The sequence below is a fragment of the Limanda limanda genome, chromosome 9, assembly GCF_963576545.1.
Source record: "Limanda limanda chromosome 9, fLimLim1.1, whole genome shotgun sequence".
NCBI classification, from domain to species: domain Eukaryota; kingdom Metazoa; phylum Chordata; class Actinopteri; order Pleuronectiformes; family Pleuronectidae; genus Limanda; species Limanda limanda.
This window is the reverse complement of record NC_083644.1, coordinates 23,524,695-23,585,642: the sequence shown is the minus strand read 5'-3', so window position 1 is coordinate 23,585,642 and position 60,948 is coordinate 23,524,695. Positions and strand designations below refer to the sequence as shown.

Genomic DNA, 60,948 nt, shown 5'->3' with positions numbered 1-60,948 from the left:
CCACCACCACCTCCCACCTCCCACCTCCTCCTCATCAAGCCATAAATTTAGGGCCAATTCAGCTCTGAGACAGTCAGTGTCTCTTATCTTAGATAAATATTTGCTTCCTTGGGCTTCAGTTCAACACAGGAACAGACAACAGCCCTGGTGCCTCACAGGGAGTTTCCGGACCTTCACCACACTTTGCATTATTGGTGAAGTCTTTAGTCACATTCCACTTGTGTTTCCCCCTCTTCTCTCCATCATGAAATCTGCTGTGCAGAGGAGGTGTGTGTCATGACCGTGGTGTGCGTGCACGGCTTCCAGGGCCCGTGATAAAACTTGCCTATTAGCCCCGAGGGTTGCGTGACTTTCACAGGGCGCACTCGCCCAAAGTAATAATTTCCAGGGCGCATCGCAGAAAACAGAGGGCAATAATAAAACGTGTGAGGGGGAACCCCAGCTCTCAGGTCCCACCTGACAGTCTGTCGAGCTCAGGTTTATTCCTTGTGAGATTTAAAGTCAAGTTCAATTCAGAAATGATCAGACTTTGAACAATTATACACAACAGGCACCGTGGAGAATTCAAGTGATGTGTGTGTAGTGTGTGCCAAGTTTTCCTTTTCCTTCTCTGGTGTAAATGCTTAAGGTTTGAGGGGGGGCAGTCAAACCTGGGGACTAACTCTGTCTGGTCCCTGCTTCCCTCTTTTCTTTTTTTCCTAACTGCTGCTGAGGGAGTGGGCTGGTTCTGTGTCTTGGAGTCTTCAACAAGAGGGAAGACGAAGTTTCGCACCAGTTCTGCCTCCAATCCAGCGGAGGTTTCAATAGCAGCGGCGCGGCAGGGGAGGGACGCACTGCCAGCACTCAGGATCCCCACTCAGCACACACACACACACACAGACACACACAATCAACACACACACTCACACTCCAGCCCACCACGGACCAGTTCAATCCGCAAGGAAACTGCAAACACGCACCAGAGCAGTCGCCTAATCCGCTTGATAGGCACCAACAATAGAAGTGGAAACTGGGGGAAACTACTGGACGCTGCAGAGGACAACTTGTGTTTTCGTTTTTCTTTCAGTTTGATTCATTTTGAAGGCACCTATTTAAAAAAAAAAAAAAAACCTGGTGATATCAGAGTGGTTTAAGAACAAGACCCTTCACATAACCTCGCCGTTTCATCTCCCGCAAGGTAAGAACACTTTTGTATTTCGCACGATCTTCTCTCTGCTTCTGATCCAGTTTCTAGAAATTATGGGTTTAGAGAAAAACCTCCCCCCTCGTGTTCTTTAACCTTTCTTCTACTAATTTCTTTTTGAATGTTCAGATAATCCCCACACACCAACAAAAAAAATCCAGAGACTCCTCCAGTAACGTCTTTGAAACGTCTGCCAGAGACAGACACACACAGAGAGAGAGAGAGAGAGAGAGAGAGAGAGAGAGAGAGAGAGAGAGAGAGAGAGAGAGAGAGAGAGAGAGAGAGAGAGAGAGAAAAAGACCGAGCGAGCGAGGGGAAGAGATTTTGCGGTTTACAACTCCGGGAAGTTAAAAGTTTCAAACACATCTGAATCCAGCCCGGGCTCACATGCTCTTTTAATTTTCGGTGATTTCGATGTGGGCTGTCGTGGAGCCCAGCGCATGGCGCGGCGCTGGTGAGGATCCGTGAAACTGGTGAACTTTGGAAAACCCTCTCGCTTTTGTGCCTCCCGCGGGTTCCCATGCTCCCGGAGCACCCAGGAAAGGCGATTTATCAATAGTATCTCCGTGTGCTGCATCCTGTCCGTGGCTGCACAGTTCTTCACAAGCGGTGAACTTTAGTTACATTTGGCTCATTGCGTGACCCACGGGCGCTTTTACGCACCTGTACGAGCCCATTACGCACAGAAATTGAGTTTTTAATGAGAATAATTATTGTTTAATTTAGTTGAAATGTTCATCTTTGGTTTCAGGCAACACATCCAATGCCATTTTAGACCGTGTTGTCATTTGTTTCCATGTGAGCGCCGTGTTTTTCCTCCTCTCAGTCGGTGTTTAATGAGAGACATACCCGGAGCGCAGGGACATGAATAACTGTGTTTAGTAGCGGGGGTGAAGCCGCACTGCCTCCCTTCTACTTTCTCAGGAGAATGAATCATGAACAAAAAAAAAAAGTCTTAAAATGGGGAAGGTCTGCGTCGCATACCGTAACTAAACCGTCATTTGCATATGAAAACTCTCCGGCTGAAAGAATTCCGCCAGTGTTGCTATAGCCGTGCGCGTCCAGAGAAGTGACAGGCTTCAGTGTAAGTGCATATACAGTCTCCTCCACGCTGCCTTCTCCTTGTCACACATCCAGAGTCACTGGAGGAAGATTATAGACGCACTTTTTTTTATTTCCTTGTTAAATTATGCAGCCCATCCACACCCCATGCACTCCCACTCCCAGGGCTCATTCATTTTTTTCCAAAGCCCCTCATTAAGCTCCCTCTGACGGACACAAGCAGAGGCAGAGCCCCGGTCACACTGGCTGCTGGACAGCCTTTCTGTGCCTCTGTTTTCCCTATTTCTCTTTCCCCCCCAAGCACAACATAAGAGATCATGATTGACTCATTTCCTATACATGTGCATGTGTGCCCCGGATGATGGGCGCAGGGTGGATGACTTTCCCATGGGGCATTTGCTGTTGTGATCTATAATCGCCCCTTTGCAGCCACAATGCCAGCACATCAGTCAGAGCCACCACCACCACCACCACCCCCAACACCCACCCACCCTCAATTCTATTTGAAAACGCAGAAAGCGGCCCGGCGACCTGACCCTTCCTCACATAGAGACATTCCAGGATGCAGTGCTAAATACAAGCCCCAGAGATGGACTATAAAGAAGCAGAAGGGGAGGAGGGGAGGGTGAGAGGAAGGAGAGGAAACTGGGCTCTCCTCTCCATCATGCTATTGTGCCAGCGTTTGTGGTTTTGATGATGTGGAGAGTTCAGAAACTCAAACTGTGAGCGATGTTGTGGATGGCAAGTAGACAGGTCCTGAGTGATGATTAAGACTCATACACAGAGCCGAGTGCAGGAATGTCATGGTTTGGACACACACACACACACACACATAGACATACACACACCAGATAAAAATCTCCAGTCTTGGATCCGAGCCTTTACCACAGTCTCTACCAATTCATTAATGAGCTATTTAGCTGTCCAAGAGCACCAGACCTGCTCTGGTTTGGCCTGTCGAATAGAACAGGTCCAGGTCCTGTGCGGTTCCATCCTTGGGCTCCCAGCCCTCCACACTCTCCATGCACTCACTCCACACTGACCCTGAAGTGACAGCAGTGATGGAGTTCGCTACCAAGGACCCAACATAAATCTCCCTTCAAACTTCCTTAAAGAAAACACACAGAGGCTTCAGGTCCCGCGAGCCCCTGCCAGGCGTCTTGTTGGGTGGAATCCGAAATGTCTCTTTATTTGTGTTGAAATTAAACTGTCTTTTATTCCCTCCCGTTCTGTTAATGAGCTCCATGTGGCAGCAGGCAAGAGTCTTATCCATCTTGACAAGGAGCTGGAGGGAAGGAGAGGGAGACGGGCTAAACAAAGTGAGGGGAGAGAGAGGGGGAGAGACGGGAGAGACGGGAGGTCAGAGGCAGTTTGGTGCACAAACATTTAAGTATATATGTGCGGGATACATGCACAATCAGGTGGACAAAAAACGCAATCTTATAGTTGGAAGTAATTCATATTTTTGCTTAAATTATCAGTGGATGGTGAATGACTTTCATTTTGCAGTTGAATGTCATAGAACATTTTTTATCCATCTGGGAGATGTAAAGACAATAATGTGAACTTTTTGTTTTCCATTTACCCACTATTTCCTTATAATAACCGCTGGTTAAAGCTGCTAGTCGTATAAATTCAAATGAAGGGGGGGCCATAGCTCAGATTGTGTCTAAAACGGCCATCAGGATGTACTTCCATTTCCCCCCCTCGTCCCATTTCACAGCTCTCCAGATTCCACAGCTTGACAACATGCATATACAGGATGTTTTCTAACCAAAATGCTTTGTTAATTGCACTAAAAATGAAACAAAAAGCTATAACTGTGTAAGTAAACAGATAAAAAGCAACAGCAAAACAAAGTTGACAAGACTGCGGGTGACCTTGCCTTAAAATTACCCGTTCCTCAAATTGCGATCATGCATTCTTCCCCATTCTAATTAAACATTAGCCTTTATTTGTTCCAGATGCAGCTGTTTTTGATGTGATATTTTGGTAAGGGAACTCTGTGGCATGAGAACGGTGCATGGCCGCATGTAAAAGCAGATCCAGCGCAGGCTGTGTGACCATGTTGACTCTGCACTGGTCCATGCAACCACAGTGACCCGACACAACTGCTGTAATATTCAGATGCCCAGTGAGTACTGTAAAAACATACTGAGTGCTTTGGTGCATGTGGGGGAAGTCGAGGGCTCAGACATGGGGTTTAAATCAGCAGCGTCTCATGTGAGGAGCACATTGAAAGCACACATCTAATGTGCTAATGACAGTGGTGATAAAACCCCTTCCTGTATGAGTGATAGCAGACGTTAAGTGTAATGGCCTCAGTGTGGTGGACGGAGCTGGCCAGGGGGACGGGGGTCCTCGCTGTGTCCGCGTGCTGTTTGGGGATGCTGGAATGAAAGACAGCTCTGAACAGCCCAGTACATACCACCTCCAGCGCTGTCGTGAGTATTAATAGACACGTCTTTGTTCCGACTGACACGCTTCTGAAGTGGAATGAGACAAGCCGAGGCGATAAGGATCTCCACTCTCTGTGTGAGTCAAACCTCAAAGTGCCACTTAGGCGGCTTTCCTTTTGCTCTCTGAAGTCTGGCAGTACAACGGGAGGCTGGGCTCAGACGCAAGCACAGACGGAGCTGTCAAGGCCTTTTCCCCCTGCTTGTGTTTTGAAAGGACCACAATGTAGAAATGAAGCCATGTTTGTAAAGGGGAAGTTGGTCCAAGCATGAGCGTCCTCTGGTTTTGCTTATCTGTTTATTAAGGCGAAAAAGGGGAGGAGGGGGGAGCAAAATGTAATGACAGAGCGCAAGGGAGGGCCATGTGTGTATGTGTGAAAGAGAAAGGGATTATTTGTTGATGAAAAAAAAAACCATGATCAAGGGAAAGAGACAGATAAGGGAGGGTGAGCAGAGAAAGGGAGAGGGGTCATTAAAAGGACACCATCTCGCTTGCAGTAAATGGCAGTAAAGTATCTGGCTAATCTGCTATCATTACGCTGATTAAATCACCAGGGATTTGGCGTTCCCATCAGCTGCAATCAATGGGGCACAAATCAATAGACAGGGGATACATGAGAGGCTCAAAGCCACAGTCAGCTGCACCTTGTCCTGAGCCACGGCTCTATCCCAGCCACCAGACACTTTTATGTTTGCGTCAATAAAAGTTAAACGACATGGATTTGGGGATTTTTGTGTTAAGAGTTTTATGAAATAGTGCGGTTCCATGTCGCTCCAAGGAAACGTCTTCTCCTTCACACAAGTGTTTAAACCTAATCCCTCCTTCCACCCTATGGCCGGGGGTACTCATTCACTCCCTTCACTCTTTGTCTCTCAGTCATTGATTGGCTCACAGATGGTGTGTGGGTTGTCGTCCAGGTTAAATGTCAAATGTTAATTGAGGTAAAAACTTCAAAACGTAAAACAAGAAGTGCAAAGAAAATGTGAAGCAGAATTTTTCATTTAGGTTCCAAAATGAGGTGAGGCCAAAAACATGTCATTAAGAATAATTTACATCAAAAGTTATTGAGACCTCCAAAGGCAAACATAGACATTTGCAATACATAACTCAATCGTTAAAAGTTTTGAGAAATACACATGTGTGTTTAACAGTAAATAGTTGCATGAGATGACAGTAATAATAACAATAATTCTCATGTCTGTATGCTAAATATGAAGCTACAACCAGGAGCCAATTAGCTGAGCTGAGCATTGCATAAAGACTGGAAAAAGGGAGAAACCGCTACAATAGTTCTCTCCAAAAGGAACTTAATTCAAAATTTTGCACATTTATGTTTTTTTATCAAAGCTTTCTTTCTTTTTTTTCAAAGGAAATGGTTTGACATTTTAGGAAGTATGCTAACTTGAGTCCTTGCTGAGAGTCGGTACACCCCACATGTCAAGGTTAACCGTTGTCTTGTCTTTATGCGAAGCTAAACTAACTAACCTGTGAATGTAGCTCCATATTTAGAGTGGTATCATTATCCTCATCTAAGTATTAGAAAGAAAACAAATAAGTAATTTTCCTTAAATGTAAAACTTACTTAATGAAGAAATTAATACCTCAGTAACGGAATCAGATATAAATATGTAAAACATCATTAATAATAAACTGACAGCCAGTGCAGGGCGTATCTTACTATGTAAATTAAGTCATTATCTTTTTCTTTCAGAATGGGACAGTGTAAAGGTTGGAGTGCGGTCCTGCTGGTGCTGCTGGGGCTGGGGGTTGTGGCCCAGAAGCTACCCACGAGAGATGAAGGCCTCTTCCAGATGCAGATCAGAGACAAGACGCTGTTCCACGACTCCTCTGTCATCCCGGACGGAGCTGAGATCAGTGGCTACCTCTTCAGGGACACACCTAAAAGGTGAGTGCTCTACAAAGCAACACAGACTCCTTAATCGCAGTCATTAGAAACTGTTTCCATTTTGTTATGAGGACAAAAAGGACCTAAATCCACCTTCCATCGCTGACTGATCCATAACAATCACAGAGGGAAACATTAAACTTGCTGATGGCCACTTACTGTAAGCAGATAGGGAACATCAGATGTTCCTCTGTAAAATGATCTATTATGTTGATGCAAAAACTAAATAATAGATGAGAAAGTCATTCTTGCGTAATTGAGTGTCTATCTGCTCAGAGGGACAGAGACCAAGGTCGGTGGAACAGTAATATCACTGAGTGCGACAGTCTCCAGCAGGCTGCTCACCCATTAAGCCCACACATTATTTAGGTTAACGTCAAGCTATGATGAAACATGAATGCTGGTGCTCATATCAGGCCTATCATTTTACAGGTACTACTTTGTGGTGGAGGAAGACAACACACCCCTGTCTGTGACCGTGACACCTTGTGATGCTCCTCTGGAGTGGAAACTCACTCTGCAGGAGCTGCCAGAAGAGGCCAGCGGAGAGGGATCAGGTATAATTGACATCAGACAGCAGTGGAAGAGGTTAATGACATGTTATGCGGAAATATCACTATCCACCAACCACAATTAACTGACACAGTGATGTTAGGCTTTGTGTTTTGGTGGGTTTTAATTAAGTCAGTCGTAGTGTCTAGTCTGACCACTTATGATGTCTGACTCGGCCCAAGCTGACGTCTATAATTTTAGAGCAGGGCCCTACTCTAGTCATCCTAGTGAATCAAAGCCATTACATCCCTTTTATTTAAGCTGTCTTGGTCTTCTTAAGGTAAATGTGGCTGCTCTCTGTCTGTCTGTCTGTCTTCCTTCCTTCCTCTTTTACTTTCCTTTTTTTCCTTTCTTCTGCCTCACATTCAACTTTCTCCATCTGGACGTTGTTCTTTCAGCATCAGATCATGCCAAATTACTAAAGTGGTGGTTTTGAGTGTAGCATATATTTGAATGTCAATACACCAGCACCTGCATATGTGTCTGTGCTCCTGTCAAATCAAATATCACAAAATGATTTATTGGGTAGTTGCAAGGTTGAAGACATGTACTTTGCCTCAAGAGAAAATAATTCATCCTGAAGTAGGAGAATAATGATAAGTTTGGACCCGACACAGGCAAATCTATTGGCACTTTACAAGACTTTACAAGAAGAAGTGAACTTCTTCCTGTCCATGCAGCTCTTTTTGCTAAATATCTCTGGTGGTCTTTGAGCATTAATTTTTAGTATTTTTCTGAGCACACTCTCTGGTTGACAAACATAATATTATGGTTTCTTGCTCAGTGAGAGCTCAGACTGTCTCTCACATGTGGACGCTACAATGCGCCTCTTTCTAACGCAGCTCCCCTGAAAGGCTCAGTGAGTGCTGGCTTTGGGGATGTTTGGAGTGAAAACATGGCTGCCATGTGAAGGGCTAATCGTCCGTGAGGTTTGCAGAGCTCCATTGGAACCTCACAGGATCAACTACTAAAGAGATGTTTTTAGTATGGGAGGATGTGGCTTTTAATCAAAGACAAAATAAAATGAGAAAGAGGAAAAATATTGGTCATTACAAAACACATCTGTCAACATTGTAAAAATTTGTAACATTAACGTGTTGGCCATTTGTTTTCCAGGAGAGCCTGAACCCCTTGACCAGCAGAAACAGCAGGTGACCGTAGACGAAGGGACGGAGCTCTTCACCTACAAGGGTAACGATGTGGAGGCGTATGTGGCCACCAGTACGCCCTCTGGCCTCTACCAGCTGGATCTGCTGTCCACAGAGAAAGACAGCAACTTCAAGGTGTACGCCACCACAACTCCAGAGTCTGACCAGCCGTACCCGGAGCTGCCCTACGACCCTCGGGTTGATGTGACTGCTCTGGGCCGTACCACTGTCACCCTGGCCTGGAAGCCTACGCCTACAAGCTCTCTGATGGGCCAGCCTGTCCAGTATTGTGTAGTAATCAACAAGGAGCACAATTTCAAGAGCATGTGCGCTGCTGAAGCTAAGATCAGCTCTGACGATGCCTTCATGCTGGCTCCAAAGCCTGGGAGAGACTTTAGCCCATTTGACTTTATGCACTTTGGCTTTGTTCCCTCTGACAATGGTTTTGGCAAAGATCGAGGCCTCACAAGTAACAAGATCTCCCGGGCGTACACAGTGAAGCCCAAAACATCAGACATTCAAAAGTTGTGCATTGGCAATAAAAACATTTTCACTGTGTCCGATCTGAAACCAGACACACAGTACTACTTTGATGTGTTTGCCGTGAATTCTGCCACCAACACCAGCACAGCATACGTGGGTACTTTTGCCCGCACTAAAGAGGAAGCTCGTCAGAAGACAGTGGAGCTGAAAGACGGCAAAGTATCGGATGTTTTCATCAAGAGAAAAGGCAGTAAGTTTCTGCGCTTTGCTCCAGTGTCCTCCCATCAGAGGTTCACCTTGTTTGTCCACACATGTCTGGACGCTGTGCAGGTGCAGGTGAGGCGTGATGGAAAGCTGCTTCTCTCCCAGAACGTTGAGGGGGTACGGCAGTTTCAATTGCGGGGAAAACCAAAAGCCAAGTACCTGATCCGTTTGAGAGGCAGCAGGAAAGGAGCCTCCACTTTGAAGGTACTGGCCAGTACAAGACCCAGCAGCAAGCAGCCATTCCCTTCACTTCCAGAGGATACACGCATCAAGGCCTTTGACAAGCTGCGCACCTGCTCCTCCGTCACCGTGGCCTGGCTGGGCACGCAGGACCGCAATAAATTCTGCATTTACCGCAAAGAGGTGGCTGATAATTATGGCGAGGAGCAGAGACGCCGGGAACAAAACCAGTGTGCCGGGCCAGAGACCCGCAGGAAGTCAGAGAAGGTCCTGTGCAAGTACTTCCACAGCCCAAACCTGCAGAAAGCTGTGACTACAGAGACCATCACAGGTATGGAGCCAGGCAAGACCTACCTGCTGGACGTTTACGTGGTGGGACACAGTGGCCACTCAGTGAAATACCAGAGCAAACTGGTGAAAACAAGGAAATACTGCTAAATGACTCTGTAAAGAATAAATCTATTATAAATATATATATTAAATAAGTTTATTTAACTCTAAGTGATATTCTACTAAGGAGTGTATACAGACTGACTACTCACACAGCTGATGGGCCTGTGGCAGTGACTGAACTGTTTGTAGAGAGAGATATCCACCTGTATATTTATGTTTACATTTCATTGAGGCACGTCTGGGCGGCCCATAGCGTGAGCTGCTTTGTTACCAGGCTTGTCGACCTGACATCATGTTGCCACCGGGGAGGCAGAACTACAAAGAAGATCATCTTTCACGTTGTATGTTTCTCTGTTGCTGCATGATACTTGCTTTTGTTTGTCATATTTGTCTGTTCCTTCAGTTTCAAATCACCTTGACCAGAGGAGATACAGTCGCTGCCTGTATTGTATAAATCTCTTGCTGCATATCCACTACATGTTTTAGAAAGATTTTAAATTATTTTATACTTTTTTGTCTCTCTTTTTGATTGTCTGTTTTTATTGATGACAATAATAACTGTTACGAGGAAATTCCAGTTTTATGAGGAAGCTGTCGTAGTTCAGACATTCCCTTATGTATCTCAGCCAGTGTTTGCTCTAGAGCCCATCTTGTAAATGTGTTCTGTGCTGGAGATCTGTGTTATTATCACTGTATCCCTGTGTGTGTGTGTCACATGTACAGAGTTGTCCTGCCAATATTCATGTACATAAACACTAAATATAGAACAAGTAATCCCTGTGTCACCCTGGGTGTCATGTTCATTTGCCAAGCCGTTAACATCACAATCACGGCTCCGAGATGAAAGAGGTCACTTTGTATGCGTACAGTGTTTATAGACTCAGACATCTATATTAAGGCTACATATAAGAAGGGCTGAAGTAATAACTCTATCCTATAAATGATTTCTGCTAAGAAAAGGTCAACAGAAGATGAATTATTCACAGGAAATACCTTTTCCAGACTTCTGTTACCGGATCAAGTGGTGCCTATAGATTAACTGTAATAAGTATTTTTGAGTGCATATCTAGAAGAATTAGTATTATGTCGAGAGGACTTATATTTTCCATCACCTTTGAAGAACTGCTCTTGCACATGGAACACAATATGTTTTAGCTGTTCTGAGAGTATAGCGCATCTGTTTCTCATGGTCCGTTAATAATCTCTTTTTTCATTAATCCAGTCGCTAGTAGTTATATAATGTTGCTGCTATGTACACTGATCTCCTTGGTGAAATACAAATGTTTGCGTCACAGGATGTAATTGATTTGGAAATTTGCCCTTCATACATGAAATGATGTATGATCTCAGTATTTTAAAGGGTGGAGACGATTCAGGGCCTACCGTAGTGAAATAATTCTTTCCGTGGTTCAGTGTTATAAATTGTGTCAAATATAAAAAATGGTATTCACCTTCTTCATCTGATGAAGTCATACATCTAAAAGAAAGAAATACATAAACGGCCATCTACAAATCAAAAACATGAATGTTTAAGAAAAAAACACACCCTTGTTAATGTCGGTGCACTTTTGCAGCTACAGACTGACTTGGTCTGGATATGATCAGTAGAGTAAGGTAGCTAATATTAGCAAACTTTACGTTTACGTGCATGTGTGAACGCAAATGTCCGAGTGAGAGCCTCCAGATTATCTGCTGACTTTCTCCACCTGGACCCCTAGTGAAAAGTCTACAAAAAGTCAGGAGAATCCGATGTGAAAACACTGCAGGAGTTCACCTTCTGGATTCACAGCGATCGAGTGAGGGGGTTCACAGACATAAAAACTATTAAAAACACAACAGCAAATATTTCCTGGTGAAAAGGCAAAGAGTCATACACATAGAAGATACAGACAAAGATTTCAGTCAGAGATCATGACCATCACCCACTGCCGGCAAGAAAGCACGTCAATCAAAACAACACATTTATTGCACAAGTTTTGGAGAACCTTTGAAATGACACCATTTCAAAATAAAAAACAGGTGATACTGAACAGGCCTCTAAAATCTAATGTTTCTGTTCACTTACCTGTATGTTGTTTTAAGTGCCTTGACTTAAAAAAAAGCAGGCACCAAATTCGGGAGAATTGGGTGACTTGCAATACTATTTAACCATTAGACACAGTTAACCACATATAAGCCAAGAGAAAAGCCAGATACACATCTGTGCACATATCCACACGTTCCAATTAAGAGTAGTCTCAGGTGAATGGAAATGGTCTCTTTGTTGTGGCCAAGGAAAGCAGCTGTTGCTCGTGAATTGCCATGTTTCCAGTCCGACCTTGATTCTGGGTAGCTGCACTCCGATTCATCGCCACAACTCACTGTCAATCAAGTGCTCCTGGTCAGAGGAAAGCAGTGAGGGTCCACCTGGCTCCCCTTAACCTGCCATTGCCCTGGAATAATGTGGAGGAGCTTCCACAGAGTTTTGGGAGTGTCATGGATATCCACGTAAACTGTTGCTAATAAAGCTGGCCAGCTCTGCCTAAAATGACATCCTGCGCATGTGTTTGTGTGAAAAAGACCTGCCATGAAGCCCTTACCTCTTTAAAGAGGCTCCTGCTCAACTCAAGAGGTCTAGGATGGAAAGAAACGCACAGACACGTCTATTTTGCCAGCGTGCTTCGGGAGATCCCCTCACAAACACTTAGGCAAACATCCACATACAGAGAAACCTCTATCCTGAAAGCTCACCATCTGCAGGGCTGTCCGTGTTTATCTTTCCCGTGGCAATGAGTGCAAGGCTTTGAAGTATGAGATTTGTATATATGTGTGTACATGAAGGAGTGTGAGGGGTGGAGACAGACATAATGTGCACGGGTAAGTGGTGGAGTAATCAAGACCTAGTACTCAGTCATGGTTTGGTCAGTTACACTCTCCAATGGATTTGATTCAGGCTGATGGCAGCCATGATTCGAGACTTAGCAAATGAAACAAAGTATACTGCTGATAATGGTTAAATTAAACCAAGTTTGTAGTTAGAGCACCATGAATCTAAACTCATTCACTGTTTTGATTACTGATTGCAGAAATACAAATTTTACTGGTTTTAGAATACCAGAGATCAAATTAAGTGCTTTAAAGTAATAGCTTGACTGAGTTTTTTAAGAAACATGTTTCACACCTTCCAATCTTAATGCTAAGCTAACCATCACCTTGATGTTGCTATAGGCTTATATTTTATGAAATATATGACAGTGACATCAGTCTTTTCCTATTACTCTTGCAAGAAAGTGAACAGGGTATTAACCAAAACATCAGCTAATCCCTTGAATTTAATGACTTTCGCACAGCCAGTTTCACTAAAATAGATGTGGAGCACTGAAGAAAAGCTTTCGGAGAGACTGAATGGTTGTAATTTCTTGCAGACTTCCACCTCCCTCTCTACAAATGGGCTTTAGGACTTGACATTTGTGAGCATGCTTTGTTCATGTGTGCGTGAATGCACTTGTTGCTCAACTTAGCGCTGAGTGACACTATTGGACAGAAATGGTGAAAAGGGAGCAGAATCCAAACAGAGATAGACAGCAGACAGACGGACATGCTGGGAGGGCTTTGAGTGGAACTCTTTTAGCAAAGGAAAGCAGTGAAACACTGGTGTGTGAAAAAGCTCAGTGCAGTGACTGAAGGACGGGTTTGGTACCGTGCTTGTTTGTGGTTAAATGATTCAGTCTTACACTGGTGGCACTGTCTCAGAAATCTCCAAAGTAAACAGTGTGGAATTAAATTATGAGGCTTTGAAATCTCAAACACGCACAAGGAGCGGGAGCCATGCCTGGGAAGTGAAAATGTAGACCATGATGAAAATGATTCCACTTCAGCAGTTGCAGGGATAGATCATTGTTGAGGCTCAGCTCCAAACCAGTTCTACATAACTCTGATTTAGCAGAGGGCCAGGCAGAAATCGGAGGCTTCCTTCAAAACCCATCCTGACCAAAAACCCATTCCCAGGAAGGGTGGAGAGGGACCAGCAGCCCTCGGGCATCGGCCGTCTCAGCCGATCTCCATTAGGATAACTCAAGCAGTGAAAAAAACAATGACTGGCTCCTGAATACGGCCTCTATTTAATTTAAAATGCCAAGGTCACTTTTATGATCATAGATATAAACAATCCAGTACACATGATCAGGATCCCTGGATGAAGCTCCTCTTATCGTGCTGATGCCTCCGCACTTAAATGGGATTTTCTGTCTTCGTGTGTATGGCTATTAATGTGTGTATGTATTATCTGTGTGCACACCAGGCTTTTGTGTTTGTGTACTTGTTTACTAACTGCATTCGCTCCCTTTCACCCGAGCTGCATAGGGGTGGTCCCCCTGCTCTCTAGTGCTCATGAAATCACTTCTAAGTGCCTGTAATTTCTCACGCTTCATCAGTACTGTAATTTCAAAAGGCTCCCTCTGAAGACCCTCCTTTAGTGGCGACCCGGGGTTGTCAAATGAAAACATCATTTATCCAGTGACCTCGGAGCGTCAGGAAATGGTTTGCTGGCTATTCAGCGACAGCCTTGAAATAGGGAGCTGTGGTGAGGGACAGCAGGGGTTTGTGAAACATGAAACAAAAGGTGGTCTGGCCCCTCAATCTACAGTATCGGGTTTGGGAGATTTCAGAAAAATGCTCACATCCATTTGGAAAATCTTGTATGAAACCAGTTGTATGTTTGCCAAACTGAGGTTTTCCTCCAGTGAAAATATTTACTTAGAAAAAAAAAAAGAAACTCAGAAAGTATTTATTTCAATGCAATCCATTCCTTCACCATGTCCTAAATGTGGTTTCTGTAGTTTTGGGACCGCTGAGACTCAACTGGCAGTCCAGCCACTGAGTGGCTCAGTTCCATGGGTACTTTCAGGGTTCAAAGACATTGTCCCATGGGGATGATGATCCAAATGTCTTTGTTTAGTAGAAACAAAAAATCTTTATCGTGGTAGACTCTTAAGTCCTCAATGCATCATTGTCTGGTATTGCTGGTTTGTGCATGTGGATGCTTTGTCATCACTTTACAAGGCCAGTCATGGAAAGCTTCTGTCATCATATGTGAGTGAATTAGTCAAAAATATTGAAAGACATTTGGTTAGAAGCAGAGCCAGACTTCACTGTTATAGAGCCTGTATTGTGTCTAGAAAAAACATTTTTAACCATACTATCTGTATGGATGACATGAACTCCATTCATTAGCAATATACTTTGGTACACACATTCATGTAGCCCTCATGATGAATTAGTGTCAATGTGGATTTTTTTATTTTATTTTCCGTTGTCAGGTGAAAATGTCAAATTATCCAATATTTCTTTAGTCAAACTATTCAAACTTAATATTCTTTTTTATTTAATTGAAAAACTGCGAAACTACATTCCCCTCAGTCACAGTTTTGTTTTTAATAAAGGGTGACAGACTTTAACAATCTCCATATTGAACAATACAGAAACAAACTTATTATTAGGACATGGGAAGTTGTGTAGATGTATGCTTGATGTTCAAGTGGTTAACTCCTGAGAACACTGCTGCTTAGCAACAGCAACACAGACACTTATATAAACATTACTGTATGGGGAGGTGAAGCTGTTGGGAACATCAACATATCAGCGCTCATTTGGTATCTTCTTGTTCAAAAAATTAAATATGACCCCATTTGAGGTCAGCATATCTATTTTATTCTGTGAATAACTCTGAGTTTTACCTCAATCATACACCGACTCCATGATCTAACACTGGCCAAATCTGGATTATCATCTTGCCTTGTATTGGGTTCCCTGGTTTAGAAGATGAGTCCTCTGTGTGTTTGGTGTGTGTCTTTTGCGCAGGTGTTGGAGATCAGAGCTGGTCTGGATAACCCAGGGATCTCGGTGAAAGCTGAGTGAAAGTTAATGCAGGGTCGTCAGATGGCACGGAGGGAAAAAAGGGGTCATGACATTTAATCGTCCTGCCCCGACAGGCCAAGGCACTGACAGAGAGGTCAGGGGAGACAGAAATGGACCAAGCAGGACATGGGTGGGGCGGACACACACAAAGGCCCTCTCAGTGCACTGATCAGGCTTGTCACCCAGTAAGACTCCCTGTAGCCCTCCCTCATGGCTTAACTCAAATACACCTGGAACATGACTCCAGGCCACAGATGAAACTAAACTACAACAGTGGGAATCCCTATTGAAGGACACGTCTGCTCCAGGTTGGAAGTGTAAACCCTTTAAAAACAGCAGTCGGGAATGTCTGCGGAAAAAACGCTCCAAAGCACCAGCTCATTGACTCTGGAGTAAACATGCACATCATGATTCAGTCTGTGCCGTAATTGTCAACCAGCGCCGGCCATCTGGACCAATCACGCATCAGTTCGGCGAAGAGCCACAGCACAACAGGAAGCCATTGGCATAAACACAAGCTATAAACATCGTAAACAAAGCCAAAATAAAACTGACACGCTGCTGATTAAAGAGCGAACGCGTTTGCTGAAGAGGTGTTCTAAGCTCATCTGGCTGGTGTGGGGGGTACGTCAACAACTCAAGGTGAGTGGAGAATAAAACAATATATTGTAGATAATGGGGTGTCTGCTTGTGGCCTGATAGTTTCAGAAAAATATACACAGGAGATGTTTTCTTTAGTGCAGTTGAAACCACATCCACTGCTTAAGCATGTCATGTAAACGGTTAGTCAGCAAAAAAAAGTCATCTGGTATCACTAGATACTTTTATTCTGAAATTTGATGTTTTCCTCTCAGAACGATCCAGGAGGTTTAGTTTTTACATTACACATTATATTACAACATAAGACAAGAGATAAGATCAAACTTTATTGATTCCTTTATATTTATTAGTATTAGTATTAGTATAGGTATTAATTTTGGTATTGCTATTGGTATAAGTATTAGTATAAGTGTTGGTTTTGGTATCGGTAGTAGTATTCATTTTAGCTTTTTGTTGGTTTAAATATTACTATGGGAGTGTTTACTCTGTCCACTTGTACCACACATTACACATAAAATAATCTCATCTTAACATCTCAACTGTAAAATAAACAGTATGTCTACAGATATAACACAGCTCTTTGTGAAATGTATTGAATTATGTAAATGGTAAATGGATTTGTATTTATATAGCGCTTTTCTAGTCTGATGAAGACCACTCAAAGCGCTCTACAGTACAGTTTCACATTCACCCATTCACACACACATTGATACAGTGCATCTACTTGCAGCACTTTGTTATTCTATGGGGGGCTAAGCATCTTGCCCAAGGACACTTCGGCATGCAGATGGTTCAGACTGGGGATCGAACCGCCGACCTTCAGGTTGGAGGACGACCACTCTACCCCTCAGCCACAGCCGCCCTATGTAACAAACATGGTACCTAGCATCATTCGTGGGAAGGGTTTGCGTTCATCTTTGACTACCTGCTTTGTTTTTACTTGCTCATAGTTCTGCCTTGGTGGTTTGGCTCAGATGGATGGTGAGCAGCCGTCTTCACATCAGAAGGACCATCTGTTCCAGCAGCCCCTTGATTGTGGTAAATTGTGGCTTCTGGCCTGCTGAGCTAACAGTTTCAAGCTAAAAGGGTCAGTCAGACCTCTGCTCTACTGCTTGTTGGTACAGTGTGGTTTCAGAAGATAAATTCCAGCCAAAATACACAGTATTCTGAGGTTTTTTGAGGTTAATGGTGAAGGAGGAAAATGATGGTGAGTGTTTTTTCCGATCAATGTGAACTGCGTGTGTTATCAGTGTAGAATAATGTTGCCTCTGCAAGATTTTACTGTGGAATAGGCAGGAAGTATTAATGGATCTGTTGGCACATCCATTTTCATTCATCAGTGGATTAGAACTGCCAGAAAGCCTTATACATGTATTCCTCATATGCCAAATGGATTAACTTTCCCCCAAAAAATAAATATACAAAACTGTAATCAATATCAATTTTAGATGATGTAATAGAAAAAGTCACATGTTTTTGGCAATAACCATGTCCCCACCTTTGATGTTCTGTTGAGGAATTCTATGTATAAGTTTATGTTATGATTAACTGACTCTTAGCTGAGAAAAACACTAACTCATCTCATTGGAACAAAAGTGTGCATGCATTTTTAATCCCTGCGGACTTGAAAAATGTGATGACTGTATTTCTATATTTTAGTTCTGTATTGTGCCATGTTTTTATTTTCTCTTTTTCATACTAATGAACCTATGAGTCTGAAATAGTCAAACTGTGTGGATAAACTAGTACAAGTGCGAGCATTCGTATTCCACCACAGAAAAGGAAACTTTTGGTTATACATTTCAGACCAATCAGGGCGCAGCGTTGCTTTTTCCTGCAGCATTGTTATTATTTTGCATATTATGTTTTAACTAGTTTGTTCACTCTCACAGGTCATCATATTTTTTCTGCATGTTTATTCGGCGAATTGAGCTTTCTGCCTCCTCAAGTATATGTTATTCATCTTGTCATTTTCTATGTTATCTCTTTTTTAAACTGTGGAAAAAATATCATCATCGTCTTCATCATATCATCATAAGATCCAGTGTGTGTGGGTGCAGTTTTTACTGTTATTATCACTAAGGTTGAGCTGTGATCACAGTGTATATTTCATCATGTGAGAGCAGTGAGTGAAACACAGTGGTGGAACATTGCTGGAGTTTGGACCAATCAGGACGCAGGACGCTGTCATACATATTATGTTATTACTAGTTTGTTGACTCTCATAGTCATATTATTTTCCAGCCTGTTTATTTTGGATTTTCTAATTTTGTGAACTTTAGCGCGGCTTGAAAGTGAGCTAATTGGCGTATTCCTCCACCTGCACTGCACATCATCATTATATTAGTCAATATGGGATCCAGTGTTTGTGTATAGAGTAACATCCACAGTGTTGCTGTGATAACAGTGTGTCTGCTGTGCTGTCTGCTGACAGAATAAATAATGGTAAAATTAATATAATCATCATTATTATAGCATCATGGTAGTTAATATAAAAACCCTAGTGTGTAAATAGTTTGTAGAGAAGTTTTACATTATTGTCATATCATTATGTACATATAAGATCCAATGTTGGTGGATACAGTTATGACTTCAGTGTAGCTGTGATAAGTGTGTATCTTTGCTGTTTCATTGTGCAGTGAGAGCACAAACATTGTTTTTATTATACATAAGTATTCATCATTATTTTCTTATGTCTTGTCCTTTGTGGTAATAAGTTAAATAAATGTATATACAACTGTGTAAACCTTGATGATGACTAAAGTGTGTCTTTACTGCTGTGTTGTACAGTGAGAGCAGACAGTTACATTGATTTTATTAATATGTCATCATCAGTTTGTTGAGACTTAGTAATATATTGTTCTTCATGGTAATAAGTTAAATAAATGTATAAAAACTGTGTAAACACTAATGATGACTAAAGTGCGTCTTTACTGCTGTGTTGTACAGTGAGAGTAGACAGTTAAATTGTTTTTATTATTATATCATCAGACGTTTGTTGACTCTCAGGGTTAATTATATCTTGTTCTTCGTGTTAATAAGTTAAATAAATGTATATATAACTTAGTAAACAGTAATGATGACTACTGTGTTGTACAGTGAGAACCGGCAGTTGCATTGTTTTCTTATTATGTCATCAGTAGTTTGTTGACTCTTGGTTATATATTGTTCTTCGTGGTAATAAGTTAAATAAATGTATATAAAACGGTGTAAACAGTAATGATGACTACAGTGTTGCACAGTGAGAGCAGCCTGAGAAAAGGTTACTGTGTAGCCTCTGGTTACAAACTTTGGACCAATCAGGACGCAGCGTTGTCTTCCTGCAGCAGCAGCCACAGAAGTTCAACCTGGACCTTCAGCTCCGAGAGGAAAAGAGAAATCTGCCGCAAATTCAAACTGACGATGCTTGTCCACTTCCGCTGACATATCTGACCTCATCCAGCCGACTGTCTGCGGAGGACACGTCCCCGAGTAATGACAATGTTGGGCATGTATGTGCCAGACAGGTTTTCTCTGAAGTCGTCCCAGGTCCAGGATGGAATCGGTCTGTACACGGCGCGGCGGGTGAAAAAGGTTTGTTGTTTTGCGGCTGAACAACTTTCTAAGCGACTGTGGGCGATGTGTGTGTGCGTCTTTAGGCTGTTAAACTGGCCGTAGTTGTGTTCTTTGTGTTGCTTTCCCTCCTGTGCAGACGCTGTCAGAGTGTGGGTCTCGCACAGAGGCTGCTCTGACGTGAAGTGCCACGTAGCTACACAACTCCACTGGTTTCTCACTGTGTGTTCGAGGGGAGGGTCGCTCGCCTATCTCGTGAACACATCCACTATACATGACGGTTTTGCTTAAAGCTTTAAACTTTACAACATTTTAAAAGTGAAGACATTTGTCCCTGTGTCTCTGTGGGAGACACGGAGGAGTCCTGTGAGCCAGGGGACGTGTAGCAGGAGATGAATGGGCTCACGTGTCAGTGACTGAGGAGGAGGGGGGTGTTCTCAGGAGGATGCTGTCATTTTAATCCACTGGACTACAACATGATGGACATGAATGTAACATTATGACCCCGCCCCCCCAGCTCTCCCCCCTTGCATGTTTGCCCCTCATTGGACAGTCAAAAGGCGAAATGTCCTTTGTATCAAAGAGCAGGCCTGTCCAGAAACCATCCAACATTTATGCTACTAGTACAGCGCCCGCTCTAAACCTGCCTGTTAGATGGCAGCAAGCCGGCGGACCGAACAAAGATGAAGAAGAAGAAATATATTGAATGGAGGTCACACACCTTCATGATGATTACCTGCCGCCAATAAACTGAACAAAGAAGAAGAACCTGCCTGTTCTCTTGTCCTGCGTTAAAGCTCCACAGTTACTTCAGAATTATTCCTTGTCATTAGTGAGTCCTCCTCAAAGAGTTCTTCAATATACTGTCCCTTTGTATTGTTTGTGTGCTGGACGTTGTGTGCAGAGCTTTTTATAAACAGTATGTGGTGCAGAGTGAAGTTAGAAAACTTTGTGTTCATCCTACCTGGTTTATCAGCTGTGAAGATTTTAAAGTCAATGTTTTTCATATAACGTAACTGAATTTGTTTTGTGGGGCTGTGTCTGAGGGGTTGGAGCGGTCGTCCTCTAACCAGAAGGTCGGCGGTTCGATCCCAGTCTTCCCCATCTGCATGCCGAGGTGTCCTTGGGCAAAATACTGAACCCCTGAACTGGCCCTCTAGAATAAGTGCTTCCCATAGATACACTGTATACTACAGAACTACACTTTATAAATATAGACCATTTACAGACAATTAACTGTTCATGTCTGTGGTTTATATGTAAGTTTGAATGATTTACAGAACTGGTGTTATTTTTTTTATTCATTGCATGTCGACTATTTCAGAGGTCGGTTAAACAATCAAAACCATGTTCAAACCCAAGTTCACAACTTTTCAAAGTAAAAGGTCTGTAATACAACTCAGTACAAATCATTGCAGCAACATCACCAACTGTGTGCTTTTACTCTGAAGAGAATTTGCCAAACAGGAAATTATAATGTTGTTGCCATGCCAGAGATCTGCACCCCATTGTTTTTTTATGTAAAAGGTACCAAGTGTCCAAATTGCACCAAACTTGGTTAGGCACTTCTCTGGGCATTAACAATACAAATTCCATGAGGTAAGTTAATTAGATGAATGGTTCGCGAGTCATGCGTTTCACATACAGACAGACAGACCAGGAGGCAGATGTTTGTGGAATTAGTAGATGTATAATTATCATGGTTTGGCCTGTCCACTATTAATGTCAGTTTGTGTTACTCTGTTTCCCTCTTTTCTTATTTAAGGGAGAAAAGTTTGGCCCCTTTGCTGGTGAGAAGAAGCTGCCCAGTGAGCTGGATGAAAGCTCGGACACCAGGCTGATGTGGGAGGTGAATGCACAAACATCTTACCTTCTTTCCACAGCACTGCACACATATGAAGGTTTCAGAACAAAATGTATATCCACTTTTCTTTGTCGGGCTATGACTTTATATTTCTTTTGATTAGAAACTGCATAAATCATTCTCATTAAAACACTAACCTCATACACATAAGAGCTGTATGAATTCTGTATGATTTTAAGTACCAGAGTCGGTGCCTCCTTGCATTGTGTGTTTATCAAAGCTCATCCTTTAGCAAAGGACAGCTGTGAAAAAGACTGCTTGCATGTGTGTTCAAACAGTCCAAACTCTCAATTTTTCTGTGATAAAGACAACAAATAAGTATGTTCAGATCATTCTGCCATACAGATTTAAACTGATTTGTCTCATGTGAGGCCCCTGATGGCAACCACTCAAACAAACGCTCAGATGTAGATATCTGTAGCTGCCACATTGTGAGGTGCCGACACGATAAGGTGTTTATATGTAAGGCCAAACACTCTTTGATTGTCAGAAGACAAAGCATGAAAGCAACAAGAGAAGAAGTATCAATTGTTTACTTCTAACAACTCACACGGTCATTGTTTTTTTTCTTCAGGTCCGTGGCAGTAAAGGAGATGTTCTGTATATCCTGGATGCCAGTAATCCACGCCATGCCAACTGGCTGCGGTTTGTCCATCAGGCACCTTCGCAAGAGCAGAAGAACTTGGCAGCTATACAGGTATGTTTCTCTGAGTGGACAACTAATCTCTCACTGACATATTTGACAGGAAATACACATTTGTGGACAACATAAACATTTTTACCCCCCAAATGTGGCTGTAAATAGACCCCCCAGGAGAAATATTTTGCTCTTATAAATACGAAATTAGTAGGTAAATGCAGGTTTTCTAAATGTGGCTAAACCCACAAATAATTTCTTACCTATTGCCAGTAGAGGAGTTTCATGTTCAACGTCACAAATGCGGCACCAACTGAGTAACTTTTTCTGCTTGTGCCAGTGTTGCATCTTGCACGATACAAAGAAAACATTGCTCTTGCATGTTGTTCCCATAGTGTAATAAACAATAAATACACAAATGCTCTTGACGTGGCATTTCAGACAAAGGCCAGATGTTAGTGGGCGTTATTGGGTCTTTTGACCAGTGGAGAAGGGACTTTAAACAGATCAAATATGCTGTTAGTTCAATGTCAAACTGAACAGGTTATGAAATCTTTGAAAATGTTTATTATATTCTTTTGTTGATAATTATATTTGGATAATTATTGATTTGTTCTGTAAGACCTCCCAGACAACCACCAGAGTTTAGTATTACAGTTTTCATAAATATGAAATAGACACAAATAACACAAATTTGTTAAAATACAACCTGAACTTAACCAGGTCACCTTCAAGTCTTTTGGAAGAAAGATAATGTATGTGAACTTTTATGTAAATTAGTGTATATTGCATGTAAAATTGGATAAAGAGAGAAGCGTATGTCTTTCTGGTTTGTGTTATCAGCATTTGTATTTAGCTTTTAGGAGGCAAACATTTATTGAGATTTTGCCGAATGTTTTTCTTAATGGTTAAAACAAATATCTACCTTTTGTTAATCCATAAGTGAATGCAGGCCTTAGATTTAGATTCTCATTTTTTTAATAAATTATTTCAACACTTGAACAAACAAGTAATTTTATTGGCAAATAGGGCCTCAACAACAGTAGGCCTAAGAAAATCTCAAAGAATTTTTACAACAAATCTTCTTAAAGCAACCTAACTCTAACCTCTCTGCACTGGATCTGGGTAATTTCACCTATTGAACTCCCGTGCAAAAGATAAAAAAAGATTGTTCTTTCTTCGCAGAAGAAAAATAGAGGTGGAATGAAGAGAAGATGAGAATTTCAGGTCTTAGGGCTAACCATTAATACTCGAATGCCCAAAGTGATTGGTAGTTTAAAGGTCATCCATGTGTGTTAAAGCTCTGTGTTCCATCAACACTGACATTTATTGTGTAGCTTTCCTCTCCCTAATCATTATTTATGTATATTTAGAATCCCATACTTAAAACAAAATGACGCTTTGATTTTATTAGCATGACCTGTAAGGACTGGGAAGTTAATGACAACATTTTTAAGGGTTTGAGGTTTTGACCTGTGGCCTCAATGAGGCCATCACAGAATCTTTTCTTGGTATAATGAGTTCAGCCTTCAGTCACTCTTAATAGTTTCCCATTTCGCATTTCCATAAATGGTTATAGCTGTATTTTAGCAAGAGTGCTTTTCTCATTATCTGCATTCTTCTAAAATTTGTAAGGTGCAGTCTTGCCAATGCTACATGCATCGTTAGTGATGTGTGATTGCTCAATGATTGCTATGATGTTATCTTTTAGGATGGAGAAAACATCTTCTACCTGGCTGTGGATGACATTGAAACAAACATAGAGCTCCTTATAGGCTACCTGGACAGTGATATGGAGGAAGAGGAGGAGGAAGAAGAGGAGGAGTTAATCAAAGATGATGATGAGAACAGTAAAGACTCCAAGCATCTTGTTGAAATGGGTACAGTGAACCTGTATTTTTTCTCATTTCCATGTTATCATAATAGTATAATTTATGATTAATACAAATATCCCACAGAAATATATAGATTAAACTTATGAATCTTTACCTGCTCATTGTGCGTGTACCACATTTCTTCAGAACTAGTCATAAAGAAGGAGGACCACCCCTGCTTGCTGTGTGAGAGCAGTTTTCCCAGTGAGGAGATTCTGGCCGCCCACCTCCAGAGTCTGCACCAGAGGCCCAGCACGGAGGAGAAGGAGTTCAAATGCAGAAACTGTGGCAAGAAGTTCCCCATCAAGCAGGCTCTGCAGCGCCAGTGGGTTTCACTGTTCCATTACTTAACAGCTGTTTTATCTTTAATATGTGCTCTTCAAGCACGGCATCTCAAGTCATTAAGAAACCTGCAAAAGAAGTAATTCAATTTAGTGCAAGGATTTAATGTAGGTCTTAGAGTTAAGTTGAAAAAGTACTTTTCATTTATTTGACTCTGACAAAACTAATGCATATATTTGTTCAGACTGAATAATTTGGGGAAATACAGTTATTCCCGTTCTTGTTGATAATTAGATGGAAAGATTGATACCCCACTTATATCGGTGTGTTGATTACGAGGTTGGAGGCAGTTGGCTTAGCTTATTATACTGATAAGGGGACAGCTAGAGTAGCTTGGTGGTTAGCATCTCCAACCCATAAACACATATTATCTTGTTTTTTTCCCCTTTTACTGGTGTGTTGTCATGACCACAACTAGTGGAGACTCAATGGATTAAAGGTGCTATATAGGCTATACGTTTTTGCTGTTGTTACATAGGCCTAGTCATTGTTAGCAATACCAGCTGTTTAGTATCCGGACTAGAAAATACCTTGTGAGTTCAAAATAAATCTTCATTTAATTCCCGTCAAGATCTGTCTCCAGCGATGGAGAACAACGCCTATTTGAACTCTTTTGCTTAATTCTCTATCCCTTCTTTAGTTCTACTAAAGTTAGCATGCTAACCAGTTAGCCTACTCCCTGAAAAAATACTTTTAGGACAGCAGAAAAAACGTGCATTTAGCACCTTTAAATAGATGACTCGTAAACTTGTTACAATTATAGGTGGTGGGGATGAGGAAAGCAACTGTTTCCCTGTGTTTCCAGTCTTTATGCTAAGCTAAGCTAACCAGCTGCTGGCTGTAGCTTTATTCTTACAGATCTGTACTGATCTTTTCAGCTCATGCAAATGAATTGATTTTAAGAACAGTGCCTGCTCTTAACTTGAATATTTTTTTTTACCCCAACTCAATCAGCCTGTGTTTCATTTCGTACATCTAATATGTTTTTATTTTAAATCTTTCCTCAGTGTTTTGCATTGTTCAGAGTCTCTGGATCCATCAGGCGACTCTAAAGCTCATCAGTGCTCCTTTTGTCACAACACGTTCAGCTCAGAATCAAGGTAAAGTATACTATCAAATGGGATTTTATACATAAGACGCACAGTTTAACATGTCCAATCTACATATTCTGTTACTCATGAAAGCTCTCTCTTCCTCTTTCTACTTCCTCTGTTTCATATGTGTACAGTTATGAACAGCATAAGGAAGCCTGTAGAGGAGATGCCAGGTTCATCTGTAAAGCCGAGAGCTGCGGTAAAAGATTCAAGAGCAAGGACGCCTTGAAGAAGCATAAAGGAAATGTTCACACAGGTTGGCATCTGATCCTTGCTCCGGTTGTGTCTCTGTTTGATTTTCCTTTCCTCTTCCTACCCACATATTCAAAGGTGTTGCCTTTTACTTTTTTTGCAACACATCGTCTAATGATGTTAATTGTCCATTAGCAGCCTCAGCACTCAAGGAGCGGCAGTAACAGCACTTGACCTTGATCATTTAAAATTTCCGCAATATTGAGACACATTTCTAATTACTCGTGCTCCATAATTGCTGACCTGTGTGATCTGGGGCTGCTCACTCTCTCAGATAATTGGACTTCCATAGCTATTTATGATGGGATGTAGGGCAGCGGGGGAATGAAGTATCAACCCGAGATTAAGCCCTTTATCTCAGAGGCTGACGGAGTCAAGATCTGGGCCTTTATGTTTTACTAGTGTGGTTAGAACAAGCAGTGTGTGAGTGTGTGTGTGTGGGTGGGGTGGAAGTGGCTCAGGCGCGACAGATGTGGGTCATGTGATTCAAACGGGCCTAATGGAAGGGTCCCAAATATTTTGGGATCAATGGGCCTAAATGAGACATTTTTGTCCAGTGAGACATTGTAATATTTTTCGGTTGCCCTGCGTTGATTGTCATGTTGTCATCATTTTTTCCATTTGATGTCAGTCCCGAAGTAAAATATTGGTAATTTTCAACTATTTCTATTTCTTTTACAGGCAGTGCACGGCGGAAACTCACATGCACCATATGCAACAGGAAATGCTCGTCCTCTCTGAATCTTCAAGAACATAGAAAGGTGAGAATCGGCAATGAGCACTTTGCTCATTGCTCATTGCAGCTCCAATTATCACTCCTGAATACTTTGCATTGGATCGGAGAAGCTTTACTCAGCTTAGGCAGTTCAGTATGATCTATTTTTACAGTGAAGCGTCTCTATTGCTTTGGAAGAGGAACCCATCACTCTCCACTGTTTCTATAACCTAGACTTACCTTTTAATCGCTCTGAGTTCACTTTGTACAGCTATACCCGCTCTGTGTGAGGGTATCTTAATGATCAAGTTGTTACAAATTCATTCTGGGTGACACAGAGCAGATGGTTGGGTTCTTTTTTCACAAGCTCATCCTCCAGGTCCTGTGAAATTTAAGAGGCTCTATTGGCAGATAATATGGTTTAAGCTTTGGCATCAGGATTCTCCCTCTCTCTGACGGATTACAGATTTGAAAGCAGCTGCTTAAAAAGTATTTTAAAACGTTTTCATAAAAATACTTCTTTGTTTGAGTATTGTGTATTAAGAGTAACGGCCTCTGTTCAGTTCAGGAAAGCTTTTACATTTGATGTCGTAGACAATTCTCAGGGGCTAGTTCCTGTTCCAGGTTACACTCCTTTGTTACACACAAAGTAGGCCAATGTGTATTGCATTGAAAGATTACATTTCATTTAAATTATGGTTTATTTTATTTTAAAAAAATGTTCTAACCTAGCTAGCGTGTGGAAGTTGGGATTCAGACTGAAAAAAGGTTGTGCTGGTGGGGGCGCATTGTTTTACGGTACCAGAGAGATAATGAAATACAATCAGGACGTCCTGTTGTAACAGATTGTGTTTAAATGCTTATCAGATGCCAAAACACTGCAGAACAGTTTGCAGCACTCACAGACTCCGTTTTACAACTCTGGAAAATGATCAGATCTCCCACTCACTTCTGTAAAAGCCCAGAAGGCTGACAAATTCAAACATGCGTTTCCTGTTTCGCTGCAGTCCACAGATGGCTTGAGTGGATTCTCAGGTCAGAGATGTTCAGCTTGGACTGAGTGGATTCGGCTTTTAGAAGGAGTACACGCACTATGCCTGTGTGTTTGATCTATTGATTTATCATATATTATCACCAACAGACTATTAATTGTCACTTCACTCTCATACTCTGCCTTCTGTGATCATGATTAATCTTTTCATGCCCAGTGCAGTGCCTTTCCTTTAATGGTGCGTTGAAGAAAAAGTAGAAAAATATTTTTCTATGAAGAGATTCTGCCTGTGAATATTCTGAATCTGTAGGCAAGGTACAAGATGTTGGGGCCGGAAGTCTTCTGGTTTCTGTTTCTAGTATGACCACTCACGCTTGAGCAGGCCTTGGTTGCCCGCAGGTAATGTGTCCATGTGGAGAACAAAAGAGGCAGAACACATTGATCGCCATGCAACAGCGTCCGTTTTTTTCATTTATCTGCATTCATATGCACATAGCCGTTAAAAGAGATGGACCAAAATGTCGTCTGGACCCGAAACACTTACAAAAAGTACAGCTGTTTTTGTTTTGTGTAGGGAAATGTTTGATTCGTGTGATAAACGAATGATTAAAAACAGTGCACAGCTGGTGGAAATTGGAGTCTCCGCTGTCTACACAGGAAACCCCAAAATATTGGGCTTCACCCCCAGAGGCTAATTTGACGTTAGATATGATGACGGACTCCGAACTTGGTAATAACTCTTTTACCCAACCACCCTGCATGAACACCCCCCCACTGCAAAGGACTGGCTCCATTCAAATGAATAAGAAAAGCTGTGCCTTGTCGTGCAGAGCCACTGGTGGTTTTATTGCAGCCTGAGACTGTTGTCGAAAAGGCCAAGACAAAAAGTCACATTTTGTTTCCACTAGTGCTCTGAAACTGTCCAATCTGTGCTGGTTGAAGCTTTTGAAATTATAAATAGTCAAAACAAAAGCGTTATTAGGTTCAATAAACAAGATTCTCTCTCATCTCTATTTTGTTTCTTAGTCTTATGAGATCACTTTGGTTTGTGCACTGATTATTTTCAGTGATAAACATTTACTTCTCTCAAGTTTACTTTCAGATGTTCTTCACTCTAGGTCAGCACAACACTTTAAATTGTGTTGGGCATTGGATTAATAAACAGGTTGTCTCCAACACCTTCTCTCATTGGTTGTCATTCATTAACTTAAATTCTTCATTTATTATCCCTGTTGGTAATTGTGACTTTTAATTTCCCCCTACCAACATCTATCACCCAGATTAATGAACAGGCATTAATCCCCATCCTCTTATTTATCATCTAAGTGTTCAGCACTTAAAGTCACCTGGAAGTTGACATAGTTCTGCATTTCCCGAGGGTGTTTTAAAAAAGGAATAGTGTGTAGAGTTCCTGTGTGGCCTCCTCATGTGTGCTTGTGCCAGTTTCTCTATTATGTGGCTAATGATAGCAGAAATCTCATTCTATTGTCTGAGCTCTTATCTTTTATAGAGAGAGATCAGCAAGTCAAAACACATTTCCATTAATGTAGGCCAGTGTTTCATTGACATGACATTTTGAGGAATTGAGTCCAACTCAAACAAAGTGTTATTATAAACTTGACACATTTTGGTCCTAAACAATCTGGTTTGTCTAAAAGCTTTATAGCTTAAATCAAAAACGCTGGGACATTAAGTATTATTCTTTCCAAAGATTCGTCGAACTTTCCATAATGACACATTAGTTCCAAAGCAGCTTAAAACTGCCATTATCATATTTTAGCTGAACAAGCTTTGCAGTAGCAGCCGTGACAAGAGGAGCTGCTTTGCATTAGCATATGCTATTGTAGCTGGGCGCCGGGGAGTGGTTGAATGTGAAATGATGGGAGTTACACTCCACAGCAGAAAAAAGGATTGAAACTTCTCAACACTTTTGTGTCTTTAGACGTCGGTCTTATGAAAAGAGACAAGATTCTGTGTCAGTTGACCAGCAGAGACTCTGATCCTCTTAACAAGCAAGTTTTTGAAATGATCAGCAAGACAGAAACTGCTAACTCCTGTTTGCTCTTTTGTCACAGGTACATGAAATATTTGACTGCCATGCGTGTGATAAAAAGTTCATTTCGACAAATCAGCTGAAGCGCCACATGATCACACACTCAGGTAGGAAAATGCTGCGTCGAAAACATCACACCCATGAACACAATGCATTATGTCTCTGTTCACCAGAACGCATCTCTTTTTCTTGTTTGGCTGGTTAGAGAAGCGACCGTATACCTGTGAGATCTGCAGTCGCTCGTTCAAGCGTCTGGATCAGGTGACAGCTCATAAGATCATCCACAGCGAGGACAAACCGTACAAATGTAAGCTGTGTGGGAAGGAGTTTGCTCACCGCAACGTCTACAAGAATCATAAGAAGGTGATCACATAATAATCCACTAGTGAGCTAATTGATACTGAAAATTGTTTTTTGCCAATGTGGTAAGTATTTTCTTCACACCATTACATCCACCTGATTGCTGTTTGCTGTGAAGAGACATGTATTGAAAGACCGAGACACTTCAAAGCCAGATTTATTAGTGAGGCTGTAATCAATCAGGGTCTCGTTGGTGGCGGTTATCTGTGGGGTCTTTGGCCCTCTCCTCCCCGGAGGTTCTCCATGTTTACTTTTGGGATTGAGGTGCCACTCAGATAGATAGGTCGGGAAACTGAGGGCGGGGGAGTAGAAAAACAGAAGCACTTTGAACTTAAAGCCCCTTGAGCTACTTTGTCCTCATCAAGTCAACAAACTAAATTGGCTATGGAGCCTTATTCATGATCCGCTCACATCAATTTAAGAAACCTCATCAATGTCCACAGTGAGGCAGGAAGTATGTACACATTACACATTACACACACACACACACACACACACACACACACACACACACACACACACACACACACACACACACACACACACACACACACACACACACACACACACACACACACACACACACACACACTGATGCTGCTCTGCTCTCTCTGCAGACCCACTCCGAGGAGAGGCCCTTTCAGTGTGAGGAGTGCAAAGCTCTGTTCCGAACCCCCTTCTCTCTGCAGCGTCACCTACTCATCCACAATAGTAAGTATGACTCTAAGGCTACATCTGTACTTTACTTTTGGCTCTGAATCATTTTTAATCCCCATCCAAACTTACACGCCTGTTAATATCACATGACCACTCCTGTACGCTGGGCATGTGCTTGCAAGTGTACACCAGAAGCGGGTGGTTGTCAGTTACGTCTCGACTGAAAACAGCCAATCAGCAAGCGGTTGTGATTGTCTACGACTACACGTCATCGTTCCTAAACCTTCTCTGTTTAAAGGCAGCCCTGGACTTGTCAAACTAAAACGTTTCCAAACTTAGCAGCTCGAGAACTCCAGAGTAATGTGGATGCCAGACGTATCTGTTGCAGAGTTAATGCGTTTAAAACAATATATAGTAGTATGGAAGCAGCCTGGGTCCATGTATGTGTTCTTGCAAACCTACCCACAATTAAGGCATATACACAAACAGTAAAGCAAATCAGTAAACGATGAAGCAGCAACAGTAAATCATTTACTTTATTAGCTCCTTGACAGAAAATCAATTGGCCTATCTTTTAATAACTGACCAATTACCAGTAACTTACATGACTACAATGCTGATAGCTGAACTAATGTTACAGTAAAGTTACTGAGTGATGCGCTTTATACAGCAAAATTTAGTAAACGTCTTTTAACATTAGCCCCCATAAGTGAGTGATTATACCAGAACAAGTACGACGGTAGCTGAGTGAATTAAGCTTTTCTTCTATAAGAGAAAGAATTTGTCCTCTTCCAAAAGTTGCTCATGTTTTAAGTCTTGTTTGAAGCAAAAAAGGCTATTTAACTATTTTAACAAGCTCAACTGAATATCTTTAGGTGTAAGACTTCTGTTCGGGTAAAAAAAAGTTTAAAACTAAATTAATTTACGTTGAACCCTGGTGGTTGAAACTGTGGTGGACTCTAATAATTTATGGATCTGTCAATCATCAGATTGACTGGCAAAAAGAATTATTTTTAGTTACAGTCCTACACAATATTCATGATAGTTTTTCTGCTGGATAAAAACAAATCTGATATGTTTCCCTCAGCCAGCGTACGAGCCATTTCAGTGGTAAATCTATATTTGGCCAGAGGTCGTAGGTCATGTTCCAAATTAGCTCACGATATATTATATGGTTATGGTACTGTCGTGCTGCTTTGAAGAACTTGGGCACGGCTATGGTTTTATGACAAGTGATTGGTTGTAAAACAGTTTGGTACTAATAATATGCTGTGACGTAAGAAAAGCTTGGTTCAACACAAGAGGTTTAACTGACCTCACAACAAGACTCTACTTGGCTTAGGAACACAGTAAAACAACTGAAATTACATGAAATGATTTACAAGTCATTCTCCCCCTGTACTTTGTTCATCTAGAATTATAACATCTTGATTTAATCTTTGATCTTGAAATAATTATTAAAAATATAAATCCCTGTAGCTGTACACTTATTTATTTCTAAATGCATTTATTTATTAATAAATTAATTTATTAATTTTCTACATTTATTTTAATCCTAATTTAATTAGGTAGACGGGTTAAAGTTGAAGTCTAAATGGTTCAAGTGGTGGGACCATCACCACTACTTATGTCTTTCTGTCCTTCATACTTGATATCTATAAAGAGGTGTCTATGACCATGACGTCTTCTTTAGGGAATAATAATGTACTATGTTCTTATTGGCCTTCAATTCATCCTTACCCTTTGGATATTTCCGTCAACAATAAACATCATAAATCTATCAAACATCTCACCAAGGAGACGTTACAGAGTGTTCAGGTTGTCCAGTCGTCCTGGGTGCTCTAGTCTGACAGAGAGCGTCTCCTTGGAAAGTTGAGCTGCAGTCGAGCTCTGCAGGACTGGTCCTCAGATTGAGCCAGATAACAAAGAGATTGTACCGCTCAAGGCATTTCCTGCCGCTGTCTCAGGAGGCACGCCATATAATACCGGGACTTGTATTATGTATCAAGTTCTAGACAGTATGTGGGGCGGGAGGATCAAGTGTGTGATTTCACTGTACTGCAGGTGAGAAAATAGACATGCCATTGAATAAGTGTGTCTGTCATTGTGAGTTAATGTTAGGGCAGCATGTTAACTCTCTAGTGATCCGCCCGCCATGAGAAAATCCACCACAGCTGTTGAGGAATGTTCAGGTGAAATCAAATCAGAAGTCAGACGGCCTAATGAAAGACCGTTTCGGAATTCTTATCTTCAATCCCTCTTTTTTATTTGAGGATTGTTTGTACATGTTCCAAGTCATGTTCCCCAAACTCTCAAAAATGTGTCCAAAATGATTATGACCTTATGAACGTCAAAGGTTTGTGAGATGTGGTCATCAGCCTCTGAGTAGCCATGAAGAGACAAATTGTCAATCTGGCTATTTAAATTGTGTAAAGTTTTACTTTAGTCAACAGTCGAAAGTAATGTATCAAAATGTTCATATTTAGACATTATGATTATTTCTTCACCTCTTTTATTCCTGTACATCACTCATAGGTCTGGACTGATCCTGAACTTGGTTTAAGAAAATTCAAAATAGTAGAAAATTGAAAAATTGCCTTAACTCACTCCTACATTGTACATACACTCCATGTATAAATAAATCTGTTGATTTGTATGGTTCTTGCATGAGGCTCAGTGAATGCACAGCACATTTATGTAAGATTGAATGTCAGCTGGGGACGCCTAGCTATTATAAGACCTTGAGAAAAATCCTGTCTCTGTGTGGGTGTGTTAAAAAACAGACTGAAGGCCTGTTCCAAGTGACAATGAAATCTTTATGTGAGGGCGTCATTGACATTAAATTATCATCAAGTCAATGTTTAGATTTGATTAAAAACACAATGGACCTTAGCTTTCACCGCTGTTAAATTAATTGAGCTGACCATCATCGGCCTTGGTAACATGAGAGTGAGCGCCAGCCTCGTCGCCACTCGCTCCCACCAACATTCACACAGTCTGTCCCAACTACTCTGTGGAAATGGAATAATCTCCCTATAATGGAAGCAACACTCTTCAACAATAGAGGCTGTTGTGCAGAGGCAGAGAGCAGAGGCGTGAAGGAACATCAGGCTTCACTCTGTCCTAACTTACTGTCTGAGTACTGTCTGTCTGGTGTTTCCGTTCCTTTCAGGGCCGCTATTAAAAAAATAGGACATATTTTTGTCTGTAAACGCTAAACCCTACACACAGTTTATTGTAGAGAAGAAACATGGCAGGGACGTCTGTAGAAGGGTTCAGCTACAGATACACAACAACAGGCGACTTTTGTTGACCAGACCTTTCTAAAGACCGTTGTTCGGAGTCGCCTGGTGCAATGATTCATCCCTCTTTTTAGTTTTCCTGCCCACACAATCGCCCCCTTTGAAAGTGGGTTCCCCTCTTGCTGTGCATGATGACTGTGGTTAGAGGCACAACAATGGATAACTGGAAATGGCTCTTGCTCTTGCTGCAGGTGAAAGGACATTCAAGTGTGACCAGTGCGATGCGACCTTCAAGAGGAAGGACACGCTCAACGTGCACATCCAGGTGGTGCACGACGGCCACAAGAAGTATAAGTGCGACCTGTGCGAGAAGGCCTTTGTCACTCCGTCGGTCCTCAAGAGCCACAAGAAGGTGAAGGAAAATAACTTGGAGCAGACGACCTCAATCATAGACAGAGATTGCACGTCTGCTCAGGCTGTCATTTTTCTCCTGAAAATGAGTTCAAGCTAAATTGTTGTTGTGGTCATTTGGAATGTAGACAGAACGATTGCAAAATAACCTTTGAAACTCTGCAGAAATTATCTTGATTCACAAAGTTGTGTTGAAGTTCTGCATGTGACTTCAGATACTTATCAAGAGTTGTAAGAGTTCTTCCTCTGCATTATTAGTTAAAGAAACATGTAATATGAACATTCCACTTAACTGCAGTATTTCCCATCATCAATCTTCTGCTCTGAAAGAGAAGAAATGACAGCCTGAATATCTACTTTTCTGACTTGTTTTCATTTTTTCATATTCAGTTGTATTCCTCGTCTCATGAAAGTGATGTAGCTAATATCTTGGATTGTCAAACCTGGTGGAGACATCCACCTTGACCGTTGCAGCACTTGAAGGTTTGCAAATCAATTCCTATGTTGATTAGAAATGGCAGTTAGTCCATTAGCTCCGCAGGGTTTCAAAGCCCCAAACAGATCTCGCTGCAGATTATGAGCCCAAAATCTGACAACGTCCGGTGTGGTTATGGATCAAGATTGAAACCAAACAGCTTCTTGGCACAGGCCAAAAGAAAGTTTCAGAACAGTAGGGCTGAAGACAGTCACGTTGAACCGTCTCTCTGCTTATGGGGTCTGGAGGCTGCTGAGAGATCTGGTCTTGATCAAAGTCAAGATGCAGAGGAGACGACAACTTGCTGACTGTGTTAACATGTTCAGAGTAACCCTGCTTGTGGCCATACTGTTGTTGAAGTCTTATTTAATGGACACAGTGATACTGTGCAACTGTCTCTGCTAACTTCACCTCAAATCAATCACAAGTAGACAAATATCAAATCCATTTCTGTTTATGTTCATAAATCTCTCTGCACCATGTGCGGCAATAAAATCAAAACTTTTTAATACAGTATCATGAAAACGAGACTGATCCAATTTACAAACTCACCTCCATTACTATTAGAAGTATATAATGACACTTAAGCATAGGGCTTAAATTATTATTTTCATAATGGAATAATTTTTTCAGTCTTATGTCCTTTTCATTATATATTATTTTATCAAACCAAAAGTTCAAAATACAAGGAAATCCACTTTATGGTGAATAATGACAAAGAAAAGCACCAAATTCTCACATTTGACAAAGCTGGAACCAAAGAAGGTTTGCTTTAAGAATCACTTAAAGACAATCTATTGATGCACAAAAAACTGATTCATTTCAGATCCTCTTTTGAATAACAATGTCTCTTTCTGAAGCAGATGTGGCCACTGCGCCTGCACGAGCAAATGGAAAGAACTCTCAGATTTTCTTATGAGGGTTCAAAAGAGTGCACTTATCTCCCCAGAACCAGGATGTTTTATAAGAAAAACCCCAAAGAAGATTTCATTGTGGATGATGACGACCTTGAATGTCTTGCTAAATTTACACTTTTCTTCTGAGGAATCATCTTCTTTCCTTTTCAAGCCAAACCCGAATCGATCTTTTATCTGTGTTTTTCATTATATCTGCATTGCGACAGCAGTTGCTTGTGTAAAAGAAAGGTAATGCTGCACATACAGTATCTGACCAGAACAGAGATATTCACGGAGCACTCTTGTGTTACAGCAAATGCTTTCTCCTGCATGAGTTTGGATTTGTGCTATATAAGAGGGCGTGTGTTAGCATGTATGTGCATGCATTGTATGTTTTGCACATTGTACGAGATTCAGTTGAACTAAAATAATTCACAATGACTGAAAATTACAGGGTAGGATTTAACTAGTCGCAGTCACACACTTTATTATAGCATAAAACTTTTTTTGTAATTACATACAACTGCCAATACATTTCACACATGATCATTTGAAACGTGATGTTCCCGTAAAAAAAACGATAGCGTCCCCCCGTGTCTGTGTGTTTATGAAGGTAGGACACAAGCAGGTAGTACAAATAACTAATGAAATTCTGCTCTGTCTGAGACATATGTGCTCACATAAGTGGATTTTGTTTGTGCATGATTGCCTACTCTGTGTGTGTTTGCGTGTGTGTGTGTGTGTGAGAGAGAGAGAGAGAGAGAGAGAGAGAGTTTGTGTGTGTGGACGGAGCCTTTGTAACGAAACACCCGAGGTGTCAGAGGGACACAGTGGGGTGATGGAGGGAAGGATGGGGGCCCAGCGAGGAGGTGTTCCTGTATTGTTGTACTGCTGTTGAAACTGTCGCTCTGAGTTTGAGCCTTTCATACTCACGATTATTTTCGGGAATTTACAACGGGCCAGGAGGTGGAATTCAGACCGAACTTTTCAACAAGGAGAGAGAGAGGGAAATGGAAGAGAGAGGTGGGGGTGCTCTGCACATGAGGGGATGTGTGCATGTGTGCACCCTGGCCTTTACTCCCCGGGGTTTTGGACCTGCATCATCTGTGTTCTTTGATCGTTCCTCCATGGCAGCTCAGCGGATCCACTGTCATGTCAACATGTGCATCTCCTTTTACCACTAATTTGTGGTGCATTATAGGGAGGATGAAATGTTGTTTATTCTTTACCCAACCAGAGAGTGCTGTTAAGAGAATGCACTAAATAGGGCATTTAAAGTGGAATGTGGAATCTGGAGCTGGAACAAAAAAGGAACCAAAATCTGATTACGTTTGTATGAATGGTTCTTTGAATAGACAGAATGATGAAGCTCAATTTTCCATTTCTGATCGACTTTCTGATGAGCACATGTCCTGACATGGAGTTCCAGCTATCATTGTCGATCACATTTTACTTTATATTGTTGAAATCAGGATGAATGTTAGAAATGTTCTTCCTAACATCATCCATATGTCATTTTTTTAATTTCTCCTACCCAGACACACACAGGGGAGAAGGAGAAGATTTGCCCGTACTGTGGACAAAAGTTTGCCAGCAATGGCACGCTAAGGGTCCACATCCGAAGCCATACAGGTTAGTGGTCCCAATCAAATTGGTAATAAGTATTTTTTTTTATGTTTTTACTTGCGCTGGTAAAAAGTACGATATTACTGTTGCAAGAATACCTTTAAAACAAAAGAAGGAGAATGTGTGTCTTAGCCTGGAATCCAGACCAATTAGAGGGCTCATATTAATTCGCTCTCACAGATGGGTCTGGCCCCTCCTCCCATTCAGACCAATTTCCATCTGTCCTGAAACTAGTCGGTCAAACCATTTATCTAAAATGGTGTGGGTTTGATAACGTTGGCAGAGGAGCGGTTATGAAGCATTTTTATTAACAACCAAAGTGGATAACTGGAGGTCTGTTGAGTCACTGGCCACAGTGTTAATCCAAGGGGATGTGAGGATTTTTTCTAAAAGAAGAGAAACGGCCGCTGTATGTTGTGTTCTATAATTCTGTTATTTGAATCGAAAATAATACCAGGCTGTTTTTTCTCCCGCTTTGAGATTAGATGTTACTGAACACGAGCCATGCAGAGATTCATACAGAGACATACAGCTGTCAAAAATTAATGAAAATGAACAAAGATGAGGTGCAGTGCAAACAGATACAGTTATTTAATAATTATCTACTAATTCCACAAATCTTTGTCTGTCTGTCTGAGGCTTGTATATCTCGAGAGTAGTTTATCTATACTAATAACCTTTAATAAACAGTCGGCCAGCGCTCAGTAGCAGTAGAAGCTGATACTCATTTACAGTGATGTTGTCAATCACGACAACATTGCGTTCAAGACAACGGCAACGACAGCTCGTTCTCCAGTTCGGAGTTCAGGGTACTGAGTCGAGCTACACTGAACTCTGAATAAACGGGTGAAAAGCTCTGTGTGTAGCACCGGTTCTGCAGCTTCAGGGTTCTGTGGACTGAGTCCTGCAGCTGGTCTTTACTCGCCACGGCTCAATTACTGCAGGTCACTGTTACAGTTTCACTAAGGAAGCTGCAACCAGCATCACCACAGGCCATACAGATAGTTCCAAACAGGCAGGTTTAGGACAGACACTGTAGAAACCACAAACGAGACACAAAACAGCTGAACAAAATGTCAGATATTGGCCCAATTATTTAACAACCGAATAAACCTACTAAGCAAAATGACCAACTATTCCTTTAAAGCTTGATCAGTAGAGTGATGCTGAAACAAACCTACACCTCCTCCTCCTCTCCCACCTTCTCACTGACTTATCTCAAACGAACAGAGGAATAATATTCTAACGTTTAATCCCAACATGTTGCAACTCTACATCAACCACTCTTTGCACAGCCACAAAAATAGAGCTCTGAATGTTCATTAAACTGCCTTAAACTAGAAAGCTACACATTCCTGTGTGTTTCCTTACCAACAGACTGGTGCAGAGCCCTGGCACGGTCACACACACACTTCTTGGCCTCTAAACATGTTCAATCACTCCTTTCTTTCTCTCTGTCTCTCTGCCTGCTCTTAGTTGTCTCCTCGTTTCCCTCAGTCCCACTTCATCTCTCTTTTCTTGCCTTGTTATCATTTGCGTTGTCTTCTCTCTTTGCCTTGGTGTTTTTTTTAGATTCACTGTCAGTTTCCTCCTGTGGTTTTCTGGCAACAGATACACGTGGTGATGTCCGTCTCATGTTTTCTGATCCACCAATGTCATCCAGTTGGAGCATTGGTATCAAAATGGCTGACTTGATGAACAAATCATTTACCCTCATGCCTCAGTCAGCTTCATTAGTGCCCCACAGTTTCATTTATCAAATTAAAATCAGCTTCAGCTTAAATCATATTTTTAGCCTCTCAAACGTAGGTGTAGATTAGTGTGTCGAAATGTGTGTGTGTGCTTTTGGGCGATTGCGGGACAATGGTCCATTGAGGAGTGTGAGGAGCCCACCACACTTTGTCAACAGCGTCCTGTGTGTCCATGTGTACACGAGATGTGTATATGTGTGTTTTCGTACATGTGTGTGTGTGAGGGACAAACCGACAGAAAGGGAGGACGTATAGCAGTGTGGGCCGCGGCCCAGTCTGATTGTATTTATATAGAATAAACAAAAGAGAGGAATGCTGGGGGAGGGGTGGGAGCCGAGGGGACACCTCAAAGAAAGAAAGGAGCAAAGAGAGAAAAGACCACTCCAAGAAAGCATCCAGCCGGATGACCCTTGACCCTGACTGGCTGTAAATCTGTCCCCTCGTTCTATAGACTGGGCTTTTTTTGTTTGTTGTGTTTTTGTGTGAGAGGAAAAAATAATCTTTGCTGAGCAGTGTGAGTCTTTCTCTGAGCGACAATCCTGACAAGACTCATCTTGTACTCAAACAGGGAAGAGTAATTTTGTGGGCACACAGATCTTGTCATATAACTCGTCTGTGGATGTGTGTCTGATCAATGTGGAGTTTGTGAATCATAAAATAATATGAGGAACAGGTTTGAGGACCAAAGGCCACCAGCTGAGGTGAGGAGCTTTAAATGGACGGCTTCTCGGGCTGGCAGACTGGACGCTTGATCTTGTTTGTCTTCCTGCTTCACAGGAACAAGTCAGCATTGATTATTTACCTGCTACACACACGGGACTTTGTAAGAATTCCTTGGAGATTTTCGTCCCCGATCATCTTACCATTGAACACTGTGGGTAATTATGAGAGAAAAAGGCTAAAGTGTGAAATTGATTGAAGAGAAAGCATTAACTTTAAGCAGCTGGTAATATATGTACTGTATATTTGGCTAGGATTTATTTTCCAATTTAATTTCGTTACAACATCATGTTGAGCTTCAACAAATTAGTTGTAGCGCCTCAGAGGGAGGCGTCTTCTCCGAGAGCAGCCGTTATGAGTTCACTGTCGACCCATAAAATGTGAGCTGTCAAAAACTTGGATGAGGATGTCGAAGTCGTTGTGGAGCTCAGTATTCATGATGGATGTTTCTATCATTTTCTAAATTGTTCTTTTTGGCCCCGCGATGGAGCAAATGTGTCCTCCTCCACATCAGAGCTCAATGAGAGCACTTTTTCCCACCCTGCCTGCCACGATGTGGTAAATAATCATAGTGGGGTCATGAGAGTTATTTGGGCCAAGGGAAATGTTGACAGAATCCAGTGCGTCCCTGTCATGCTGACATCATAGTACATGTCATGTTTGGGCACGATGAAAAGCGCAAGCCCACGAGCTAAGCTACAACAAATTGGTGTGGCATTTTAACCCTCAATGCTAATTTTGTGTTTAGGTTAGATACTGATTCAAGCCTCAACATTTAGACGTTTTCCACATGCTGACAAGGCACTGGGCCTCCAGTGTGTTTGCACATGTTCAGTAGTCAACAATGGGACATTTGTCATAAAGTTCTTCACAATAATTCCATAAGCAGGAGAGAAAAGCTGCAAATTTGGCAGGCAGAGCCAGAATGAAACAAAAAGCTGCAACAGCTGTCTGAGATGGGATTTATTCAAGACATCAGCATTATCTGAGAGACTCTGACATAAACGGGTTGAGAGAAACACAGAAAGCAATAAATCTGAATAACTTGAAGATTACCTAAAAATATAAACACTGTTGTATAGGGTCACTGTAGGAATAAATACATATAAAACTGAATTTGGAGAGTCTAATGTATATATACTAGGGCTGTCAGTTTAACGCGTTATTAACGGCGTTAACGCAAACCCATTTTAACGCCGTCAATTTTTTTAACTCGAGTTAAAGCAGAGCTGCAGCTTCAGTATCTGTGTTCGCCTCCAGTCTGACCTGCTCTCGCTTTTTGTTTTAATATCTCGCCACCTAACATATATATTTTAAAGCTATTGTAGCGTCCCACAGGACACGGAACTTTTTCGTGGTTTAGTAACTGGTATTTTCCTCTACACGAACATGTGCACCTCTCGCTGTTACTCCGTCACTCGCAGACATCAACACTTCACTTCCTCATTGAACCCCGATCCCCCCATCCTATTGGTCCAAACAGTCACATGTCCCACCCAGACCCCTTCAGTGACCATCAGACATCAGAGCGCTCCTTCAACAGTGTTTTACTGAGCATACGTCAAAACCAAACATAAACATAAACCCAGTCCGTTACACTATTATGCTGCAGCTATATGTTTTTATTTATTTAAAAATAGGGTACTTGTTATTTCATACATTTTCCACAAATAAGGGGAGGACTCAAATAGCCCTACAAAGTTCTGTGTTTCATTTATTTCAAAGTAGGCCGACACCTGTGTATTTTGTTTGGTTGTTATTTTGTTGCTTGTCTGTTTGAGTAGCTAGCTTAAAGCAAAGAAGTAGTAGGCTTACCTTTTATTGGTAACCTAACTGTTATGGTTCATTGTTTCTGAAATAAGAGGACTGATTGCTATGTTCACAGCAAACTTGAAAAAAAGAAAATATTAAGCCATGGTTTAACTGCACTATAGGCTGAGTCCTTGTTTACCTGAAATGTGCACTTTATAATTTTATTTTGTACCGCCCTGTTTGGCAATGTTGTTTTTCAATAATATAAAACATTTGCATAAAGCAAGCCAATCCACTTTTCCATGTTGATAAGAGCATTAAAACGAAAGTAGAATTATGGAAAAATAATAAATGAAGGAACATTCAGAATAGATACAAATTTGCGATTAATCGCGAGTTAACTATGACAAAATGCGATTAATCGCGATTAAATATTTTAATCGTTTGACAGCTCTAATATATACTTATTGTCTCAAGTATAGATCAAGTCCACAAAACACTGAACAAAGTTACCATCTGAATTTAAACACATTTCCAGCAATTCAGAAAAAGAAAATGTTGTGCTTCCGTCCAGTACTGTGATATAGATTTTTAGAGATTGGCACATTGAGATGAAAAGCCTGCTACTGCTAAGTTTTGGATGTTTCAGGTGAGGGGTGCCACAGCATGCAGGACATCACCTATAAATTCTGCTGCGGAGATTTCTTGTTTTTATTTACACACATCGACACTGGTGTCAGCCCTCATCACCAGCTTCTGCTTACATCTTCGTCTTCCACTTGGAGGGTGCTGCCTTTTCATTCTGAGAAATTTGTATGCTTTAGTTTCTTTCATTTTAATATCTATAACATGTCATCAACATGCCCACTTGCTTGTGCTGGATCCTGTGGAGGATTTCTCCTGCTGTGTTCTCAAATTGGGTCATTCACATATTATCCAGTTTTTATTAGGGAGCTGGCTTGAGAAACTCTAGAGAAAGTCTGGAGCCTCTCACTCTGACATGTGCATTCTGACAGTCCGGATATTATCCAGAGCTCAGTACATATCTGTCCCATTTTCTGGATCCTACATTTCCCGTAATGTAACTCAATTATGTCTTTCAGCAAACCCTCCCTTCGAAATGAATGCCACTCTCTTTCAAACGTATTGCCCCCACTCTGATAATAAATCTGTGTAGTTCTCAAGCTGAGATAATGTTCAGAATGATTTATTTCATTCTTTATAAACTCCATAGAAAGCCAGAGAGGGAATTATACTATGGGTGTTAGCGGCATGCTCCTTTAGTGTACTGGTCTGAGAAGGCACCACAGAAGGAGCCCGACACCATTGACCACAAAGTCTGTGTAGTAATGCAGATGCAGGCCTCAGAGAAGCAACGTGAGGAGAGGTTCTGTAAATAGATGTGAAGCTTTTTAACATCAGTAAATCATGGCCACATCAATGCTTAAACACAGTTTACTGGACAATCTAACTTAATCACTTAATCACTGAGTTTAATGACCATGCTGGCAAACTTCAAGTCAAGGTGCATTTTTTGTTGTGTACTTAACACTGAATTGCTTCACCTCATTTTGCCCTCTGGCACCGATCTTTGTCAAAACATGACTTTCAATGAGACGATTATTGATAATCGGCTCGTAATAATCCCTACTTTTCAAGAACAAAAGCTTAAAAGATCATGGTGTCATTTGTTGAGATAATTATACACAGTCTTATTTTGGATGTTTTACAAAGCTTCAATTTTGTTTGTCTCGACTGTGGTCATGGTTACAATCACATAAATTTAAATCAGCGTGTACTGAATTCTTGTCCCTGTGATGAATAGTGCCGCGCTGTCGTAACTTTAACTCTTTTTTTTGGGTGCGGTGCAGATGCTTCACTTAAATTGAGGATTGTGCACTGAGACATGTGTCAGGTTTAGATCTGCTGCCTGTGTGGTAGGGCTCGGGCACGGACTTGTCAGGTGCAGGCGCCTTCACACAGGCGAGTTTCGGAGAATTGTTTGAGGAAGTGGAGAAATCGAGTGAGACCCTGGCCATAACGGAAAGGTCAAGTGTAAAAGTTGTTGGGCGTTCCTACAGCTCATCAAAGACAATCTCTTATCATCTCCAACACGCTAATATCACATTACCTCTGTGGCCCCTGTCGGCATGTGGCACAGGGCACAGAGTGGACGGCCACTGTCTGGCTGCACTGGAGGAGGCCAGGAATTAATTTCTGATGGACCACACTAATGTCTTTCAGACCAGAGCCCCAAAGCTACAAAGCATTCTCCATAACACAAATGCCATGCGGCAGGCAAAAAAGCGACAAAGCCGACCATCTGCTGACCAGACACACGGCCGTGCGCACACATACAACACACAAGGGGTGCCAAACGGATCGATTAGCAGACAAGAAGTGTGAGGGCCACAGCGGGGGGGCGGGGGAGAAACCCGGGGTCAAAGAGATGGTGTACTGTTTCAGCACATGCTAAATCAGTTACCATCTCCACACACATAAAGCCCTGGCTCAGTGCTGCAGCCACCCCTCATAATCCCCAAACAATCTGGCTCAATCTGGAGAATAAGTGGAGGGTTTCCAGTTACAGTAACACTCAGCAGAACAGACACCAGGTCTCTAGCGCCAATAACACAGGGCAGTGCTGCAGGACTGTTACTACTTAGGTTTTTCTAAGTAGCATTTGTTTATTTCCTGATTTGCTGAGGGATTGAGTTGCTCTTGTTATATCCCCAGCAGGTTGGACCAGTGGAAAAGCAGCTCGGAGTAGGAACTATAAATCCTCGTATTTATACATGACCTCTTTTAAAATATCGAATACCATAATTTTCTCTGTTTGCATTTTCCAGATGGGCTACACATTTCCAGTGTATAGGTTAAGTAGGTGAATTGGCTTGCACTTATTACGCTGGCCCTTTTGTTAGCAGGGTGTGGTTGTCTGCGCTGTGTATCCACTGACAATAGCCAGCTCCTGGGAGGGATGTGATCCAAGCCACAGAAGTACGCTGGCACACTTTGCTCTGGTGCTATTAGCCCACTAATGCCTTCTCCAGGACTCCCCAAGGCTAACGCTGGGCCTTAACCTGATACCACATATGCTACATAAGACACAGGACTTGCTCTTCTCCGTTTCAAAACACATCTGGGATTCAGATTTTTCCTGTTTGTCAACAAAGGCCTCCCAGGGGCTGAAGCTGCACAGAAGGGGATTGTGGGATAGAGCTGGCCTCATGCATGTTTCAGTATGTGTAATCAGTGCACATTGTCACGTTATTATAACCCTTCCTACACCAACCTGAGGTTACACATTTTAATACTCTGTGTCATAGCACTCTGTTATATGGTGGGTTTTGACCCCCTACTTTTGTGTCTGAAACATCATAAAGCTTTTCTGTTGAAAGACACAGGCTTTATGGGATATGATCAAAAAAATAGGGAGTACGGGTCAAGTGAACAAAAAAAAAAGGAGATATGATCTCACAAGTTGGGTCAATCAGGAATTGAAACAGTATCAGTATTAAAATATCACACACTACAATGAAAAGCAGTATTTTCTGCCAAGAGAAATGTCTTGATGTCCCTGAACATTAGTTTTCACACATAACTTTTAATCATATATGTAAAAGTGGCCTTTGAGTGTTAACTTAACACCTCAATCATGCCTTTACATCTTCACTGTTCAATCAAACGAGAAATGTTCCTCCAGCACAGTCGTGTTTATAGCCGTGCGATGATATTACTCCTCTCACATATTCCCAGGATGGTTTTTCTGATTTAATAAGCGTCTTTGCATTTTGAATCCCAAGGAAACACAGCTAATTAACCTTATTACTTAAAGGGGCAAAACATCTCCCCTATCAATAAAATGACTCGCTTGCCTGTTCAGCAATTAGCTCTAAAGAGAGATTATGTTACCGAGACGCAGATGCAAAAGTAGATCGCTGCACTGAAGTGATAGACACAAATGTCTAGCTGTAGGTATCCATTTATGGCAGTGTTTCATTAAATTTGACTGTGTGCACTTGCAGGCATACTGTATTTATGAATTCATAGGAGACTAATACCTAATATCATTTGATTTCCTGCTTTATTTTTACTCTTCCAGACACAGGAAACATACTTAGTTTGGATTAGATTCCTGATTAATGGCACAGCTTTGAAATAAATTGCACAATTATTGAATCCAGAGGTTTTTTTTTCATACTGCATTTTCCCGTCTATAGCTATAATTGCATTGCTCTTATATAGGTTACCTCATATCTCTTCTATAGATAAGTAATCAACTGTGGTTCTCCTATCTGGCTCGTGGATCAGGCCGCGGTAAACAGATCCATGTGTCAGCGGACCGGTTGACTGACAGCCTGTCACTTCCTCTTCGTCATCAAGAGATGTGTCCTCAGATAGGAACTGCAGGAGTTTTGCTGGACTGCTTTTGATCCAACTGGGATATGCCGCTTCGCCTCTGATGTGCTCCTAAACTGTCGGCCAGTTGTAGCTCAGATATCGGGCCGCGAATTGTAGCCAACATCTGAAGTGGAAAGTCAGCGTGCATCGGGGATGACGGGTCCTGAGTGAATGATACCAGGTCTAACAGTAGTCAGGTCACATCCACATCATAGAAGAGCAGTTTACAGAGAGGGACAGGACACAGGTTCCTTAGCAGCACATCCACCTTATACATCTGTGAGGCACCCAAGACTTTTCAGCACAAGTGTCCATATTTGGTATTATCAGGGAGGTGAAGGTTTTACCAGAATATGTTTGTTGGATTGTTTAATTATCTGCCGGAATTTTACCAACAAACTTAACTGATTTGCACCAAATTTGGTGGAGGGTGGGCCAAGGAAGAACTCATCGAAATTTGTGTCAATAAATGAATCTTCTATTGCTTTTTTTAACATTGCATAATTTTTGTAAATTTCTCAGGAAAAAAACCCTGTAGGGCTGAAATGAAGATGAAAAACATGTGATCTGTGCCGTCTGATTAGTACGTTACCACCTGGCTACACCTGCTGCACCCCCCCTCACCTGAACACCCTGATTTGATCTGAACCCATCTGAGTAGAGATTTTCCTTCTGCATGGTTCATGTGTGAAAGCCAACCTGTGGAAAAAGTCTGGACCTTATTGTGTAGACATTTTCTGGAGTTCATGTCTGAAACCTTCTTAAGATACAACTCTAGGTTTCAACCTGTATGGTCCCATTTACATGTTGATGGTGTGGTCTCATGTGCGCTCATGTTTATTGTTCCCCAGGTGAGCGTCCGTACCAGTGCCCTTACTGTGACAAGGCATTCAGCAAGAACGATGGTCTGAAGATGCACATCCGCACACACACTCGTGTAAGTTTGAATCATTTTTATGCAATCGTTAATAATGTCTTAACGTCTTAATGAGGACACATTAAGCATTCTCACATCTAACCATAAAATGATCTTGTCTCGTCTGGTTCTAACATCTGTGACCCTCCCTGCCCATCATCCCCTCTCCTGGAGATTCTTTCATCAGTCTTGTAAAAACCTGCTGACACAAAACGCAGAGATCACGTAGATAAGGACTGAAGAGAAACCAGATTAATTTCAGTCAAACTTTGCTGGCTTCTCACGGTCCCAGTTTGATTTCCTTACAAGCAGAACAGCTGACTCCATAGTCAACTGTTGACTGTGTGGCATTGCTGACATGGCCTTAAACTTTAAATGTAAAGTGAGTCAGCGTTCAGGGTGGAGAAAAGTACGTTTCTAATGAGGTCATATCCTGTGTTGGGATGCTGTGTCACTTCTGGACCCATTGATGTTTTCCGCTAAAGACACACTTTACATGAGCTCTCTTTGAGCATCTGGACGTGCATGTTACTGTCACTTTTGATAAATGAGACTTAAAATATATTTCATCATAGATTTCCATCATCAATTTCTGCAGCTCTGACTTTGACAGCCGCGGCCTTACAGCACTGTTAGTTTCAAAGATTTGTCCTCTCTTAATGTTGTCCAGAGCCCAGCGCTCTGCTGTTACACTGTGTTGATAACAAAGGTTTCCTGCCCAGGTTGACGTCTCTCAGTGGAAACAGACAGGTATAATTTCCGAGTGACCTGCAGATTAAACTGACTGATGTTATGTTCCTAATGTTCCCGGATCTGCCTTCACTCACAACACCCTGAAATATGGACTGAACAGTTACAAACAGCAGAGCCAGATGATGTCACTGCCGTTTGGCTGCAGCTCACTGTTAATGTACAGACAATTTGAGATGGATGCGCCTGTAGGTTTTTACCACAAGTCACAACACCGGCAGATAAAATGAAGCTCGTTGGAAGGCGATATGAACGGTTGATACTTCTGATACTACACAGGTTTTATATAATTGTTCTGATCTTTAAAGTAATGGAGGCAACTTTCAGACTGGGATGCTTTAAGAGTTATAACGTCAGCTAGAAACAAAATATAATTTGTTGGATTTAATTCAAATCTCCTGTAACTACTCCACTTTGTAGAATTGATGTTGTACCTTTCATTACATTCATTACGTTGGCTCTGAAAGAATCAGGCAACAAGCCAACAGGTGACTAAGATTTGTTTTAGAGGTAATGCTACTGTAATATGTTTACATTTTCAAAAGGCAGCTAACAGCCTCGCTTTTGTTCACATTTTTGGCATCAAACACATCAAATAGAACAAGGACTTGAGTAAGCAAAGAGAAAAAGGCCAACATGACATAAAATAGATCCGTGTGTTGTTGAGTTTACTAACATCCTCAAGTCAAGTACAATGCTCAAACCACAGCACCTACACACTGTAAAATGTCAATGTTCCTTGGTGCAAAACCAATTGAATATTTAATGTTTCCAACATTCTGTAGCTAATAGTTTTGAATAACGTGCAACAAAACCTTGAAACACATTTTCCAACTCTGCAAGAGCAAAAGCCTGCTTTGACATCTGGTGGGTCTCCTTCAGGCATTTAGTGAGAAGTTTCCGGACATGAAAGGTAAATAAAAGCAACATATTTGTTCAACCTTTTAATGTGGAACCAGCTGATGTAACCTATTACCTATAAAAGTAAAGGTTGCAAAGCAACAACAAGGCATCAAAGCTTCAACAACAAAATGCCTGAGTTTTATAAACTGAATCTTCGTCCTGAGACATACAGGAAAGTTTGCATTTCTGTTTGGAAAAAACTACTCCTGTGAGCAGTCAGTCAAAACTGACTTGCAAGAATCATGACTGACCCAAACCTGGAAGATCAGCTGCGATCATTACTATCATCTTACATCAGACACCTCGCCAGAATCCGCCATTGCATTAAAAAGATTGAGGGGAAATATGTGCTCACTAATTGACAATTCCCCCTCGAAAGTTATCAAACAATCTAATTGTTCTTTGTTAAAATACACCCTTGCTCAGTAGAGACGTTTCAGTAAAGAGAGAAAAAATACCACGGCCTCTTAATGAAAACCAAAGTGTCTTTCTCATCAAAGTCTTTAGGATTCATCCTCTGGGGACCATGAATGTTAGGCTGCATCCTGAAGCCTAATAAGTCCCTGTGACTACATGTTGGCATGCTGCTTTACAAATATCCACGTATCTAACACGACACATGAGACGACAGGCTCCTTCAGCATCAACAAACAAAAGTCTGTTTTTGCATTTATTGATGTGCTCTTTGCAGAGAGTGGTCAGATTCAGAGGAACGTTCAGGTCAAAGCTCAGAGGGTGAGCAGCTGCTCAAGAGTGAGGGTCACCAGGTACAGATGTTCAATGTTACCAGGGTCACAGTGATGCATTCTGGGCCCACCACATCACCTAAGTCCATCCATGTGTTTCCTGACCTGTAAACTCTGACCTTTCATAGTTTTCTGTTTTTTTCCATCATACAAGAACAGTTTGACCCGGATCGATAAGAAGTGATCCTCAGTAAATCAGTAGATTTTAGTTGGAACTTGTACTTCACAGATCATCACAGACACACAAACACGCACAGCTTTTTCTCCATTGTTTCCATTTAGTCTGTTAAGCGCACAAACAGTTGCAAACTAAAAGTCGCTCACACACATGTACCCACTCACATGTGCACATGCAGTGAACCTGATCTTTACCTCCTTTTGTATCCTGTGTCACTGGGCACTCCTTGCCCCGCCCACATGATAGTGCCTTTCCCAGGACCCTTACTTCCTGCATTCACCCCGTTCCCATGACAACTAAGCTTTAAATGGGTAGAGCGTTTGCTATCAGCCAGACTTGTCAAAAACAGCCACACAAAGAGTGACACTGGGAACCGGCAGCTCGCTGCTATCTTCACACTTTTTATTTCTCCACAAGTCTTTTAAGTGTCACCACGGTTTCCCCTCGGACTCAGACACACCCACCCACCACTCAAATCATGTGCACACACATATTTGGAGATTTTTGTGAAAAAACACACCCACAGTGAGATATCTACTTTGACTGACAGTGGGACCGGCTTTAGGAAAGCATGGAGGAAATGTTCTCTGGTAAGCTGATGAGGTGTGGAGACAGAGGAGTGATATTCTACAGCCCCAGAGTGCCAGCGCTCTGATACACGTTCAAAGGGATTCTGTGCCGTGTTTTCCTTGCTCTTTTGAGGAATCCATGTGTTTTTGATGGGCCCTACGCCGGTCATTTCCTCCCGACTGCAGGGGCTGTACAATCTTTCATTTCACATCTTCAGAAACTCACAGGGAGAGAACACCGGGGTGTGAGGCAAGAAGGTATCAGTGTGTGAAAAGGAACGTGTGTTACAAGCATATTTCCACATCTTGTGTTTTCCACTGTGCTGTGTGTGTCTGTTGGTTTTTGGCGTGTGGGTCGATAATTAAACTTTCTTCCTCCAGGTTTTGTCCATATGTGACTGAACTGAGAAAGTATTGTTTAATGTGTTGTTTTACCGCTCGCTGACAGACGAGGTGCCCTCTTTAAAATGTGTTGTGTCTGTGTATCACTGCAGGAGAAGCCCTATAAATGCAGCGAGTGTAACAAAGCATTTAGCCAGAAAAGAGGACTTGATGAACACATGAGGACACACACAGGAGAGAAACCTTTCCAGTGTGATGTAAGTATCTACCTGCCTCCACCGCACCTCAAAACCAACCTGACCGTCCCCTGATTCCTGCTTATATCTGTGTGTTTGCATGCGTGTGTGTGTGTATGTGTGTGCGCGTGTGTGATTGAGCCCTGGCACCAGGCCAGATGTAGGGAAGAGTTGGGGGAGCTTCTCAGTAAGAGGCAGATACCGATCTTGTTTCTCTGGAGGGGCCGAGTGGGCTGATCTCACATAAACACATCGAGAGGATCACACGGAGAAATTGCCCTCTGTTTTTAATGCTGTAGGAGCAATACTTATTCTCCGAGACAGTGAAGGGAACAGACAGAAGATGTTCTGAACAAACTCATTACTGTGTTTCGAGGCCATTTGTGAAGATTGGAAACATGGGGCAGTTTATTCAATATTTTCTGTTGTTTTTTTTCTTGTTAAATAAGGCCACATCTTAGAAATATCTTGAAATTTAAAATGCTATGAAATTCTATCTCACCCTCAAATATGTTTGATGTGATGGATGAATGTAAAGCCCAAAAATGCGTTCCCACGAGCTACTGCAAAGGATTCTGGGCAATAGAGGCACTTAAAGTACTCATTTTTCTCAGAATCATATCCCATTCAATTTTGACAAATAGACATAAAAGACATTTTATATTTGGCGTAGCTGTAGCCCTGTAGCGGATATCAGTAGTTTCGTTGTCCACTGTGGATACATGTCCATGAATGTTCTTACAGATGATGTTTTTAAGTTTCCTCTCTTTTAAAGCCATCCTGTGATATTGGAGGCAGTGTAAGATTTTGAAAACTGTCTGTAGGGTCATGAACGTAAGCCTGAAAAACAAATATACAATACAAATCGGCTAAATCCCTCACCTATCTCTGGATACTCAGATTCTCATTTGAGCTTCAACACCCCAATTAGCCTCAATCTGTGGCATCCCCTCCAGTTCTCAACCACAACATGCTCCCATATCCGCGGAGAATCATCTGTCGTTGTTGTTAAAGACCACAGAATCAGTATCCCATTCACTGTCAGTGGAGCATCCCCAGAAAGTGTCTCCCAGCGACATTCCAACATTCATCTGGATCCTTTTTTCTCCCCGAGCTTTGGAAGGGACGTGTTCATGTAAATAATTCCACGCTAAACTATTAAAGATAATAGAAATAACATGTGGATTGTATTTTGGTGTGGATTCTGCGTCAGACTAAAGGATCGCACTGTTCCAGGAAGGTTTCGCAGACGAGCTAGAGGGGCTCTGTAAGCAGCGTCTGTCATAACAGTATTCAAAATGTTGTAGAAGCATCCAGGAACATCTGGGCTACAAAGAGACACGGAGGTCCCACTTCCATCAGCCCCTTCCCACTGTTTCACTTCATAAAACCCTAAATATTTCACCGCCACTTGATCAGATTTGTAAATTGTTGAGCTACGTTTAATTCCGCTTGAATAGCCCAAGCTAGAACATGATCGCACATCTATCCATGTTACCTGATAAACCTTCGACACTTTGGCGGCTTTCATTCATAGCTACGGCTTTTCTGCCCGCAGATGTAAACCGTCTGCGATTTTCTGAATGTAATTCATAGCCCTGAAGTTCTTCACAGATGGAGCGAGGAGGACACATGCTGTGATTCTTGAAGCAGTATGTTAAACTGCAGCTGAAAGCCAGCCAGTGGCGGATTATTATGATTGATAGAGGACGATGGAGTCATTTGTACAGTGTGAAATGGCTCATTTATGATGGATGTTAAGTTGCGCGCGTCCCCGCCCCCCGCGACTTGTGGAAAAAGAAGGGATTTCTGTCCCAGAGTACAGTGAATTACAAATTATTCTCCCTGTCTCAGTGGTGCCGGTGATAAGACTAAACTCTAAACCGACCAGTAAAAATCCAGTTCAGGGGTTAAATAAATACAGTTTAATTCTAACTATTAACATCCTGTAATTTTCTATTTTTATTTTGTAGGTGTGTGACCTGTCATTCAGCTTGAAGAAGATGCTCAGCAGACATAAGCTGACGCACAACCCGAACCGGCCCATGGCAGAGTGCCAGCTGTGCCATAAGAAGTTCACCAGGAACGACTACCTCAAAGTACACATGGAGAATGTCCACGGGGAAACGGAGAGCTAGAGGCAATTATTGAAACACTGGCTGAGAGCTAAAGATATTTGATTGCGCAGATAAAGTTCAGTCTCGTGCTTCATGCAGCCGGTTTGGCCTCTACATGCTGTATACACAGATGGATAGATAGCAGGAACCTTGTTATTAAACATACATACATGTAGGATATGGAAAACATTAGGGAGAGTTTTTTTGACGTCCAAGCAAAGACTGTACATTTGTAATTTTTTTTTTTGTCGTACTGTTTTTGAACAAACAAAATTCCAGATATGCTTGATCTGCCTCCAAATCGCTGTGTCTGCCCACAGGGGAAATGAAACGTCTGACATGTCACTCACAGTTTTTTTTCTGATTTCTACCCGGTGTTACTGTCGGCACGGCTGCACCCTGACCTCCCTCACTGTAGCATTTACTGAAGACCTTACTGTAAATCTGTGGCCAGTTGCCAAGTTAAAAACAAAACACAAGACCATAGATATTTCAGCGCACTTTGTTTTTGTTCACTTAATACATGTTTACATCTCTTACATTTTACAGCTGTTCTTTTGTTTCCAAACATGTTTACTGTTGACATCCCGTTAGCCCCCGGAGTGTTCTTTTAAGACATGTTGCTCCATTTATGATTTTACAAATATCAACGTTGTTTTGGAGAGGGAGACCTCTGAAGACAGCTCAGCTATAAATGTTTTTATGTACATGGAAGCTAGAAAGTACGAGTATGCCGTCTGTTCATGCTTCTTTTCAAATAAAAACTGAAGGGCTTCATGTTTGTCACACCATGTGATAGATTGTGGGAGCTGAACAATGTGAAACAATACAAGAGTTTCAAGGTTTCAAGGGTTTGAAAGGTTTTGCTATCGGACCTGCTTAGTCGTTTTACTTTTCATTCTGTGGAATACTGTTGAACACACAGTTCATCATTATCTGAAGACTGAGCTCAGCTATTCCAGGACCAGTGGTGTCTGAAGGGCAGAGATGTTACGCAGGAACCAAAAGAAAATCCAAAGTACTGTTTGTATGTTTGTGATGAATTGTGGAGTGTTTTTGTTGGAATGTTCTGGGGGTATCGCTCCTTACAGTGTGTGTTTACATTATTCTTTATGAATGATTTTTCAGTTCTTTCAGCGGAGGCTTCCTTCTGTCCCGTTCTGTCCCCTCCACCTTCATTGGCTTCCTCATTCACTGCCCCTTCTCCAGCTGTTCCTTCTGCTTCTGTAGACTGTGAATTGTCACTTCACAAGTTTGTATTCTGAAATGTATAAAACCTCATCACCTACCAAGCATACATTTCCTCCTCTTGTTCTAATTATGTGTCTGTGAACTGTTGACTTTGGCAGCGTTCTGGGAGCGAAGGCTAATGAAGGCCTTTTTTCTTCTTGAGGCCACAGCCACCACTCGCCTGATCTCTGATCTGTGAAGCCACACACTAAAGAGCGCCTCTGATGGTTTCTCTCTGTGGATGCGGCGACGCGTTCTCACGTCCATCCCCTGCAGAGTCTCTGGCATCCCAGGATTCTGCTCTGGGAGAGTTTCACCCGCGGTGCAGAGAAGTGGGAGAGCTGCAAGTCGTTTCTCAGCGTCGCTCGGTGACGTTTGTCGAACAGGCTGCTGTTCAAACCCCGATAAATCTTGCCATGTGTGGCTTTGGCTTCCTGAAAACACATAACTACTACAGTATGCCTTTCTTCACGTCTTTGAGCGTGTGCTGTTTTTTTAAACAATTAACAAATTTCTGGTATTCATGTTGGATTAGGTTTTGGCCTCATCGCTGTAGGCGTAGAAATGAACAACTGCACGATGTCTCCGCGCTCCTGTCAGCTGCTGTCAGGCGTCCCCATGAAGCATGGTTAGCAATGACCGGGTTCTCCGTCTGTCCCTCTGGCGTCCGGTTCACTGCGTGGCCGTGCAGGGCGTGGCACCGGCCGCCCGGCCCCACTGAGGCCCGTGCTGCCCTCTGAGCTTGAGCTTGTCCCGCCGCCTGCTCTTTAGTGGTGAGGCCTCTGAGCCATACTGACGCACTCCCAGATACAGTGGCATTTATATTGCATCATGTAAACAGTAGTAGTTGTAGGGATTTCCAGCAGTGGGAAATAATTGTCAGCCACATGTCTGTCCTCAACCAGCTGACCGGTCAGCCCCGGTGCTGAGGTGTCCCTGCTCTTCATCATCGCTCTACTCTCATTGGTCTGTGGCGACATGTCCCGTCTCTCACCGTCCATGTCTCTGCTGTTCCCGTTTTCGTCCCACAGCATTTGATTTTCTCATGGGATTTTGCCAGTGACCCAATGATCTTGTCCTCTCCACTTCCATCATTTTTTTCCCGCGTGTATCTCTGCCTGCATGCTTCTCTCCCTTGGTTCCTACTGGGTGTACCATGCCAAAGCTCCCAGTCAATGTGTTTCTAATTACATGTTTTTACTGGAAGCCCCAGTTTCCTGTGTTGCCTCCCCATTTGTGAGTGTGGCCAAACTGGGCCCCGGCGAGCATCCACAGAGCCCAACGCCAGCCACGCCCACTGCACAGGAGTATCATTACCACCCCAGCCCGGGTTTATGGCAAACCGCTGTCACGTTAGGAATGACACGGGCACACTTGTCTGACCCCTGTGTTTGGGTTACGTTGCTGTGGCAACAGGTAGCCTTTCCGTCCACTTCCCTTGTGCACAGTAATGAGGAATGCGTGCGCCCAGGGAGCAGTGCCATCCAGAATCATTTAATACGAGCAGGCGGGGTGTGTTTGGGTATTCTGGGTCAGTGATGGACATTCCCTCAAAGCCACATTTCCATGGCAACAGACGGTGGAACTTGAGTACCTAAAGATCCTTGACACTGAAAACCAACGAAAGGTCAAATGCTTGAGCCACAGGGCTTAAACCGCAAACTGGCTGGTCTCAAGAAACACACACACACACACATGGATACACACACACACACACACACCATTCTCACTTTATTCCTGTCTGCTATTTCTGACTGACAAGATGGTTCTAATTTAATCGTCAGACATCACTCCAGGCAAGAGAGCGGTGTATCAGGTCAGGTGGACAGGAATGAGTTCATTAGGAGGAAATTAGGAGAGGAACTATCATTATACTGCACCCAGCACATCCCAACCCCCCCACGCTGCACACTGCACCTTTATTTAGGCACACTCACATTTTCCATCAGTCATACGATTAAAAATAACTGATTTGTATATGTGCTATAATCAGAATCTTTATGATAAAACAACTAATAAATGTGTCACAGATTGATGAAACTGAGTTGTCACCCAACTCTTCAGTTTTCCTCAGTCGGATTGGGTTTTACAATTCTTTTGCCCTTTGACTTTTCTCCTTTGCCTCGCCGTCACCAGCTTTGTTTCCAATTTAAGCAGGAATCTCTGGAATTAACTTCACCGAATTTTGTTTGTATTAATCATACAAAGCCCAATTTGGGAATCTATAACCTCCACCAAGGCAGTGACGGTTTTGCACCTGTCCATTTGTTTGCCAGCAGGATTTCACAAAAACTATGGAACTGATTTCAACAGAATTTGGTGGAGGGATTGGACATTGTGATAATTTCTTTTAATACCAATTTTCTCAGAATAATATTTGGATGTTGATGATAAAAAAACAGACACATTTAGATTGATAATATCTTAGTCTGTGTATGTGAGTATGTGAAACAGTTTGTCATATAATGAGAAACCAATGGGAAATTATCACACAACTTTGCCGTTTATTATATTTGACGCTGTGGTGTTCAGTTAATTCAAATCGATTTGAATAATTACATCATAACTCAAAATTTAAATTTAGTTGGGAACATTGGGAGCATTCTGAACCCTTTTTCGCTTTACATCAAATTTTCTTTCCCATGGGGACAGAAACAGCAAACTCCCAGTAGGATCAACCAATCAACCACAACATTAAAACCACTTACTTGATATCGGCCCCCTGCTGCCACCAAAGCAGCTCTCAGCTGTCCAGACTCCACAAGACATCTGAACAAGTCCTGTGATATCAGGCACCGAGATTTTAGCATCAGATCTCCTCAGGCTGTGAGAGTTGTTTTTCAACCACATCCCACTGATGCTGATGCTTGATCAGACTGAGATCTGCAGCATTTAGGGGCAAAGTGAACTCCTTGAATTGTCACGTTCCTCAAACCATTGAACGACGCCTGCAGTGAGGCTGGTTGCATCACCGTGCTGAAAGAGGTCAACGCTATCAGGGAGTACCACTGCCATGAAAGGGTGCTTGCTCTGCAACGATGTTTAGATATGTCGGCATTTGTCAAAAGTTCAGAAATGAACTCCAGAGAGAGGCGGACAATTTGGTTTCGGCTTCATGTTTACTTTTCACATGAGGAACACAGCAGGAGATTGTCCGGGTCAGATGCGTTCACAACAACAGGGAAGTCTCTCTAGTGTTCAGTTTAGTGTTGGCGCCTGATGGGAAGGAGGGGGGACGTAGTGAGATAGGGACGTAGAGATCTCGTCTTTTTGTTTATAGCACATAATACCAGCGTAGACAAAAGCTCTCATGTCCTGTCTTTCCGAGTTGACATGTTTGTCTGTCTTCTTCATGTATGTCACCTCTTTTTCATCATGAGATAATTTTTTCCCCCCGTTGTCCGTCTGTCACACGCTTGATGTTAAAATCCTGCGGAGAATATCGTGCTGTGTTCTCACATGTGCTCACTCAGATGCTTTCCGGAGTTTATACTAGGGAGCTGATTCAAAAAATGTGCCTTCTCACATATACATCCCCACTGGATCACTTCAGAGCATGTCTGAAAGCAGCTATAGTTTAAAGAACTTGTGCAGAGGCAGGTTGTTACTGGGGGCTTATGCTTGTTGATGCTTTAAAACTAGTTTATTTTCTGTTATAGATTGGAAGGAATATTTGCATTTCAGGATTTCTCCTGAAATTCTCAGAAGTTTAGGTCATGTCTGAAAACAGCTTCAGTAACATCCACTTGAAAGTCAGGACTCATTGTTTCCCAGCAGAATGTTGCCCAAAGCATCACACTGCCTGTCTCAGCTCGCCTTCTTCCCATAATGCAACCCTGGTCTTTCCCCACATAAACAACGCAGATGCACCCACAACTACAAAAACTGGCTGCTGCCTTGCTGCCTAATATATCCCACCAGCTGACAGGTGCCGATGTAAAGAGATCATCCATGTTGTTTTCTTTACCTGTCATTGTTTTTATGTTGTGGCTGATCTATGTATATTGATTTAAACTGTCTTCAGGAAACAGAGCCGCATTTGAGGCACCAGAGCACAATGGTGCCTCGGACACAGACTCGTGAGAAGGATCAAAACTCGACAATGTACAGAGGGTGAGAGCAGGCCAGGAAACACTGCCGGAGAATGATGGAGAATTGTCTCCTTTTCCCAGATTTGTCCTCTTTGGGACATTGTATCCTGTAAGAGCGGCTCAGCCTGCGCCAAATGTTTTTCTAACTGTGAAGAAATACAGGAGATGAAATGTCCAGGAAAGCACAGGAGTCTCACTCTGTGAGCGTTACAGATATATCAGTCAGTGTGTCGTCCACCTCAGGAGCCGGGTGTTGGTCCGTTCTTTCAGCACATTGTTTCTGTGCACCATCACTCCTCAGTCTCATTAGGAACTACAGTGCTGTCCTCACGTAGCACACAGTGTTTGTCTCCATGCGGCCGTGCATTGGAGCAGCAGAGGAGATAACACCAGTCGGACGAGATCGGTCTTTTACAACGTGCAATCTTACAAAACCAACCAAAAGAAACGATTTTGACGCCGTGTCGGGTTCAGCCGTGGAAGCAGAAATTCAATTTGGCAGGAAACATACAACGGAACAGAAAATCCAATAAGATTCCAACCTTTGCCACGGTTCAACGTGACCCGCAAAAGAGAGAATGTCTATGATGAGCTGCCAGAAACCAAATTCATGCCATTCTCTTTATTGAATGTTGGAGGACAGTGTGTAAGAGGCTGCCCCTCCTGCAGCCACACTCGTCTCTCCCTGCTCCTCTCTCTCTCTCCCTGCCGCTCAGAGATTTATTGTTGGGTGATTAGTGATGACAGAGGAGACTCTAGTGCTCTAGCCAAAACATTTGTACAAATGTGACGAAAGATGCGCCATAATTCCTCTCTTTTGTCTCCAGTCAGACTGTTGTTCATCCTTCCCCTCCGGGTGCTGTTATTGTCTAACCCCCCCGCCCTTTATCTTCCTCGTTCTGGGAGACCTGTGTTACGCACACGGTCCCAACACAAATAACTTCACACTCCTGCCGTGCTGGAGAAACTGGGATAAGAACATTCAATAGACTCAAGCAGAGGGAAGCGAAACTGTTAAACTGATCTTTACAGGTAGTTTAGAGAAGAAGCTCGTTCCAACACGAGACATATTTTCATATTTAATTGCACAAAATTGATATATGTGTAACAGCAGTGAGCAATCTGTGGAATTAAATCCAACCAGTGACATAACATTGGTCTCATTGTCCCCACTCATGCCACATTTCTGTTTTGAATTTTGCACCATGTTTGAAATTGAGTCCTGTGTGAGTTTGGAGAAACCAAATACCACAGCCAGGGTCTGTTTCCTGTCAGGGCCGCCGGAGAAGCAACACTGAGATACACACCTTTCATGTGCTGATTTAGGTTTCGGTCCAATGAACAGCCTCACAGCAAACGCACGCACGCAAGTACACACACACACATGGAGAGTCAAACACACACACATGGAGAGTCAAACACACACACATGGAGAGTCAAACACACACACGGAGAGTCAAACACACACAAGGACGTAAACTTCACAGAGAAAGGCCTCCAGTGTCTGTAGCTCCTTCTGAAAAGTGTGAGGTGGGACCAGGATTCCTGTCTGGGTCCTGTGAATTAGCCACGCTGAACTTGTTAACCCAGACCACACACACACACACACACACACACACGCACACATGCGTGCACTGAATGATAATTTCCTCCCACCATACAGGAGCATCATGTGAGGGGAGTGACTGTTGTCAGAGTGAACAGCTGCCTGCACCAAAACACATCTATCTTCCACAGGAAGTTATTGGTCAAACAAATGTAATGAATCAGTTGTTCATGTCTTGTTGACCGTGACCATATCTGTCTCCCCCTCACACACACACAGCCCACACAATATAAACATACACTTAAAAAAAATAGGTGTTTGCTTGTCCAATCACTCTCACTCATGGAGGAGAGATGGAGACCCAAGGTCATGGACCTGTTGTGTAAAGGCTGGTTCACTCAGTAGCAGAGCGTTCAGTAGCTTGTATAAACACATGCAATATGTGTACTTTGCATCTACCTACTAGTTGCACAAACATCCGTCTGTCTGTGTGTGCAACGCGTTCCTCACAAACCATTCATCTCATCGAGTCCACACTTGACTTGTCTACTGTAAATGTCCAGAGAAGGTGGGGTGACCAATTCTGTGCCATTCGATTACCTGACGCATTCAATATGAATGAAAATTGAATAAACTGTCGACCAGTGCTCTGCAGCAGTCAGTGCATAAAATGTATTTTTCTTCGTCCTAAGATAAACTACAGCAGTGGTCTGCAAGTCATTTTGATTATTTGATTATTTTTATTACACCACATCAGACTCACACAGACATTCACGGGTGTAGTTCAAAGTCTTTGCATTTACAACATTCATAGATCCCGTTCCTCGTTAGCAAGTTGTCTTCAGCGTGAAAGCACAATGTTTACTTTGTTGCTGCAAAGATTTATACTGAGCAGAGTTACAGCGTTTTTGGGGGAGTTGGTAAGTTGTGACCTTGAGTCATGCAATATATATGACAAAACTTACATATAAACCACACAAGTGTACAGTAATAAAGCAGATTCAAACCATGACAACGTCATTGCGGATAAACCAGGTAGGATGAACACAAAGATTTCTATCTTCACTCTGCACCACAGATTGTTTATAAAATGAGGAGATCTCACTAGTGACAAGGACTAATTTTGAAGTAGCTCCAGAGCTTTAACACAGGACAAGAGAACAGAACATTGTAAAGAAACAGGTTTATGATGGGCGTAGTAGAAAAACAGCACATCGTCTGTCATATGTTGCTCTGTAGAGCTGGTTGTGGATGGAATGTGGCCCAATGTACTATACAGAGTAACGGTGGATCTCACATGTAGGATATCTCAGGTCTGTGAGCGAATATCCAATTAGTCGTCACGCTGCAGGTGTAGTTCACCCTCACACATGCTATAAGAAGTAAAGAAGACCGCATGTATGTGCAGCATCAGACAATGCTCTGCCTTCCTACCTCTGGGCTGTCATCAGAAGCCAATGATTTATAGGGCGACGTGTTCGTGCTCACTTGTTGGAGAGATGATAAAATAAGGAAGTGCAGATACCTGTTCCC

At 42.2% G+C, this 60,948-nt stretch overlaps 2 protein-coding genes across 3 annotated transcripts; both read left to right on the top strand.

The window, feature by feature from the left end:
- The first annotated feature begins 1,142 nt into the window (after positions 1 to 1,142).
- Positions 1,143 to 10,358, top strand: ndnf (neuron-derived neurotrophic factor). Its single transcript, XM_061078647.1, has 4 exons — positions 1,143 to 1,177; positions 6,414 to 6,608; positions 7,041 to 7,165; positions 8,277 to 10,358. The coding sequence occupies exons 2-4, from the start codon at positions 6,415 to 6,417 to the stop codon at positions 9,671 to 9,673; spliced, it is 1,716 nt and encodes a 571-aa protein (XP_060934630.1). The 5' UTR covers positions 1,143 to 1,177; position 6,414; the 3' UTR covers positions 9,674 to 10,358.
- A 9,245-nt stretch (positions 10,359 to 19,603) lies between these two features.
- Positions 19,604 to 53,356, top strand: prdm5 (PR domain containing 5). 2 transcript variants are annotated; one of them, XM_061078687.1, is made up of 15 exons: positions 19,604 to 19,696; positions 21,441 to 21,524; positions 22,114 to 22,236; positions 23,888 to 24,061; positions 24,212 to 24,375; positions 25,621 to 25,742; positions 26,420 to 26,499; positions 29,520 to 29,604; positions 29,703 to 29,860; positions 30,475 to 30,568; positions 34,008 to 34,168; positions 37,077 to 37,170; positions 46,643 to 46,728; positions 50,348 to 50,452; positions 52,405 to 53,356. In XM_061078687.1, exons 1-15 carry the CDS (start codon positions 19,604 to 19,606, stop codon positions 52,567 to 52,569), a joined length of 1,788 nt encoding a protein of 595 aa, XP_060934670.1. In that variant the 3' UTR covers positions 52,570 to 53,356. The 2 variants fall into 2 exon arrangements, with proteins under 2 accessions (XP_060934670.1, XP_060934671.1); XM_061078688.1 differs by lacking the exon at positions 50,348 to 50,452.
- Positions 53,357 to 60,948: the final 7,592 nt, after the last annotated feature.

Excerpts from the sequence above, each read along its gene's own strand:
- ndnf (XM_061078647.1), top strand. The coding sequence starts at position 6,415 with ATGGGACAGTGTAAAGGTTGGAGTGCGGTCCTGCTGGTGCTGCTGGGG. Across the intron at positions 6,609-7,040 it reads TTCAGGGACACACCTAAAAG|GTACTACTTTGTGGTGGAGG; the intron begins GTGAGTGCTCTA and ends ATCATTTTACAG. Across the intron at positions 7,166-8,276 it reads GGCCAGCGGAGAGGGATCAG|GAGAGCCTGAACCCCTTGAC; the intron begins GTATAATTGACA and ends TTTGTTTTCCAG.
- prdm5 (XM_061078687.1), top strand. The coding sequence starts at position 19,604 with ATGTTGGGCATGTATGTGCCAGACAGGTTTTCTCTGAAGTCGTCCCAG. Across the intron at positions 21,525-22,113 it reads ACACCAGGCTGATGTGGGAG|GTCCGTGGCAGTAAAGGAGA; the intron begins GTGAATGCACAA and ends TTTTTTCTTCAG. Across the intron at positions 24,376-25,620 it reads AAGCAGGCTCTGCAGCGCCA|TTATGAACAGCATAAGGAAG; the intron begins GTGGGTTTCACT and ends ATATGTGTACAG.